Source organism: Carica papaya, chromosome 4 (genome assembly GCF_054855325.1).
Source record: "Carica papaya isolate Zhongbai chromosome 4, ASM5485532v1, whole genome shotgun sequence".
Lineage (NCBI taxonomy): Eukaryota > Viridiplantae > Streptophyta > Magnoliopsida > Brassicales > Caricaceae > Carica > Carica papaya.
The window spans coordinates 2,755,578-2,827,210 of NC_142312.1; the positions used below are offsets into that span (position 1 = coordinate 2,755,578).

At 35.5% G+C, this 71,633-nt stretch overlaps 6 protein-coding genes, 1 non-coding gene and 1 pseudogene across 12 annotated transcripts; 3 read left to right on the top strand and 5 right to left on the bottom strand.

The window, feature by feature from the left end:
- The first annotated feature begins 11,440 nt into the window (after positions 1-11,440).
- LOC148266195 (uncharacterized) lies at positions 11,441-14,311 on the top strand. Its single transcript, XM_088217335.1, has 4 exons — positions 11,441-12,171; positions 13,054-13,143; positions 13,429-13,496; positions 14,019-14,311. The coding sequence occupies exons 1-4, from the start codon at positions 11,515-11,517 to the stop codon at positions 14,152-14,154; spliced, it is 951 nt and encodes a 316-aa protein (XP_088073461.1). The 5' UTR covers positions 11,441-11,514; the 3' UTR covers positions 14,155-14,311.
- Positions 12,922-19,779, bottom strand: LOC110822217 (sugar transporter ERD6-like 6). Of its 4 annotated transcripts, none has more exons than XM_088217331.1 (19): positions 18,833-19,779; positions 18,670-18,732; positions 18,473-18,562; positions 18,189-18,248; positions 18,038-18,103; positions 17,894-17,959; positions 17,713-17,788; positions 17,271-17,335; positions 17,037-17,129; positions 16,797-16,877; positions 16,618-16,702; positions 16,172-16,218; positions 15,986-16,048; positions 15,804-15,863; positions 15,587-15,652; positions 15,437-15,496; positions 14,699-14,813; positions 14,431-14,584; positions 12,922-13,150 (listed from the first exon to the last, which is right to left on the bottom strand). In XM_088217331.1, the coding sequence occupies exons 1-18, from the start codon at positions 19,028-19,030 to the stop codon at positions 14,472-14,474; spliced, it is 1,467 nt and encodes a 488-aa protein (XP_088073457.1). In that variant the 5' UTR covers positions 19,031-19,779; the 3' UTR covers positions 12,922-13,150; positions 14,431-14,471. The 4 variants fall into 4 exon arrangements, with proteins under 4 accessions (XP_088073457.1, XP_088073460.1, XP_088073459.1 ...); XM_088217334.1 differs by having other exon boundaries at positions 12,922-13,186; XM_088217333.1 differs by lacking the exon at positions 12,922-13,150 and adding an exon at positions 13,239-13,470.
- LOC110822216 (DNA glycosylase superfamily protein) lies at positions 19,775-20,887 on the top strand. Its single transcript, XM_022052257.2, has one exon. It carries the CDS (start codon positions 19,841-19,843, stop codon positions 20,672-20,674), a length of 834 nt encoding a protein of 277 aa, XP_021907949.1. The 5' UTR covers positions 19,775-19,840; the 3' UTR covers positions 20,675-20,887.
- Positions 20,888-20,957: 70 nt separating this feature from the next.
- Positions 20,958-21,029, bottom strand: TRNAD-GUC (transfer RNA aspartic acid (anticodon GUC)). The gene has a single exon. It is a non-coding gene; the product is annotated as a tRNA-Asp (tRNA).
- Positions 21,030-43,271: 22,242 nt separating this feature from the next.
- On the top strand, positions 43,272-45,868 carry LOC110822159 (zinc-finger homeodomain protein 2 pseudogene; annotated as a pseudogene).
- Positions 45,869-47,533: 1,665 nt separating this feature from the next.
- On the bottom strand, positions 47,534-49,805 carry LOC110822408 (late embryogenesis abundant domain-containing protein / LEA domain-containing protein). The gene is made up of 3 exons (XM_022052522.2): positions 49,528-49,805; positions 48,656-48,723; positions 47,534-48,279 (listed from the first exon to the last, which is right to left on the bottom strand). Exons 1-3 carry the CDS (start codon positions 49,719-49,721, stop codon positions 47,693-47,695), a joined length of 849 nt encoding a protein of 282 aa, XP_021908214.1. The 5' UTR covers positions 49,722-49,805; the 3' UTR covers positions 47,534-47,692.
- Positions 49,806-50,485: 680 nt separating this feature from the next.
- Positions 50,486-56,965, bottom strand: LOC110822168 (AAA-type ATPase family protein). Of its 2 annotated transcripts, none has more exons than XM_022052184.2 (8): positions 56,492-56,965; positions 56,080-56,175; positions 55,345-55,455; positions 54,765-55,074; positions 54,323-54,413; positions 52,937-53,270; positions 52,055-52,203; positions 50,486-51,347 (listed from the first exon to the last, which is right to left on the bottom strand). In XM_022052184.2, the coding sequence occupies exons 1-8, from the start codon at positions 56,771-56,773 to the stop codon at positions 50,822-50,824; spliced, it is 1,899 nt and encodes a 632-aa protein (XP_021907876.1). In that variant the 5' UTR covers positions 56,774-56,965; the 3' UTR covers positions 50,486-50,821. The 2 variants fall into 2 exon arrangements, with proteins under 2 accessions (XP_021907876.1, XP_021907877.1); XM_022052185.2 differs by having other exon boundaries at positions 55,345-55,450; positions 56,492-56,630.
- A 1,507-nt stretch (positions 56,966-58,472) lies between these two features.
- Positions 58,473-60,484, bottom strand: RL4 (RAD-like 4). 2 transcript variants are annotated; one of them, XM_022052186.2, is made up of 2 exons: positions 59,834-60,394; positions 58,473-58,756 (listed from the first exon to the last, which is right to left on the bottom strand). In XM_022052186.2, exon 1 carries the CDS (start codon positions 60,112-60,114, stop codon positions 59,857-59,859), a length of 258 nt encoding a protein of 85 aa, XP_021907878.1. In that variant the 5' UTR covers positions 60,115-60,394; the 3' UTR covers positions 58,473-58,756; positions 59,834-59,856. The 2 variants fall into 2 exon arrangements, with proteins under 2 accessions (XP_021907878.1, XP_088073462.1); XM_088217336.1 differs by lacking the exon at positions 58,473-58,756 and adding an exon at positions 58,771-59,070 and having other exon boundaries at positions 59,834-60,484.
- Positions 60,485-71,633: the final 11,149 nt, after the last annotated feature.

Consider the following 71,633-nt stretch of genomic DNA (forward strand, 5'->3'; position numbering starts at 1 on the left):
CCAAATACAACAAAACTAACAAGTTTAACCCATCCTCTACTCTATTTTTAAAGTCTATATATATACATATATATTATATATATATAAAAAACGTATTATATTAGTGTCCAAAGACTCGAATTTATAAGTTATTTAAGAGGATAATTTAATTATAAAAAATAATAAAATGGGACCCACTCATGATGGCTAAACCGGAAGAAACAGACTGCCCCTAGAGAATATGATGAAAAGATTCAAAAAAAAAAAACCAACATGAAGAGAGAGAGAGAGAGAGAAAAGAAAAGAATCAGATCGTATCGAGATTGGTGCGCCTTACTCAGTTCGACAAACGGGACGACCACCACCGCTTTCCAAAAGATGCTCCTCCTCCCCTCCCCTCTAATCAATACATACATACATATTATATATATTCACTTGGTACCCAAGCAAAAACAATTGTATAAACTCAGACCAAACAAACAGCTATTAACCCAAGACAAAACAAACAGCCATTAGCGTTTACCCACGTTAAGTCTTTTCCCACTCTAAATATCTGCGCGTCAATGTTACGTGAACTCGTGGAGAAAGGATGGAGGGCACGCTCTCTTGTGGAGAGTGGGTAATGCCCTATAAATTCGAGTAATTAATGAGAATCTGGTTTATGCCCTTTTTTAATGCAAACTCTGGGATTTGCTTAATCATCAATTTAAGTACTCTAAATATATTAATCCCTTTTTTTAATTTATTAAAAAAATAGGAATCACCACATTTTTTTATTTTAAATAAATATATTTAATAATTTAAAATTAAAGAACCTGGAAAAAGAAAATGATGAGATTGAAAAAATAAAATAAAATTTGTAACGTGGGGTGGATTAATTATGATGTTATGTGGTGTCGTTGGATTTGGTGGGACCCAGTTGGTCTTTTGGGAAGGAGGCTTTCCACTTTTCCAAGGTAGCGTAGCGGGCAGATCGTATCTGTTCTGTTCCCCCTCATAAATAATATTATTTTATAAAACCCTCACAATAATCCTTATCACTAATCAAGGTGCCACGTGGGCTTCGTTGGTGCAAGAAACATTTTTTATTTTTGCATGCATGCATGCATGCAAAAGCAAAATAAATTGTGTGTGTTAAAATATAAACATAAATTATAATATATAGTTTGTGAGTTTTGGAGTTAACTACGACTGTATCAATTAATTTAATAAATTTTGGATGTTAAAAGAAGTAATAAATTAATTTTCTTTCGTAACAACACACATAAAATTTGTTTTAAAATAAAAATACAAAATATTTTTAAAAAAATTAATTTAAGGGTTATATTTTTTTTTTTTTTTTAGGAAATAAGGACATATGATCTGTAATTAAAATTAATTTATGTCAAATATCCATATAATAATTATATAGATAGCCTTGTAAATATCAAATAAATATTGTGTTGAGCGCATAAAAATTAATTAATTAATTTAAAATTTCCTCAAAAGCAACGAGATACAACTGGGAATGTCTGTCTCAGTCTCACTTTCTTTTATTGTACTGGGGAGTCGGGTTCTTTTTTGGGTTTCGGGTTATGAATTTGGGTAATTTTGAAAGTGGGTTTGGGATCGGTCTAGTGATTTTGTTGTTGACAGGATCTTCTTTTGCCAAGTAATTATAAAAATAATTATTTATTAATTTAGTAGAGAAAAAGTAAAAAAAAAAAAAAAAAAAAAGAGGAAGAGAATGAAGACCAGACATATGGGAAAAAGGGGGAGAAGCCCCTAATAAGCCATCATCCTATGAAAGATGAGTTTTCTTCTTTCTGTGTCAGTCTCTTGACCTACAACTAAAGAAAACATATTCTGTAAACCTCCATTTGTCTCCTCTAAATAGGTGATAAGGTGAGAGACCTATATATATTATATAATATATATATATATATATGCTTCCATGTCATAATAACAACAAATTTACTTTGTGTTTTATGATTTTCTTAGTTTTCTTTTAATTTGTGCTTCTTTTGTTTATTTTAGTTGTAAATTGAATTTTTTTTTTGAAATATTTTTACGTATTTAACTCAGATTATTTTTTAAAAAATTCTTAAAAATACCCGTATGATATTATATTTAATACGATGCATTTAAAATTTTACTCGTAAAATAAAAAAAAAAGGATTAGATTAATATTAAAGCAATTTAATCAATAAAAAGAATACAAGTAAAAGTAATTACCAACATCAAAATTAAGAACACTATTATGATAAAAAATGTTAAAATCAAATAAATTTTAGCATAATTAGTAATTTTGTATTTAATTATGCGAGTTTGATTATATATAACTCTTCTGGGTAGATTGAAGTTGGCCCATTTTTAATTAGTAATAATCAGTATATACAACAAAAAGGAAAAAGATGAAGTTTTCTTGCGCATATAGGTTTCTAGAGAACCTTGTCGCCAAAAGGGATGTATATATAATATATTATATGCAGATTATAAGGTGTGTGTGTGTGTGTGTACATACATACATACATACATACATACATATATATATATATATATATAAGGGAAAACTTAGAAGGAAGAAAGTGAAACACTAAAAATGAACATGATGAATGCCCCCAAGATTGGGAGAGGTATCTCTTTCTTTGACTCAGTTCTTGTGTTGTCACTTGGTACGTTTCCTTTTATGCATAACTTCAACCAATCCCCTTTCTCTTCTTCTAATTCTATGCTAGCTGGTACCTTCTTTTTTTCTCTTTCATTTGCTTTGAATCTCCATGAAACTCCCCCACTTCTTTTTCTGTTCAACCAAACACATTTTCTAATGGGTTTTCAAATTTTTTTTTTTTTATATACATATACGGTCACTCTTTTACTTTCTATTCCACAATATTTTGACCAAATTAATTAAGTATAATACAGTGTTTCAACGATTACTTACCTGACTGAATGCAATATCTTTTTTAATAGAAATGGATATATATTTTTTTAATTAGGTAATACATTCACATCCATCAAAATAAAATTTCAAACCGATAACAACATACGATTTAACTCAAATTTATAATTGAGATTTGAAGAAATTTTTTTATATAAAATATAAACTAATATTCAATTTTTTTAAAAAAAAAATATATATATATATATATAAAAGAATAATTCTTAAAAGACACGAGGCAAGAACAAAAAAAATGATTATGGACATGTCAGTGAAATAATGAATAATGTCTATAAAATTTATTAGTGAAACTAGTATATGTAAATTTATTCATAATATATTATAAATAATATGATATGCCAGAGTTTGATATCTTATTGTCTATGATTTATTTAAGATTTTATTTTTAGTAATTTTAGTATTTATGATTTAATCATTACTTAACTAATACAATATTATCAGTTTGAATACATCATTTGAAATTTTAATATATATATATAAGTAATTAGTTATATATCTGTAAAAACTCAAACATTCTATCAAGGATTCTGAGCTTACAATCTAAAAATAGTAAAACAAGTAATACTGAAGTTTATAATTTAGCACAAAGAATTAGAGTTTAGAATTATATTAATTACACAGTTTACTTAAAATGTTCAATTGAGTTACGATAATGTCATTGAAAACTTTAATAAAAAATAAATATGTTTAAACTCAACTCAAAAATGGAAAAACGAAAAAGGCAATCTCCTAACTAATTTCTTATTATTCAGAATACAGGTCTTGGTCATCCGGATCTAAAATAGTTAATAATAAATGAGTGAATTACACTAATTTAGTAAGAATATCAACGTCTTACCACTGATACAAAAATTCAAAAGGTTGTAGAAAACGTAAAATAACCAATGAATCTTATTTTTAATAAAACTCGAACACTAGTGCATTCATCATTTGTTTAACTAAAAACGTTAATATTTTCTCAACTCACTTTCAAATTCTTAAATGTTAATTATTATGGTAATAATCAAAATAATAATCTACAATAAGCATTTTAAAGGATATTAAACAATTAACCTTAAGCTATTTCCCAAAACTGTATTCTTTACTATATTCATCTCTATCATTTTGCCTTTCCTACTGGTGTCGTTGGGGGTCCATAAGGATCCCCATTATACATGGACACGAACATTCATTCTATAATTAAACGGTCATTCTCATACCTCGTCCTGTAATGGGCACCAAAATACACAACCGCTTCAATACCCCTTTCGGTAATGATCCCCTACGTGACTTCCGCGTGGAGCCCGTGCCAGCGTGTCCGCCACACGGCGCGTTCTGACTCGCCGTACTGCTGACGTGGCCATCCTACATGGCTTATTTCTTTTAATTTACAAAGTGGCCCCATTTTTTCATATTTCTTTCAATCATACTATTTCTCTTATTTAAGGTTTGACCATGACTTCTGAAAATTATTTCAAACAAAATGCATATTCCTAAAAAAAATGATAAACGTAAATAAAAATTAAGACTCATTTTATTTTTATTATTGGAAAAATATCAAATTTTAACATCCCAAGCCTAATTCTAGGACTTGGAGTGTTACAACTCTTCCCCTTAAAGAAAATTTGGTCTCTGAAATTGTTGCTCCCTAGTCAAACAATTGAGAATATCTAGCCCTGAAATCTAATTCCAACTCCTAAGTGGCCTCGTTCTATGAGTAATTTTTCCATAGAACCTCGATAAAAAAAATTTATCTGTTGTGAAACACTCTACTCTTTCGGTTCAAAATACTAACAAGTACTTTCTCATAAGATAAATCTTCCTGAAGTGAAAGTGGTTTGTAAGACAAAATGTGTGAGGGGTCAGGGTTATACTTGTGCATCATTGATATATGGAAGACGTTATGGAGTCTAGATAGTTTTGGAAGCAGTGTTAGTCTGTAGGCAGATATCCCAATTATGTCCAAAATTTCAAATAGTATAATGAACTGGGGATTCAACTTTTTCCTCTTTTCAAATTTGGTGATGCCCTTAAAGGAGGTAACCTTAAGTAACATTCGATCGTCTTTATCAAATTTCAAATTTCTCATTCGAATGTCCGCATAACTCTTTTATCTACTCTAGACCATTTGAATGTTTTTCCTAAATTTGACAATCTTTACTGTGGTGTATAAGATCTGAGTCAATCAATTTTATTTTACCTACTTTTTTTTAAACAGATCGGTGACCTATAAAGTCAGTCATACAATGTCTCATACGGAGCCATACCAATACTTTCCTCATACCAATTATTACAAGTGAACTCTACCAGGGGCAGGTGATCATCCCAGTGCCCTCCGAAATCTATAAATAAAAGCCCTGAGCATATCCTCTAGTGTGCAGGTAGTTCGTTCTGATTGTCTATTTGTCTGGGGGTGAAATGTCATACTGAGAGATAATTTTGTTCTCATTATTTGTTGAAAACTTGTTAAAAACCTGAGGTGAACATGGGGTCCCTCTCTGATACCATTGTCACCGGAACTCTATGCAGTTTGACTATCTTCCAAATATAAGTTCTAGCTAATTTGTTCAAAAGATCTATTATTCTAATAGTTAGGAAATGGGATGACTTAGTGAGTCGATCGATAATTATCCAAATCGCATCGTGTCTTAAACATGCTTTAAAAAATTATGTTACAAAGTCCATAGTGATATGTCCATTTTCATTATAGAATCATCTGTGGCTGAAGTAGCCTGTCTGGATGTTGATGCTATGCCTTGACCTGTTGGCATGTAAGACATTTTGAGATGAAATTAGCAATTTTTCTTTTCATCCCGCTCCACCAGAATCGGGGCCGCATGCTTTGGTATATCTTGGTACTTCTCGGGTGCATAGTGAACTTATAACTGTGAGTCTCTATCATAATATCTCTCTTCAACTTGTTATCACTAGGAACACACAATCTATCCTGAAACATAAACAACCCATCTGCAGATACTAAAAGTCTGAATTTGAATCCTGTTTAGCATATTTTCTAAGAGTTACTAGAGTAGAATTGACCAGTTGAGCATCTCTTATTTTTTGAATTAACTCAGATTGGACTGCTAAGTGAGATAAACATGTGACCATTTTTAAGTCTTGAAGTTATATCTATTGTGTGACCTTTATCATCCTACACTCAGAGACATTATGTAAGCTAACATACATGCATTCTTCCTATTGAAGGTATCAGCTACCACATTACCTTTGTCTCGGTGGTACAAGATCTTACAATTGTAATCTTTAAGGAGTTCTATCCAACACCTCTAATGTATGTTGAAGTCGTTTTGGGTGAATATATACTTTAGGCTCTTATGCTCTGTATAAATTTAAAATATTTCCTCAAACAAGTAATAACATCATATCTTTAAAGTGTGGATAATGGTGGCAAGCTCCAAATTATAGATGAGGTAATTTTTTTCATGAACTTTCAACTGTCTAGACTCATAAGTTATAAATTTTTCATGCTGCATCAAAATGCAACCCTGGTGCAGTAGTTAGTTCTTTGTTTAGTTCTATAAACCTCTTTTCACATTTCTCATTCTACTTAAACTTGACTTTTTTCTAAGTCGCATAAGGATGGCTGGTATACTTGAGAACCCTTCTAAAAACCTGGAATAATAACCTACCATACCCAAAAAGCTTCTAATTTTCTTGATCGAGATCAACTACTTCCAACCCATCACTACATCAATCTTGTTAAGATTTACTAACACTGCATCTTTCGGTACTATATGTTGTAAGAATGAAGTTTGTTCAAGCTATAATCCATCCTTACTCAACTTTACATATAATTTCTTTTTCCTAAGTATTTATAAGGCCTGAGTCAAATATTGAGCGTGTTTTTCTCAGTTCTTAGAGTAAATCAGGATATCATTAATAAAAACTATGACAAACTGATCCAATAATGGCCTAAAGATCATGTTTAGCAAATGTGTAAAAATTGTAGGTGCGTTAGTCAATCCAAATGGTATAACAATGAACTCGTAATGCTCATACCGGGTCCTAAAGGTCATCTTAGGAATGTCTTTTGCCTTGATTTTTACCTGATGATTACCTAAATGCAGGTCGATCTTGGAGAAAATCTGAACACTCTATAATTGATCAAAAAAGTCATCAATTCTGGAAAGTACTTGTTCTTAATTGTGAACATGTTCAGTTCTTTGTAGTTTATGCACAATCTCAGAGACTCATCACTTTTTCTTGCAAATGTAACTCCGGTACCCCATAGGGATATGTTATGTCGTATGAACCCACTATCTTATAACTCCTTGATCTGTTTTCTTAATTATTTCATTTCGATACGACTCATTTGGTATGGTGCAACCGAGATAGATTGGGTATCAGGCTGAAAATCTATGACGAATTCAACTTCTCAGTTTATTGGCAGTCCCGATAGTTCATTAGATAATACGACCAGAAAGCTTTGGATAACATAAATATTTTGAATGCAAATCTCTTCATTAAGTTTTCCTAACGTGGAAAAGAATAGTTAAATTAAAGACATTCGATAAACAATACAATCACCGTGCGATGATAATATTTAATATTTCATTAATTAGTGAAAGACTCTTCATTAGAAATGTTGAATACAAGCTTCTTGTGCTAACAATCTACAGTAGCGTAATATGCTGTTAAATAATTCATCCCCAGAATTACATCAAAATTCCTCGTGTCAAATGCTATTAGATCTATGCTCAATTCCTTACATGTTATCTCTATGATACAAACTTTGTATATAATATTTCCTAATAATATTCCGTTCCAAGGTATAGACACAAACAATGCATAATTAAGAGTTTTAGGTAACACATTTAAATTTTGAGTAAAAGTATATGAAACAAAAGAATGTGAAGCACCGGTATCAATTAAAATATGTGCAATGTGGTTGTAAATAGTATACGTGGAGCCCATGCCAGTGTGCCCGCCATGCGGCGCATTCTGACTCGTCGTGCTGCTGACGTGGCCGTTTTACGTGACTCATTTCTTTTAATTTGCAAAGTAATCCAATTTTTTTAGATTTCTTTCAATTGTACTCTTTATCTTATTTACAGTTTGTATATGATTTCTGAAAATTTTTTCAAAAACATTCAAAATACATATTTCTAAAAAAAAATAAACGTAAATAAAAATTAAGACTCTTTTTATTTTTATTACTAGAAAAACATCAAATTTAAACAAGGATCTGATATATATATATATATATATATTTACATATACCCGTTTTAACTTTATGTATATACTTTAGATGAAATTTAGTAACTAATACTTAAACAAAAGGAAATGGACAAATGAAACAGTATACTGATACTTGTAGAGTGGATATGTATTGTTGTTGAAAGAATGAAAGTTTGAAAATTTCAGATTGCAGAAGGCGAAAAAGCCTGCAATAGCTTTGAAAATAGATACACCAAATTATTATATCACCTCCTAGGCTTTGTCCTGTATGCTTATTGGCTCTGGTAAAAAACGTGACATATGCCAGAATGAGAATCGTTATCTTCGATTTTTTTTTTTTTAATACGTAGCTATACACAAACACACGCATATATATATATATATATGTATAAGCTAGGGTAGCTTTATATATATATATATATATATATATATGTGTGTGTGTGTAAAAAAAGCCAAAGTACACTAACCTGTCACACCGCCTTAACGTTTTTAACATGGAAACCATCAGATTCGATTTTGACTCCAGAAAATACCCAGCTTGCCATTTGTACTCTTACCAATTCTTTTACTGTACCCTGTCTCTTCCTTACTGTACTCAGGGCATCTTTCATATGTGACCCAAAAATTAAATTTAAAATCCAAAACTTAATAAAATTTCAATGTTGTTATTATTTTATTAAGTTTTTGTTAAAGTTTATTCAATTTATAATAAAGTGATTAAATTTTCACAATAATAAAAATAATATTTTTACACTACCTTTGAAATAATTAATCCAAAATTTGTATACAATTAATTTGTAAATTCACACTTGATCTTGTTTACTAGGACTTTCACGAATTTTTTTTAATTAAAATAATTATTCTATTCAAATTTCAAATTTATCTAATTATAACCATAAATAAAATTGAAATAATAGGTGGCTAACTACAACCATAAATACATACAAACTCAATTTTTTTTTAAAATCATATATTAAAATAAAATTTTTATCATCTCTTAATTGATTGAAGTGTAAATTTATCATATTTATTAAAAAATTAAATTAAACCAGTCCATTCGGCCATGAGAAGGTTATGTAGCTTGTTCGATTTGGTAAATATATTAAATTGAGTATAAAAATCATAGATAGCAATATAAATAATATATTTTTTATTCTATATGTATATTATTATATTAAAAATTGTTGGTAATATATTTTAAATATATAATATTATTTTATAAGTAATTTTTTTTAAAAAAAAAATTAGATATTGGGCCTTGTATCCTAGCCGGCCCATGTGAACCCAAAGAGTAAAGTTTGAGTATAGGTCTTTTTTATTATTTCATTTTCTGGGCTCCGAACAAACCATCTTGATTTGCATAATATTTTATGGTAAATTATCAATTTAATTTATTTTTTGAAAAATTATTAATTTAGTCTATAAATTATAAGTTATATTATTTTTCAGTTTTTAAAAAATAAAAAACTATCATAATTACATACATATATATTTTTTTTATTTCTTAATGGTTATTATTACATGCACGACTTAAATAAAAAAAGTAATTAATTTTTTTTATTAAGTATATTTAGAAAGGAAAAAAAATTTATGTCGTTTTAACAAAATCCTTATTTTTTCAATTACGAATACAAACATTAACTAAGAACTCATATTTATTTTTATTTAATTATATTTTTTTTATGCTACTTCAACTAAATTATTAATTTTAATATAAGATTAAAATTTAAAATAATATTATCACGTTAAATAAAGTGTAAATATAAAAGAAAAGTCATTTATATTTTAGATTTAATTTTTAAAGAGCATTATAAAAAAAATTTCATAATATGTCAAGGAATTTATAAATTTATCTACACTACTTATAAAAAGAATATTAATTATTTATAACTTTAATATATAATTGTACATAATATATATATATATATATATATATATATACATACGCATGTGTGGCCAAGGAATCAAACAAAAACAACACACAATCAACATCTACATATATAGGAAATTCATTTATTAATTTATTTTCCTTAAAGAAGTAGAGTTTGATCAACCATGAAAATCGTGTTTATTAGACAAGAAGATCTGAGGTAGGGGGACGACATTTCATAAGAATACATGCGGATGAAAGTAGGCGGTGCAGGTGATCAAAACCCAACTACCTTAATTCATAAGTTGACAAAATTACTTAACCATATATATATATATATATTTGGATTATATTAATTATAATTTAGTAATAAATTCTAAGTACCATATTTGGTTTTAATATAATACGATAAATTCGTTTTTATTTTCGTAATTTAAGTTTATTATAATTTAATTTACACAAATATTTTTGAGAATTACATAATTCATTTTCTCTTATTTTAAAAAATAAAAAATACGATGATGGTATAAAATTATTAATTTCATATAAAGCAGAAAGAAATTCAAAAAATCAAAATTTTTTTGAAACAAACACAGCAAAAAAAAAAAATTATCCCAAATTAAAATTAAATAATTTATGAGAAAAATATTAAATTATGATCTTGAAACGTGTTTTAAATAAATAAAAAATGAAATATTAAATTATCACAAAAAATTAAATTGAGATAAAGTGAAAACCATGAAACCTAAAAATAAACTTGAAATTTACTCATCATATATATATATATATATATATATACACACACACACACACACACACTTGTGCTGTCTCCCATTTATAGATGCTGACATGTAAATTAAAGAGATAATCAGATTTCCACACACTTGCTTTTTTATATAAAAAAAAAATTAACTTGATTTTTAAATTCCTTCAATAATATTTAATTAGATTGATATCTTATTTTTTTAATCACCACTCGATTTATTTAATCAACACGTATAATATAAAAAGATTAATTAAGCAATATAATTCCGATGTATTTCATACATACCCACTAAACATAAAAACCCAAATATTTTATTAAATAAAAATTACTTATATAACAATAATAACATAATTTATTATTAAAAATATATGTAATAGTATTACATTAAAGACTGAAATCCATAATTTCTATAGAGAAAAATAAAATAAAATAAAATGGAAGAAACCAATTAGTGTATAAAATTTAATTATATAAAGTTGGAAGAAAAAAATATTTTGGAGCTCGGTTTTTTCTATTCAGAATCTAATTAAATGATTAATAGTAATTAACCTATAATTAATGATTATTTTAATCTGATTCGATTAGCTAAATAAATTTTAAATAGATTTTATTTTTGACCAAATCTGCTCTTCCTCCAATTTAATGATAAAAGATAAGATAGCAACCTAACACCAAACTTACTGTTTTTCTATATTTTTTATTTTTAATTCTTTGTTTAAAACTCCGTCGTTTAACTTCATTTGCTCAATTACTCTTCCAAAAAAGCTCCCAACAAACTAAGCAATGGTGAATCTCGTAGCAGCACAGAAGCCATTGTTGCACTGGTTAATGAACAAGGCCGGTGTGAAGCCCTATACCGTCGAGATCGAACCAGGCACGACCATGAACTTCTGGGTTCCAAAACAAACCCTCAAAAAATCCAAGAAAGACCATCATGTCCACACGCTCACCTCGGACTCTCCCAAAAAACCAGTGGTGGTGCTTGTTCATGGCTTCGCCGGTGATGGAATCGTCACGTGGCAGTTCCAGGTCGGCGCCTTGACCAAAAACTACGCCGTTTACGTCCCCGACCTTCTCTTCTTTGGTGGCTCCGTCACCGACAACCCCGACCGTTCTCCGACTTTCCAGGCCGAGTGTTTGGTCAAGGGTTTGAAAAAACTCGGGGTAGATAAGTGCGTCCTCGTCGGGTTTAGCTATGGAGGGATGGTGGCGTTCAAGGTTGCTGAGTTGTACCCCGAGTTGGTCCGAGCCATGGTGGTTTCCGGGTCGATATTTGCCATGAATGAGTCAGTGAGTGAAGAAGTTATGACGAAGCTGGGGTTTTCTTCTTCCTCGGAGCTTCTTTTGCCGACTTCTGTTAAGGGGTTGAAGACTCTTTTATCTGTTGCTACTCATAAGAAATTCTGGTTCCCTAACAGACTTTACAAAGACTACCTCCAGGTTCGTACTTACATTAATTGCGTTTCTGTATTATACACATATATTATATATATATATACGTATGGTTTTAAAACTTTTTAACAGTTTCACGGAGGTGATCAGAAGTGGCCATGAAAAAATATAAAGTTTTTAAGTTTGAAGATGTAAGCCGTTTTCATTTGCATGACTTAAGATTCTGTGTGTAGGATTTAATTAGTTAATTGATTAATTAATTAATATATATATATATATATTACTAGGTATATATATATATATATATATATATATGTATATGGGTGTAGTTAGGTAGATCTTACATTTGCAACACAGTTTCTAGAATTTTCAAATGAAGGAATCAACCTGATGATGATATATATATTTTTGATTTAAATAATCACAGGCTTCTCTTAATTAATCATTACTTAATCAAAGTAGTTAAAGGATAAATTACATAACATATTATATCATATATACACACAAAAATATGTGTATATATTAAGCCAAATTCTAAATTAATTAAGACGACCCATAAATATTTTTTACTCCGTAACTATATCTTATAAAAATCTAAAAGTAAAAAATTAATATTTGCACAGTAAAAAAAAAAAAGATAAGCAGATAAAAAAGAATAAATACTCTTCATATTTGCATGCATGCGAACCATGACCTTCTATACACCTGCATGGTTACTATATACATTATTCGTTCACCTAACATTACCTAATTAATATATAGTACTATATATTATTTCTAATGCTTTATAAAAACCAATAGAGGGAAAATAGGATTGCTTATTATTATTATTTTGTCACAATTCAGAAAATAATAAATTTTAAAAATTATAATTTGACAGTTAAAATCTAATGCTTATAAATCTCACAGAAGCCCGTATGAATGTTGCAGGTAATGTTTACCAACAGGAAGGAGAGGGATGAACTCCTACAAGCATTAGTCATCAGCAACGAGAACACCGCGATCCCTCGCTTCTCACACGTAATGTCTGTTAGAATACAAATAATATAACACCATACACATGCTGTTATGATGTTTATATATTCATTAATTAGATGATATACATTTATTAATCATACTGTAAAAGACATATAACACTTACATTTAAATATATATAACCGTGACAGTCCGACTCAAATCTATAATCTCTCTTTTGTAAGTTAAGAAATAGTGGTTGGTTAGTTCTGATTATTTTACTTACACATTATTGCAATTCTAAACTTCTTGTCTCTCAAGAAATTTACATTTTTGTCTTGTGTCTTGCAGAGAATACATCTCCTCTGGGGTGAAAATGATCAAATCTTCAGGCTGGAATTTGCCCAAAACATGAAACAGTATGTACATAATACCGGGATCTATTAGTTGAAATTTTAGGTCACAGACAATTTTTTTTTTTTTCTTAATCTTTTACTAAAGAATCAAGAGTCAATAATGTGAAAAATTGTCAACGATTAAACAATGTTAAATAATTGATTGAGTTATTAATTCATCTAAAATTTTTTAAGTTAAATAGAACATAGTAAAATCTATTATTCCATAACCTACACTGTTAAAAAAGAGTTTAATCTATTAGTTGTGTAACACACTCTTTCAAACGCAAATATGCTGAAACTGTAGATTACTGAACTTTAATTAACGGAAACGGGATGGTAGTCAGGCCAAAATTCTAGCCCTCTGACTGTAAAACAGAGTGAATTCATAAATGATTGGATTATCAACCAAGTAAAAAGCTTAAGCTGATAAAGAAATGATTGAATATGTTATTTATATTCAAACAAACACAGAGATGAGTCCTTTATCTTGAGTTGTCGGGAACCAGTATGTAAGCTGATTTTGGTTGATTGATGAAATTACAGGCAACTAGGAGAAGATGCAACACTGCAGGGCATAAAGAAAGGAGGCCATTTGGTTCACCTGGAAAGACCTTGTGCTTACAATAGGTGTCTTAAAAAATTCCTTGCCTCCGTACATGGAGAGACAGCTAAAAAATGACAGTTCCACAGCTATGATTATATTATTATTTGTCTCCTATGATTCTTTCGTTGTTGTTTCAGTAAGACAGATTCTAGCTCTAATAATCACTTAAGTAACTTCTTCGTTCATGAAGGAGATGATTGTTAGATGAATTTGATTACCAACATTTCCTTCATTTTTCCTTGTTTACTTTTTCTTCTCTATAATCAATTACCATGGAGATCTGATACAGGATTCATCAGCTTATAGACCAAGAATATATGTTCTACATGGCAAAAGGCATGTGATTTGTACCTGAGAAAATCATGGATCCAATGGAAAAGCTGCAAAGACTTCTATCTGAAGGATGATTGAATCTCTTCCAGTGTTCTTCCTTTTGTTTCAGGGACCCATAATGCCACAAAAACCACTGTCAAAATGGCCACAGACATGTATATGGTGAAAGTCCCTGTTCAAATTGAAGTGACCAAACTCATTACAGGATTCAATTTTATACATATATACGAATATATAGACCTATATAGAGAGGGAGAAAGTGAGAAAGAGAGAGAGAGAGAGAAACCTGCAAGGCTCCAACTCAAAAGCAAGTTTGCAGTCATTGTGACTACCCAAGATGTCAGCCAGTTGGCCAAAGTTGCTATGCTCCCAGCAAGGCCCTTAATATTCACCGGAAGTATCTGAATGGGAAGATGAACCAAGACCAAGAAATCAGCCATAAAGAGTATCGACCCAAGAAGAACACAAGGACTCTTATAGTAAAATTAACTCAAACAAAACATAACTTACCTGCACGGGGTCAATGGACAACCAAAAAGTCTAATGGTCAAGGCTATGGACTTTTATTACACTGAAGAATGATGGTTAGTCTAAGGTCTCCCCAAGAGGAAGAGCCTACGCCATAATTTGTCACAATAAGGGCTGCAAGGACACAGGCCCCTTCTGGTTCATGAATCATATGACCGTTTACCTTTGGACTCAAACCAAGTTAAACCCTTCATTTCCATTCACATTAATCTAAAGAAGCCAAATATGAACTATCCCAACTGCAGCCCATACTTCCTAAATTCTCTCATGAAAATAAGTAATAACCCCTTGGAAAAGCAATCATTTACAATACTCTAATGGAACAAACTCATCTAAAATGATATTCACCTTCTATCATCAATGGAACAGTTCTTAGACTCTCCTAGGAACTAGACTAAAAAATTTGCCAACACAATTTTTTCTCGTTTGTCATCATCAAATAGCTTTGCATAAGAATCTCAATTACGTGGTAAAAGAAAATCCAGATTTTGCATACCTCAGACATTATGATCCAAGGAATAGCACCAACTCCCAGAGAGAAGGCAATCACATAGGCCTAAGATAAAACTTGATGATTAAGCTGACTGAAATCCTTTCTCACACTATAGAGAAGACGTATCAAATTATGTGCTGCAGTGATGCTTACCACAAGCCCAACAAGTGACAGCACTTCCATTATACTATACAAAGTAGAATCTTCTAAGAGACTGCCCTGTCACCATCAAGGAAAGAGAAGGAAGAAATCATTTAGGCAGTTGTAATAGATAATGGAAGACTTCTTCACGTAGGATTCCTGAGAAACAATAGTTTTTTACATTCATAAGATTCAAAGAATGTTACATAAGGTCAGTGACATCACAGACCTCCACATAAAATGCAACTGCAACAAGGAGCAGGCTAAGAGCCATTCCAGATGATGATATCTGCATAAGAGTTTTATGTTGTGATGTTACTTATTGTTTCCACTCCTGGCTGTGTATATCATTGAGAAAGAAGGGGAAAACTAAAGGGGGGAAGACGAAGTTAAGAATTTGGTCAAACACACCATAAGAAGAAGTCTACGGCCAGCTCTGTCCACCAACCATGTGGTCAGACCAGTGGCAAAAACCTGAGAAAAGCCAAAGGTTCTTCTCGGTTAATATTCATAAGAAGATGAATACAACCAGTGCTTTTGCAACATTCAAATACCCCCATATCCAATTCCAATCACACGTGCTATGTGCTAGTTTACCTGAATCGCCCCAAGACCAAAAGTTGCAGCATTAGATGATTTAATTCCTGTTAAAAAAAATTATCAGAAGGGAAAAGAAAAGGAAAATGGACAAATTATAACAAAGTGGTAGATACAGAAGGCACTAAAATGATCAAAGACACAAGAAATGTTAACATGGTCCGTTTTAAACAAGATTTTTTCTAGTGAGATTAGGCAAATCAATAATCAATGAACAAAATATTAAAATGCAGAAGTTATGGAGAAATTCTTGCATATACTGGAAGAGGAAGGTCTCTGTCCAGCATACATTCCATATGTTTCATTGGGGAACTTACCAGCAAGGGAGTTCACAAACACACACACAGAACACACACACTCACACACACGTATTATATATATATCAATGATGTAAGCCTTCAATAAACCATAAAATAATAGTTCAAAGTGGAAGTCTTTCGTCTGACCAGCACTTTCAAAGATATTGCTGGAATAGAATAAAACGCCATTTATGCCACTGAGTTGCTGGAGGACCAATAATCCAATTCCTACCTGCACAATAGTGATTGCCACTAACTTGGTGGTTCAGTTTCAAGGACAAGGAAACAGTATTTTAGAATGAGAAATTTAAAGAAAATCAGTTTACCGTCAAAGGAAACCAATATCTTTTTCGCTTGAGATCTGCAAATCGGATTGTCATTCTTTTGCTTGAGGATGCTACAGATCTCTGCAGGAACTACCAGTATCAGAAACGACGGCACCTTAAGAGAACATCAGGATTACATGCACAACTAGGTTAGTGAACACAACTATGCAAAATTTAGATTGGATAGTATAAGTCTGGTTGAAAGATCAAAATACATTTAGCTCAAGATAAGACGATCACCTTGATTTCATTCACTTCAGTGGTAGTGTCAGTATCAAATCCCCGTAAAACTTGCAAAGAAGCTTCAAAATCTTCCATCATCCCCATTTTGGCCTTGACGCAAAAACCAAGTCCAACCAAAGAAAAACAAAAGAAGCAAAAAGAAGAAAATTGGTGAGAAGAGAAAAGTAAGCAAAAGTAAATAAATGATAAAACAGAAACTTGCCAACATGAGATTCAGAAAATGAATAATACCAGCCACCGAGGAGACTCTGGTATGAAAAACAAGCCAGGTATCAATATTGAGCATGGCAAAATTCCTAGATATGAAGTAAATAGCACAATCAAAACCAAGCATGGGTCAACTAATTTACTTGATTGCTACTGCAGAATCGAGCAAAAACCAGTTTGATGTAGTTAATAATAATCTTATACTTCCAAAAGAGGAGAAATTCTATCGGTTAACAGCTGTCTTTCTACTTGAGAATTCACTTCTTTGAAGAGAACAAGAAGCATTCCCCAATTATTACAGCTGTTTGAAAGGAAATACTTAAAGGAACTTCATACATATCCACCATCCTATCCTCAGATTCCAGAGGTATCATTATCTTAAATCTTATTGGAGTTCTTCAAAGCAGTTAATAGATTCTTTTCTCCAAGAAAATAAGTTGTTTCATTAGTTATTTTATGATCTTACCTAAAACTGCAAGCAGTCTCCAGTTGACAAACAATCCCAACAAATAAGCAAGCATTATTCCAAGAGTGATTGCAAGCTACTCAATAAAGGATTCAATTAGTCCGAAGAATCATTAAATATGCATATATTTACAATAAGTAAGGTGTAACTCTGGTTTAGGAGGCACTTAAGCATGTCTAACCTGGTTCACAGATCCAAGACTTCCTCTCAAATTTTCAGGTGATATTTCGGCTATATACACAGGCACCTAGACGTAAATAATACTATCAATAATATCAACAACAATTACAAAAGATCAACGAAAGAAAGATTTTGAGCTCGTTACCGTGTATGAGATTATACCCACACCAAATCCTTCCAACAATCGTCCCATGAATAAAAATGAAGAATCCTACAAAAGCACCAAGAATTACATGTTTTGAGAACTTTGCCTTGAATATTAGCAAAGAAGGATCTAGAGTATGTTATTAACTCACTTTGGCGAACGAAATAGCAAGCCACCCTATGACATTAGGGATTGCAGCAATCATTAGTGACTGCAAAAATAAAATATGCGCCATTATGGAACTAAACGGCAAACACAAATTGCAAACGGCCCAACATTTCTTTTTTTGGATCAAATTTTCTAGTAAACCAAACAAAGAATAGATTACATGGGTCACTATAAATTTCTTTCTTCTATGCTTTCTCAAAAAAAAAAAGATCTTTTTTCTATGATAATAAGGACAAAAAAACTAATGAATGGAAAATCCGATCATACCCCTTTTCTACCAATATATTCAGCAATCTGGCCGCTGGCAATCGCCCCAACCATAGCACCCACATTTGATAAGGAACCGAACAGAGAAAACTATGCCCAATAAACCACGACTTGAATTAATCACCAAAAGAAAAAAACAGCACATAGCTCATTCCCAATACAAAGCCAAAGACCCAGAAGAAAACCCAAAGCCATACCTCTGAAATGGTAAGGTTGAGATCCCTTGTGATCTGCGCTTGCGTGGGAGAAGAATACCCACACTACAGATGAAGCGAAGAAAATGAAAATGGTCAAATGCGTCATACATAGACATATACATATGTATATCTACATGCAGAGTGAATAGTGAAATGGAGTTACAGTAAAACCAAATTGGATAGGACCCAAGGCGGCGACGAGAACACAGAACACGACAGAGATGGCGCCGTCGCGGATAATCTGAGCCGATGAGCTCAACATACTTGATTGCCTCATTGACGACATTTTATACCAGCTCCCCGTGTGGAGGAACGGCTTCTTGAGGTCCCTCCCATCATCAATCTCCTCCCTGAAACTCATGATTCCTTCTCTGTGTCCTTCCGCTTATTGATCGACAAAGGAACTCTTGGTTGGCAAATAGAAGCAATGAAAAGCAATGCTCTGTATTTGCAGCAGGACCATGGAATTCTTTTCGAAGAAAAACAAGCTGGTTTTTTCTTCTTCTTCGTTTCGTGGGTGGTAATGATTGGGACTCAGCCACTCGGTTGTGCTGAGGAAGATACGGATGACGTGGTGGGTCTTTGCCATTTTTGGATATGAAAAAAAAAAAAAAACTGAGTTGCTAAAGATTATCCTGTGATATCTTGTGGGTTTTCTTCATGGAAGAGGTCAGATCCGAGGAAGACGGAAGACTGTCATCGATTTTCTGTTTACCCATTTTTTGCGGTTGCAGGAAGGATCATGAGGAGAACTATTCAACTTCTCAACAAGTTCATTAGAAGAGGACTCAGTGGCTCTTTCTATAAATTTAAGATTGTAAATTTGAACTTACAGTAATATTATATTTTAAAAATAATAATTATGAAAGGCATTTCTAATTTTCAACTAAGTTTATAAGGAAAAATAAATTAAATTCATAATTTGAGAATAGAGAGGAATAAATATCTTTGAAAATCTGGGGTGCGTTTATTAAAATTTAAATATATATATTTATATATATATATTAGTACCTAATGATACGTATTTGCTGACGTCAGCTTCGAACACTAAACCTACATCTCATTTTATTAAAGCGTAATGTTAAGTTCATAACGGTCAATTTACCCGCCGGAGAAAAAGAAATCCACGACCTCATCCGTTGCCATCTCCTTTGGAAAAACCCCAACAGCCATGAAACCACTTTCCCGAACAGTCACCAACATCTCCATTGAAGTTTCTGAAAATCCCTCTTCCTCCTCCAAAATCCCATTTCGACCTCGCAAAATCCGAAAAATCTCTTCAAAACACCCCATTTCGGCCACCACCGTGGCCGCCGTCAAACCCTCTCTTGGCCCCAAAATCACGAAACAATTATCCTCCAAATCGGAGATCGACCTCGCTCTCAACCATCTACGCGACTCAGATCCCCTTCTCGCTTCCATAATCGCCGCCCATCGCGCGCCAACCTTCGATTCTCACAACCCTCCATTCCTCTCCCTAGCCAGAAGCATCCTCTACCAGCAACTCGCCACCAAAGCTGCCAACTCAATTTACACTCGCTTCCTCGCACTCTTCTCCGGCGAAGAATCTGGGGTCCTCCCCAACGCCGTCCTCTCCGTCACCGCAAAACAGCTCCGGGAAGCCGGCGTCTCGAACAGAAAAGCCAGCTATCTCCATGACCTGGCAGATAGGTATGTGAAAGGAACGTTGTCGGACACTTCAATTCTAGAAATGAACGACGAGGAACTTCTGACGGCGTTGACGGCGGTTAAGGGGATAGGGGTTTGGTCAGTGCATATGTTCATGATCTTCTCGTTGCGTAGACCTGATGTGTTGCCGGTGGGTGACCTGGGTGTGAGGAAAGGGGTGAAGCTTCTTTACGGGCTTAAAGAGCTGCCGGGTCCTATGCAGATGGAGCAGATTTGCGAGAAATGGAGGCCTTACAGGTCCGTTGGGTCCTGGTATATGTGGCGTTTGGTGGAAGGTAACAAGGCGTCTGGAGCAAATTTGCAGGAACAGAATTAAGCTCAGAATTCATTGATGGCAAAATGATGATTTGGTGTTTGAATTTCTACCGTTTCGTTGTGTAAAACTCTGATTGAAGTTAAATCTTGTTTTCTGCAAATGTTAAAATGCACTTTGATTCTGGGTAAATCTTGTTGCGTGTGATAGAAAATTGTTAATTTGGAAATGCCATTGAATTGGAAGATGGGCCTTTAGGGCCCATTTTGAAGGCTACTTCCTGGGCTTTGTTTTTCTTTTCCTCCAATTTTTAAGTAATTACTATAAAATAAAATTACCAAAAAGCCGCCGTTGCCGGGGATCGAACCCGGGTCGCCCGCGTGACAGGCGGGAATACTCACCACTATACTACAACGACTCGGCTTTGTTGCGTCATTATCAACTAATTAATTAACACAATAAACTCGAAGGAACATTTGACTTCTTCCTCAACTTTTAAAATATATTTTCACAAAATAATTTAATTTTGATGCATAAAAGTCGAAGTTAGTATATATTTACTATTAAAAATAAAAAATATTCATTATATTTATTAAAACAAAAAATCGAGAACTATTCATCGAATATAAATTTAAAAGAAGATGAGCAATAATATTGAAAGGGACATATATAGAGAGAGAGAGAGAGTAACCTATTAAACAAGAACATGATAGATTAAAGCTTTCTTTAGTTGTACAATGTGACACTTATAGCCAAACATATCATAACTAAATAGTCATAATACTCCATCAACCAAGCCCTCCTTTTCACTAGTGGGGAAAATATAAAATTAATGATATATAATTAAATTATTAATTTAATCTTAAACGTTTGACATTTATTATTATTTGAGGTCTAATATTTTTTTTTTTAATTTGATCATTAACATTTTTTAAACACTTATTTTCTTTTTATTTTTAACATAGCAAGATAAAATGGTCAAATAATATTTGGATGTTTTAAAAAATGATTTTAAAAAATAAATTTAATTAGTTAAATTAATATGTTGAAAAATAAATAATAATTTTTTCTGTTTTTTTTTTTTTTTTCCTTACTAATTTATCAACGTAAAAAATTAGTAAAAATTATTTTTTTTAAATATTCAAATGTTGTTTAATTCGTCAAAAATTTGAAAGAAAATTGGTGATTCAAGCAAATAGAAAATATTGTAAATTAAAATTAAATTACAACAAGTCTCAAATTTCAACAATTAATTTGATAATTTATTATAAATTTGATAAAAGTAAATTAATTAGTACCCTTAAAAAAAAAAAATCACCGTTGAAAAGACCAATAATTAAAAAAGGACAGAGTGGGTTCTCATAATAGAGTATAATTAATTTTTTAAATTAAATTTTAAAAGAAAAATATTTCTTAAAAAAAATTAATCTACTAAAAGCATAAATATTTTGTATTTTTCTGATATTTTTTAATTTAAATATTCAAGCAACACTATAGTCTTTACTTATTATTTTATGTGAAATTTTTTAAAGCTCAATAAATATAAGAAAGTTAATGATTTCATAAAATGAAAAAAACTTAAATCATATACATTGGATTATAAAAATTACGTACGCAATAAAATTAAACAACAGACAATGAGAATATAACTTTTCAATTTAGGAAACAACAAGTTAATAATTCATAAAGTTTAAATAGTCAATGATTTGTTTAAAGACTATGTAAAATTAATGGAAGATTATGAGTTCATTCGTGAAAATGAGGGTACAATTGGGTGGTGGGTTGTTGGTGCTTGTAATTTTGGAAGAGTTTAAGTAAATGAATTGACGTATTAAATAATCAGTGTGCAATGTAATTATATTTAATCCCATATAAAATTTTAAAATGTGTATTTATTTTGGTAAATTTGAAAATGGGATAAGAATAAGTTAATTTTATACGTGAAGCTATTTTTACTAATTATTTTGGTACCAAATTTAAACTACCCAATAAATAATTTAATCAAGCCCATTACGTTTTTGCAAAAATTATAAATAAATAAAAAAAATAAACGTAAAATTTTATAAATATTATTTAATTACATATTAATTTTTATGTAAAATTGAATATATATATATATATTTTTTTAATTTTAAAACATCTAAATGTATTCCGAACATAATTTATGGGCTTAGCATAGTGTGAAATACCAACTCCACCAATCCATTTTCAAAACGTACCAAGCGTGCAGTTCTTGATGTGACTCAAGAGCCCAGCAAAGCTCTGATTTGTTCTTTTTCTTTTCTCTTTATATATATATATATATATATATATACATATGGACGTGACTCACGTTAAAGATTAATTTTTTTAAATTATTAAAATTCAAAATAAAAAGATATATTACATATAATTTAAAAATTATAATTGTATATTTATAACTTTAATTTTTATTATTTATAATTTAATTTATTATAATATTTTAATTTTTATACATAAAAATTTATATTTTATTTAACGTATTAAAGTTTAAGATGGACTTGACCCACATCATGTTATTTTTAAATGAACTTAATAATTTTTTATACACAATATTTTTTACATATAAATATACATAATTAATTAAAACTTAACATAATATTGCACCCAATAATCTTTGGATCATATAAATATATTTTAAAATTTACATAAATTTAATATTTACAATTATTTTTTTCATTGTTTTTAGGCCAAATTGATTATCAAGTACTTTATACTAAAAAAATCATATGATATTTATTTTGAAGGTTAACGGTCTCATGTTCTTCTCCCTCTGATGTCTGATGGATTTATATATAGTTTGATAGTATCCGATATAATTAATTGCGCGAGTCATGAGTCATATCAACGAACTAAAGCATTGTATTTGTACCCTTTATAAACATTATAATTAATATAAAAATTCAAAGTCAAATCTGACGGTCCTGTTTACCCACATGCGTACCTGCCCTACGGGCCAATGAATTTTTCAACAAATTAAACCTCATGTAAAATTCATTATTAAAAGTATCTATATTTTTTAAAAATTTTATGTGAATTTGAATTAGATTATCTCTATTTAACAATTATGGAATAATCGGATTTGAAATTTGATACGGAATTAAATTTTAAATTTTAAAAAAAATATATAAAAATATAATTTTAAAATTAATAAATTTTTATTTAATGTAAAATTATAGAAAAAAATAGATTGAGAATAACATTAAAGATAATTCTAAAAGAAATTGGTGAAAATTTAAGTTCGGATAATATTTTTAAAAGAAAAATAAGAAACTAGAGGTCAAAATATAATTAAAAAAATTGTGTCACGTAAACCGTCCAGTCAGCGGTCCCGACGAACTGGAGCGCGCAGCGTGGCAAAGCATGCTGACTCGGTGCCGCGAGGAAGGCCACGCTGACAATCCGTGTGTCTACGATAGGACGACCTGGATACGTTCTCGTGCGTGTGGACGGTCCGGATCAATTCTCTCCTCATGCACGATCGGACAGTTGTGATTAAATACGATGAACGGCTCAAATTTATTTTTTTTAAACACAATCGAATGGTCGAGATCAAACGCGATGAACGATCCAGATTTAAGTGATACGGGTATAAATATCTCACATCACACTGAACTCAAACCATAGTCGTCAGCCTCCTACTGGAGAAGAAGAACCAATCGTGTAACGCCCCGAATTTAGCCACAGCAGCAATACGACGACCCTGTTAGCATACGTAGCATAACATATATCATTTCGTAACCAATCAGTCATACCACATAGAAAAAGTTCAAATCAAATCATTCAATTTTCTAAAGTTACTTTATTGTATATTCATCAATTATATATTAAAATTTCACAATTTCTCATTTCAACAAGAGCTACTTTCTACTAACTATATGAATATTGTAATACCCACAAAAAATTTGTTTTAATTTAATAATTAATAAATGTAATTTTTTATTAATTTATTTTATTTTATTTAGGGTAAAAATAAAGTAAAAATTGAGTGAGAATGAAATTAGAAATAATTTTGGAGAAAATGGGTAAAAATTTAAGTTCTTGGGATATTTTTGAAAGAAAAATTAGAAATCAGATGTTAAAGTACAATTTAGAAAAGTTCTGCCACGTGAGACGCCTGGTCAGCAGCCCCGACGAACCAGGACGTCCCATGTGGCAACGGGCATTGATGTGCTGCCACATGGGAAGCCACGCGGACAATCCGCGTGCTCGCGATCGAACGGCCCAGGTCCATTCCCGCGTGCACGGACGGCCTGGATGCGCTCCCTCCCAAACGTGATCGAACGATCATATTCAAATGCGATCGGACGGTCCAGAGTGAATCGCGATGGATGATCCAAATTCACCTCCTATTTAATCACGATCGAACGGTCCAGATCAAACGTGATGGACGATCCAGATCAAAAGTGGACATATATAAATAACCCCTATCCACATTAAATCCTAACCCTAGCCGCCAGACCCCATCGCCGGAGAAGACGATGTAGCCACCGGGGAGCAGATCGTCACCACCCGCTGCCGCACTGGAACCCTTTCTGATCGCCAAAAAAGATAAAAACTTCTCCTTTTGTACAAAATTTCTTTAAGCTCATCCATTGCTAAATCGGAGCAAAAAGACCGGCTAATTGGCTGAAAAATGCCGGCGAAACCCGGTGCTGCTGCCGCGAGAAATTTCACAAAACGCTTCCGATGAGGCCCTTTCCGATTCTCATTTTGTGTAATTTCTCTACAATTGTGATCACCGTGTCCTTCTCTACATGTTAACTAGAGCAAAACACCCAACCGCAACGTGAGCCGGAGGAGTTGCCGCACTAGAGAGCTCCGCCGCCGGTGAGTTTCAGTTTTTCGTATTTTTTCGGCAAACCGATGCCTTTTAACATGTTTTCTTGCAGGGATCGATGCAAAATCGGCCGAATTTGGCTGAAAACGGCTCGCCGATCGCCACAGTAGGTGACGGAGCCGCCATGTCGGAATTCTGAAATTGGCCGAGTGGGGCCTAGGACTGATTTTGGGTTTGTTTGGAACATTTGTAGATATTATTAGCGCGTTTCGATTCTTGAAAAAAAACTTAGAGAACTCAGAGACTACCCATAGGCACAGTAAACAACTTAACTTTTCGGACGTCAAATCGAATAAGGATCCCTCACCCTATTCACTATCATAAAATTGAAGTCTAAATTAATAATAATATGGTATTTGTACAAATTAAATAAATGTGCATAATTAATTACGGATTGTTAATGAAGCCGAAATCGAAAATTATTCTCTGTTGATTTCTGTTGATTTATTTACAATCTAAAAGCATGATGGTATCTAGTCCATCACTTTTATTATTTGAATGCATGAACTGCTGCCTTACGTGACTACTGTTTGATTGAAAATTTGAGATATGATTGCATTCCTTGATATATGTTTGTTTGCTTATGTGATCATGATTGGTTTGAAAAATGGAGACTAAAAGAAAACGAGAAATTTTTGTGATTAAATAACCAGATTGAATGACAGCCTTACTGGATATCATGGGAGATGGTGGACGGACCGGGTACATGGAGAACCCTACCGTGAATGTTTTCTCGTATCGAACGGGGTATAGAGACTTGATAATTTGGCGCTTATACCGGACGTGGTATGTGAACGGCCTGCTTCACCCTCATACTGGACGAGATATAGGGACGACCCGCTTTACCCTCATACTATACGGGGTATTGAAGTTTAATAAATTGGTGCTCATATCGGACGGGATATGAAGACGGTCCGTAAATGAGATTGTTAAAGAAAAGAACTCACATGTAACGGGAACATCCCTATGAACCCCCATGGATACTAGTTGACTGGTGAAAAGGTGACAGTTATTATTTGGTTATTTGACGATGTGTATACATTTATGATATGTATTATGTTGTTGTTCCGACTGATTGCATATGAAATTATGATATGTGTTATGTTATTGACTCTATAGGTTGTTTTTGGAAATCTCGTTACGGTAAGTGAACTATAAATAGTTTAATTCATGATAAATGAATTTGCTAAATTTAATACTCCATTAGTTATTTTTATTTTTATACTCACATTTATTTATGTGTCGGTGATATAATGTGATATTCTTACTGGGCTAGTATAGTTCATTCCTTATTTAACCATTTCAGATCAAGAGGACCAGGTTCCGTAGCCCGATTCGCAAGAAGATTACAAGTAGATGCTAGATATTTTCTCTTTTCCGTTTATTTCCTTATTTCTTGTGTTTCTTCCAAAAGGGTGAATTCCGTAATGTTGTTTAGTACTTTTAAATTATTGTGTAAGGAATGTAAACCTTAACCCTTTTATTTTGCTTCCGCACTTAAGTTATTATTTATTTTCTTTGGGTATTTACGGAGTCGTTACAAATATTCCGTTTTATTATCCATACTCCCTGTTCTGTCTCCTCTACATGCTAAGATCGGAAGAACGCAGCTCTGGTCCAGTTTCCGTTGCTACATCATCTGTAAATGATAGTTAATGAGTATACACAAGCTCGATAGAATAAATTCAAATCATAAACATAGAATGAAAATTCAGTTAAATGCCTCCTAGGTCCCCACTTCAATTAGTCATGTCATCCCTCCTACCCACACTCTTCTCCTCTTACTCCCCTACCCCTTGCTATAATTACAACATCTTTTCGAAGAAAAATCGTCAACCATTCCCACTTATTACCACGTGAAGTCACCACAATAGGCCACCCTAACATTTCCCCACATACCTGACGTACCTATCCACTTGAACTTAACCTGGTCACACACCTACACTATTCCTCCCAGATCAAACCCCCAGCCATCACCAATATCGGTGACTGTTTTTTTTTGTTACTACTCGACCCCAACTGGCCACCTATTCATACTGTTATCCATTCCTTCCATCACCAATATCGATGACTCAACTCATCCCCACCTTCACCAAGTCTTGATCATAAACTGGCTACACACTCATACCGTTACCCTTTTGGTAACCCTTTAACCGTCACCAACATCGGCGGTCCTACTCCTCCCCCTGGACCAACAACTATCAATAACCAACATCAGCGTATCCAGCCACGACAATAGTACAAGTATGGTTATACAATTTCCATAATCAGAGTCAATCATCATACATACATGCATATTCAGCAAACACGCAAAATAGTTCATACAGGCACACATATTCAACAAATACATAAACCAGTTTATTTCACTATCCACACACATGTTCAACTAATAGAATTCCTACACATACTCATTACACTTATCTCATAACGCACACACACACATACACACATTGTTAAAGCACGTTTTCACCACGTCCTCACTCATTATTTTTATCTTTTTCTCATTTGCATCTCTTATTCTCATCTCACCCAACAGTACCTCATCAGACCACTCCCTTTCATTCGTATCTCTTTCTCTCATCTTCCTCAAGTGTCCCTATCATGCCACTCCCTCTCACTGGTAACTCTCTCTCTCATCTTTTTCATCCCTCTCAGACTGCTTCTGTAACACCTGAATAAAAATAAAAAATAAAAAAAATTATTTATTTATTTTTATTTTTATTTATTTATTTGATTCTTATTTAATTTAATTTAATAAAAATAAAAATAATAATAATGATAAAATTGGGTAAAAATATTATTTGGATTTAATTGAAATTGATTTTGGGAACAAGGGGTGAAAATTTAGATTCTGGAGGTATTTTTGAAAAGAAAATCAAAAATCGGAGGTCAAAACGTAATTTAGAAAAGTTGTACCACGTCAGCACCACGTCAGCAGCCACGTCAGCGGCCCGGTCAGCAGCCCCGGCCAACCAGGATGCGCCGCGTGGCAAGGACACGCTGACCAGGGGACGGGCCACGGGGGCGATCCGTGTGCGCGCGATCGGACGGCCCAGATCCGTTCCCGCGCGCACTGACGGCTCAGATCACACGTGCGCACGGACGACCCAGAATCATGCACACGAACGACCCAGATTACATCGCGATGAACGGTCCAGATTTAATCTCAATTAAATCCCAATCGAACGACCCAAATTCAATCTTGATGGACTGTCACGATTAAAAGGCAAAGGGTATAAATACCCCCACCCACACCTGACCAAAGAAACCCTAGCCGCCAGTGCTCGCCGGAGAAGAAGAACCAGACGCTGGAGGAGCCAGCTGCCACCATCCGCCGCCGGACCGGGGAAGTTTTCGACCGCCGATCGAGGTAATTTTTCTCCCCCTTGCTAGTTTTTTGACGCTGAGTCCGCCTGTGACCAAACCAGAGCCAAACCACCGGTCAAACGGCCAGAAAACTCAGCCAAAACCCAGCAGCGCCGCCGCGCCCCTCCTCGATTTTTGCCTCCGATGAGGCCCTTCCCGGCCTCTGTTTAATGCAAATTTTATACCAATGTGATCACCGTTCTTTTCTCTACAGGTTGATCAGAGCCAAACATCAAAACGCGACCCACGCCGAAGGAGCCGCCGCACCCGAGGACACCGCCGCCGGTAAGTTTCGATTTTTCGGCCCACCGAGGGCCCTAGGGTTGTTCTATCGCAGGGACCGATGCAAGCGTGGCCGAATTCGACCGAAAACGGCCAACCCAAGGCGAATCACCGCCGGAGCACGGCGGAGCCGCCGTGCCGGAATTGCAATATTGGCCGAATGGGGCCCTAGGTCTAATTTGAGATTTTTTGGGACACGTGCAGGTACCAGTAGTGCGTTTCAGTTCCCCAGAAAAAATTCAGGAAAAATTAGGGACAGTCTGTATGCGCACTGTAGAGCCGTATTCAGACTCTGAAACAAGTAAGGACCCCTCACCCTATTTCCTATCACGGTATTAAAGTTCAATAAATGATAAAACAGTATTTCATGAATCAATAGATGTGTGAAATAGTTTAAGGTCGCTAATGGAGCCCGAGTCTGGTGTATTTGTCGGTCAATTGTTGTTTGTTCTATTTTACAGTTTTAAATGCAGTATGATGTCTGATGTTTTTATTTCATAGTTTCGTGTGCATATATCACTTTTTTATTGATTATGGGTTGAATGACTGAGAACCCGATATTGTGTGTTGTCTTGTTTGGCATAAACTACTGGTTTGCATGTTTGTGTGTGATTTGATGATGATGACTGAGGAAAAAAAGGAATAAAAGATTACGTGAATTGATAAACGGATAATGCAAATAGCCTGACTAGATATCCTAGGAGATGGTGGACGGACCGGGTACATAGGGAACTCTACCGGGAACGTGGTCTCTCATAACAGACGGGGTATGAAGACCTTCTGTGTTTTGGCGCCCATACCGGACGAGGTATGGGGATGACCCGTTTTACGCTCATACCGGACGGGGTATGGGGACGGCTCTGGAATCAGGTTATAAATGTTAAGGGTTCACGGGTAGCGGGACCCCTATGGATCCCCATGGATACTAGTAGGCTGGTAAATGAGGAAAATGTATTGTTTAATGATTGAGATGCAAAGGCATGGTAAATATTTTGTTATACAGTTCATATGATTTCATGATGATGATAATGTTATTGCTTTCATATGTTATTTTATGAACCTCACCGAGGTAAGTGGACATTAAAGGTTTTTATGTTAATAAACGAGTTTACTATAAATTATGCTCCATTTGTAACGGCCCCGGAAAATATTAAAAAGAAATGAGTATTTAAATATATCGAATGCGGAAGCGAGATCAAAATTTCAGTTAACATCCCTTACACGAAAAACAAAAAAAAACGTACTTAAAATATAAAAGATTAAACTAACTAAGAAAGAAAACTCGAAAATAAACTATGCGTATGACTACAGAGTCTCTAGGCATCCCCTTCGTCGTCCTCCTGCGGAACGGGCTCGGGAACCATGTCTTCCTGATCTGAAATGGTTAATTAAGGAGTGAGCTACACTAGCCCAGTAAGAACATCACGATATCTCACCGTCACGGAGATAAAGGTGGGTAAAAAACCACAAAAGACCAATGGAGCATAATTTACAATAAACTCGTTTATTAACAACAAAACCTTTTATCAATAATAAAACTTTGACCATCCACTTACCTTGGTGGAATTTATGAAAACAATATGAGAAAAACAATAACATTATCATAATCATTGAATAATCTAAGCTGTAAAACATAACACTTATCACGCCTCTTGTAATTCAATCATTGTACAACATATCTTTTTCTCATTTACCAGCCTACTAGTATCCGTGGGGGTCCATAGGGGTTCCGCTACCCGTTAACCTTTAACATTCATAATCAGTTTCCAGGGCCGTCCCCATACCCCGTCCGGTATGGGCGCCAAAACCATGAACCTCAATACCCCGTCCGGTATGAGGGTGAAACGGGCCGTCCCCATACCCCGTCCGGTATGGGCGCCAAAACCATAAACCTCAATACCCCGTCCGGTATGAGGGTGAAACGGGCCGTCCCCATACCCCGTCCGGTATGGGCGCCAAAACCATAAGATCTCCATACCCCGTCCGGCATGTGAGACCACAATCCCGGTAGGGTTCCCTACGGACCCGGTCCGTCCACCATCTCCCAGGATATCTAGTCAGGCTGACCCCCATAATACAATTATCAGTTTACACAATCTTTCATTTTTCCTTTTCCTCAATCAGCATCATCAATTCACATTTAAACAAGCAAATCGTAATTCATACCAAACAGACAACATACAGTATCAGTTTTTCAGTCATTCAACCCATAATCAATAAAAACGTAGTACATGCACACAAATCTGTAAAATGAACACATCAAACCTCATTTTGCATTTAAAGCTGTAAACAGGCCAAATAACAGTAAACCACCAATCACACTAGACTCGGGCTCCATTAGCTACCTTAAGCAATTTCACACATGCATTAATTCAAGAAATACCGTTTTATCATTTTGAACTTTAATACCGTGATAGGAAATAAGGTGAGGGGTCCTTACCTGTTTTCGGGATCCGAATACGATTCACAGTGCGCCTGCAGGCTGTCCCTAATTTTCCCCTGAATTTTTCCCGGGGAACTGAAACACGCTCACAGTACCTGCACGGGTTCCAAAAAAAATCCAAATTAGGCCCAGGGCCTCTTTCGGCCCAAATCGCAACTCCGGCACGGCGGCTCCGCCGTGCTCCGGCGACGGCGCCGCCGCTGGCGGCGGCGAGTCGCCTCGGGTTGACTGTTTTCGGCCGTTTTTGGCCGAATTCAGCCACACTCGCATTGGTCCTTGTCAGAAAACAACCCTAGGGCCCTCGGGGGGCCAAAAAATCACGGAAAAACGGAGCTTACCGGCGGCGGCGCTCTCGGGTACGGCGACTCTCCGGCGAAGTTCATGTTTTGGTGATTTGGCTTCGGTCAACCTGTAGAGAAAAGAATGGTGATCACGGTGATATAAAAATTGCATCGAACAGAGGCCGGGAAGGGCCTCGTCGGAGGCAAAAACCGAGAGGGGGCGCGGCGGTGCCGCTGGGCTTCGGCCGCGTATTCCGGCCGTTTGGCCGGGATTTCAGCTTCGATTTGGCCATAGGAGGAATCAGTGGGGAAAAACGAGTCGGGGGTATGAAATTTACCTCGATCGGCGGTCGGAAATTTCCCCGGTGCGGCGGCGAGTGGCGGCGGGTGGCGGCGGTCGGCCTCTGGTTAGTCTTCTCCGGCGAGCGGCTGGCGGCTAGGGTTTGTGGTCTGGTGTGGAGGTTCTATTTATAACCCCTTGCCTTTTGATCACAGCCGTTCATTTTGTTTTAATCTGGGCCGTTCGTTTTTGATTGAATCTGGGCCGTCCGTGCGATTGAATCTGGGCCGTCCGATCGCGTGATTGATCTGGGCCGTCGGATCGCACCCACGCGGATCGCCAGCGTGGCTCCTTTTGGAGTGACGCGGTCTTGCCACGTGGCAGGCCCTGGTTGGCCGGGACTGCTGACCGGGCCTGCTGACGTGGCTGCTGACGTGGCCGCCCTTTTTTTTTTTTTTTTTTTTTTTTCTCCTCCTTTTCGGGTGCTACAACTCTCCCCCCCATAAAGAAATTTGGTCCCCAAATTTGCCTCATTACTCTTGATCAAACAGATGAGGATATTGGGCCCTAAATTCTGATTCCAGCTCCCAAGTCGCCTCCCTAGGCGTGTGGTTCTGCCACAAGACTTTTACAAATGATATTTCCCGGTTACGGAGTATTCTGCTTTCTCGGTCCGTGATACTGACCGGTACTTCTTCATAAGACAAGTCCTCTCGGAGTGAGAGCGGTTCATGAGCCACGACATGAGAAGGGTCCGGATTGTACTTGCGCAGCATAGATACATGAAACACATTGTGAACCCGGGAGAGCTCAGGGGGCAGTGCAAGTCTGTAGGCAGTGGTACCAATCTTGTCTAAGATTTCAAAGGGTCCAATGTATCTGGGGTTTAATTTTCCCCTTCTGCCGAACCTACTAATTCCCTTGAAGGGGGTGACTTTAAGAAACACCCGGTCACCTTTCTCAAAGGCCAGGTCCCTCCTTCGGGTATCAGCATAGCTCTTTTGCCTACTCTGAGCTGTCTGGATGTTCTTCTTGATCTTAACTATCTTGGACGTGGTTTCTTCCACTAAATCCGGGCCAAACAATCTTCTATCGCCCACTTCCTCCCAACAAATCGGTGACCTGCACGGACGCCCGTAAAGCGCCTCGTATGGGGCCATGCCGATGCTTGCTTGGTAACTGTTGTTGTAGGCAAACTCTATCAGGGGTAGATGGTCGTCCCAATGGCCTCCGGAGTCAAGGACACAAGCTCGGAGCATATCCTCCAGCGTACGGATTGTCCTCTCTGATTGTCCATCGGTTTGGGGGTGGAAGGCAGTACTGAGGGACAGCTTTGTTCCCATAGCTTGCTGGAAACTATTCCAAAACCGAGAAGTGAATCTGGGATCCCTGTCGGATACCACTGTTACTGGGACCCCATGCAGTCTGACTATTTCCCGGACATACATTCTTGCCAACTTGTCCAACGAATCAGTCATTCTGATGGCCAGGAAGTGGGAAGACTTAGTGAGTCGGTCAACAATTACCCATATGGCATCGTGTCCCGATCGTGCCTTGGGTAGTCCCGATACGAAGTCCATGGTGATGTGTTCCCACTTCCATTCTGGAATCGGTAAAGGCTGAAGCAACCCCCCTGGGCGTTGATGTTCTGCTTTGACCTGCTGACATACCAAGCACTTAGATACAAAGTCGGCTATATCTCTCTTCATCCCATTCCACCAGAATCGGGGTCGCATAGTTTGGTACATTTTTGTACTTCCTGGATGCATGACGAACCTTGAACTATGGGACTCTGTCATGATGTCTCTTTTTAATTCATTGTCGTCTGGGACACACATTCTGTCCTTGAAACGAATCAATCCGTCGGCAGAGATCTGAAATTCTGAGTTCACTCCCTGTTCTGCATCCTTCTTGCGGTTTACTAGGGCGGAGTCGATTGACTGGGCTTCCTTTATTCTTTGGATTAGCTCGGGTTGGACTGCTAGGTGGCTCAAACATGTGGCCCTCTTCAGATCTTGCAGTCGAACCTGCTGCGTAGCCCCAATGGACCTGCATTCCGAAACCATCAGATGGGCTAGGGTGCCTGCACTCTTCCTACTGAGGGCATCGGCTACTACGTTGCCCTTACCTGGATGGTATAGGATGTCACAATCATAGTCCTTGAGGAGTTCCATCCACCTTCTCTGACGCATGTTGAGATCCTTCTGAGTGAAGATGTGCTTCAAGCTCTTATGATCGGTGTAGATCTGAAAGGTCTCTCCATACAAATAATGGCGCCAGATTTTCAAGGCGTGTATGATTGCGGCAAGCTCCAAATCATGGGTAGGATAGTTCTTCTCATGATTCTTTAGCTGTATAGACCCATATGCTATAACCTTTCCATGCTGCATCAGGACACAACCCAGGCCCAGATAGGAGGCATCACTATAAACTGTATACCCTCCTGATCCACTCGGTAGAGCCAGCACGGGTGCAGTAGTCAGTCGCTTTTTCAATTCTGAAAAACTCCTTTCGCAGTTCTCATTCCAATCAAACTTTGCATTCTTCTTTGTGAGTCGGGTTAGAGGGGCCGCTAGACTGGAGAACCCTTCGACAAACCGGCGGTAATAACCCGCCATCCCTAGGAAACTGCGAATTTCCTTAACTGTTGTCAGCCTTTTCCAACCAAGTACCGCTTCAACCTTTTCGGGGTTCACCGACACCCCTTCCTTCGATATAACATGTCCTAGGAAGGCGGTTTGCTCGAGCCAAAATCCACACTTGCTCAACTTTGCATACAACTTCTTTTCCCTGAGTACCTGGAGGACTTGGGCAAGATGATGAGCATGTTCTTCTCTACTTTTTGAGTAGACTAAGATATCATCGATGAACACGATGACAAATTTATCCAAGAACTCTCTGAAGATTCTGTTCATTAGATCCATAAAGATGGCCGGGGCGTTGGTTAGCCCAAACGGCATAACCAGGAACTCATAGTGTCCGTACCTGGTTCGGAATGCCGTCTTGGGGATGTCTTCTGCTCTCACTTTTACCTGATGGTAACCTGATCGTAGATCTATTTTAGAAAAGACTTGTGCACCCTGCAACTGATCGAAAAGGTCATCAATCCGGGGGAGAGGGTACTTGTTTTTAATTGTTACCTTGTTTATCCTTCTATAATCAATACACAGTCTCAATGTTCCATCTCCTTTCTTTGCAAAAGTAACCCCGGCACCCCATGGGGAAATGCTGTGTCTAATGAAGCCACTGTTTTGTAGCTCAGTGATTTGTTTCTTTAGCTCTTCCATCTCGATGCGGCTCATTCGGTAAGGAGCTACCGAGATGGGTTGGGTTCCTGGCTGTAAGTCTATGGTGAACTCGACCTCTCTGTCCCCTGGTAGACCGGGCAGTTCATCCGGAAATACGTCTGGAAAGTCTCGGACTACTGGAATCTCTTGGATACAAACTTCCTTCTTGGGTTTACCATGTACCACGTCCGGGTCTGCATCGGCATCCTTCTGGGTAAGGTTGTAAACTCTGCCCTGGATTGGAGGCCTCCCTTGATTCTGGTTCCTAGGACACTCCCTCGCATAGTGCTGGGTACTGCCGCATATGCGACAGGTGTTGTTGAGGCGGTAGCAGGGTCGGTCCCCATGATCCCTGCCGCAGTACTGGCAGATCTTCCCACGAGCTACCCCCATAGCCTGAGGAGGGCCCTGAGCGGCAGGCCTGGGTCTCTTGCTGGGTTGGACCGGCATGGTAGGCGCTGGCCTGCGGAGCGGGGCTGAAGGTCGGGAACTTCCCGCTAGCTGAGGGCGGGTGTCGAAGCTCCTTTCTATGATCTGCGCCTTTGCCAGGACTGCCGAATATGTCTCGAGCTCCATCACCAACAAGTGCTGTCTGATCGCCGGGCGGAGACCCCACTGGAATTTCCTGGCCTTTCGGCCCTCATCCAACAATGTCTCCGGGGCATGTCGGCCCAGCTCCAGGAACTTGCGGGCATACTCCGACACTGTCATATTACCCTGGACCAACTGAGCAAATTCAATTTCCTTTAAATGTTGGATGTGCTTAGGGAGATACTCCGCATGGAAAGCCCCTAGGAACTGCTCCCAAGTAACTGGTACAGGCAGGGTGGCCCGCTTGAGCTCCCACCAGCGTACTGCTTCCCCTACCAGCATGTAGGAGGCAATGGCAGCCCTCTGCTCAGGAATTACTCCCAAGGTCTCAAAGGCTCGCTCAGTCTCCGCCAACCAGTATTGGGCCTCTTCAAAAGAGGATTCCCCCGAAAAAGTAGAAGGGTTCAGTCTCCTGTACCTCTCTATGAAGCCAGGGTCGATCAAGGAGGGAGCGGGGTCCCGAGGTAAAGGAACTGGGGCCGGCTGAGGGTGAACTGGGGGACCCTGTGGTGGCGCCTGCTGATGGGGTGGGGGCACTGGAATGTGCTGTGGCGGTACCTGTTGGTACCGTGGCTGTGGTACCGGGTCGTACCGCGGCTGTGGTGCCGGGTGGTACTGTGGAGGAACAGGCTCCTGCCGGGGTGGCTCGGGATCAGCCTGCTGTAACGGGGGCTCAACCTGCGCTAGCGGAGGAGGTCCGGGTAACTCCCTTCTCTCCTCTTGCCTTCGCTGAGCAGCTACGAGAGCTTCCACCATCTCATATAATCTGTCCAAATCCTCCCGAAGCGAATTATCTTGGGCCGCTCGGTTTAGTGGGGGCCTTCCTCTCCTCATTTCTGTGTACCTGCATTTACAAGGAATGGTTGAGTAACGACCAATCGGTGAGTATTTCTTTAAAGGACTATAGTGTAAGGGATGGGTCCGAGGAAACCTGACTCTGATACCAACTGTAACGGCCCCGGAAAATATTAAAAAGAAATGAGTATTTAAATATATCGAATGCGGAAGCGAGATCAAAATTTCAGTTAACATCCCTTACACGAAAAACCAAAAAAAACGTACTTAAAATATAAAAGATTAAACTAACTAAGAAAGAAAACTCGAAAATAAACTATGCGTATGACTACAGAGTCTCTAGGCATCCCCTTCGTCGTCCTCCTGCGGAACGGGCTCGGGAACCATGTCTTCCTGATCTGAAATGGTTAATTAAGGAGTGAGCTACACTAGCCCAGTAAGAACATCACGATATCTCACCGTCACGGAGATAAAGGTGGGTAAAAAACCACAAAAGACCAATGGAGCATAATTTACAATAAACTCGTTTATTAACAACAAAACCTTTTATCAATAATAAAACTTTGACCATCCACTTACCTTGGTGGAATTTATGAAAACAATATGAGAAAAACAATAACATTATCATAATCATTGAATAATCTAAGCTGTAAAACATAACACTTATCACGCCTCTTGTAATTCAATCATTGTACAACATATCTTTTTCTCATTTACCAGCCTACTAGTATCCGTGGGGGTCCATAGGGGTTCCGCTACCCGTTAACCTTTAACATTCATAATCAGTTTCCAGGGCCGTCCCCATACCCCGTCCGGTATGGGCGCCAAAACCATGAACCTCAATACCCCGTCCGGTATGAGGGTGAAACGGGCCGTCCCCATACCCCGTCCGGTATGGGCGCCAAAACCATAAACCTCAATACCCCGTCCGGTATGAGGGTGAAACGGGCCGTCCCCATACCCCGTCCGGTATGGGCGCCAAAACCATAAGATCTCCATACCCCGTCCGGCATGTGAGACCACAATCCCGGTAGGGTTCCCTACGGACCCGGTCCGTCCACCATCTCCCAGGATATCTAGTCAGGCTGACCCCCATAATACAATTATCAGTTTACACAATCTTTCATTTTTCCTTTTCCTCAATCAGCATCATCAATTCACATTTAAACAAGCAAATCGTAATTCATACCAAACAGACAACATACAGTATCAGTTTTTCAGTCATTCAACCCATAATCAATAAAAACGTAGTACATGCACACAAATCTGTAAAATGAACACATCAAACCTCATTTTGCATTTAAAGCTGTAAACAGGCCAAATAACAGTAAACCACCAATCACACTAGACTCGGGCTCCATTAGCTACCTTAAGCAATTTCACACATGCATTAATTCAAGAAATACCGTTTTATCATTTTGAACTTTAATACCGTGATAGGAAATAAGGTGAGGGGTCCTTACCTGTTTTCGGGATCCGAATACGATTCACAGTGCGCCTGCAGGCTGTCCCTAATTTTCCCCTGAATTTTTCCCGGGGAACTGAAACACGCTCACAGTACCTGCACGGGTTCCAAAAAAAATCCAAATTAGGCCCAGGGCCTCTTTCGGCCCAAATCGCAACTCCGGCACGGCGGCTCCGCCGTGCTCCGGCGACGGCGCCGCCGCTGGCGGCGGCGAGTCGCCTCGGGTTGACTGTTTTCGGCCGTTTTTGGCCGAATTCGGCCACACTCGCATTGGTCCTTGTCAGAAAACAACCCTAGGGCCCTCGGGGGGCCAAAAAATCACGGAAAAACGGAGCTTACCGGCGGCGGCGCACTCGGGTACGGCGACTCTCCGGCGAAGTTCGTGTTTTGGTGATTTGGCTTCGGTCAACCTGTAGAGAAAAGAATGGTGATCACGGTGATATAAAAATTGCATCGAACGGAGGCCGGGAAGGGCCTCGTCGGAGGCAAAAACCGAGAGGGGGCGCGGCGGTGCCGCTGGGCTTCGGCCGCGTATTCCGGCCGTTTGGCCGGGATTTCAGCTTCGATTTGGCCATAGGAGGAATCAGTGGGGAAAAACGAGTCGGGGGTATGAAATTTACCTCGATCGGCGGTCGGAAATTTCCCCGGTGCGGCGGCGAGTGGCGGCGGGTGGCGGCGGTCGGCCTCTGGTTAGTCTTCTCCGGCGAGCGGCTGGCGGCTAGGGTTTGTGGTCTGGTGTGGAGGTTCTATTTATAACCCCTTGCCTTTTGATCACAGCCGTTCATTTTGTTTTAATCTGGGCCGTTCGTTTTTGATTGAATCTGGGCCGTCCGTGCGATTGAATCTGGGCCGTCCGATCGCGTGATTGATCTGGGCCGTCGGATCGCACCCACGCGGATCGCCAGCGTGGCTCCTTTTGGAGTGACGCGGTCTTGCCACGTGGCAGGCCCTGGTTGGCCGGGACTGCTGACCGGGCCTGCTGACGTGGCTGCTGACGTGGCCGCCCTTTTTTTTTTTTTTTTTTTTTTTCTCCTCCTTTCCGGGTGCTACACCATTAGTCTTTTGAGTTTTCTACCCACATTTACTTCCGTGGCGGTGAGATAATGTGATGTCTTTACTGGGCTGGTGTAGCTCACTCCTTATTTAACCATTTCAGATCAGGAAGACGTTGTTCCCGAGCCCGTTCCGCAGGAAGACGGCGAAGGGGACGCCTAAGGACTCCGTAGTTATATTTATAGTTCTTATTTTCGAGTATCTCTTTTAGTTAGTTTGTTCTTTTATACTTTGAGCACGTTTTTGGTTTTAGTGTAAGGGATGTTAATCAAAATTTTTATTACGCTTCCGCATTTGACATTTTTACTACACATATTTCATTCTAAATTTTCGGGGCCGTTACAGCTTCCACTGTCACAATCTTGTTCACAAATCCATTCACAGCATAACCTTAGCAGCCTCTAAGCTTCCACTCTTTTTTGTGACTGTTCGGTATGCCCTACATATTTATACATTTCCTTGCATAATTCCTACATCCTTCGAACTTCCTCTCCTGCTCATAATATTCTACTATATATATATATACTAATATAGAGTTATACAATTGTTTCCTTTACAATTCCCGTTTGTACCTCCTGTACAATACTCTTACGCTTTTGCCTACCAAACTTCCCACTCTCTATTCACTTCCTAACCTACTCTCATAGAAGAGTCATTTCTCTTTTACGGCTCCCTATCCTCTCTGTGATCAAATCCCTATCATCTAACACATAAGTATGCATTTCCAGGATTGAAATTTAACTACAATTTCCATTTCAGTGTTTGAAATTCGAATTTGCAATACCTCTTGTCTCCATTGTCCTCAACACAACCCCAACTCACTCAATCTTTAATCGTCTCCTCCTTCTTTGGCTCTCTCTCAAGTCCTTAACTGACTGCCTTCTCTTCTCTCTTCTCGTCTCCTTCTTTTTTTGGCTTTTTTCTCAAATCATCGACCGACTGCCTCATTTTCTCTCTTCTCCCCCTATTTTTTTCTTTTTTTTTTCCATCCTATTTATACCTACTATGCTAAATCATCCCAATTGTCCATTCCCATCCCTTAATCTGAACCATCCTTCCTCACTCTTCCCCTCTTATATTTATATATATTATTACTATTATTTATTTATTTATTTATTTATTTATTTATTCCGATAATAATTCAGTTATTACAAGTCGCCGAAGAAGAGAGCTGACTGCTACTCGTTGTCGCGCTGGAGCCACCTTTGATCGTCAAAAAAGGTAAAAATTGCACATCTATGACTAAATTGAAGCAAAAGAAACAACAGATGAACTAGAAATCGTAGGTAGAGCCCGGCGGCGCCGCCGCGGACAAAATTCGAAACCGCATCTGATGAACACCTTCATATTTCCTGTTTCGTGCGATTTTTTCACCGTTATGTTTATATACATATTATTATAAAAAATTAATTTATAATATTTTTTATATTAAATTATGTTATAAATTATAATAATCACTAAAAATTCTAACATAATATTTGCAGAATTATTAAAAAAAATATTTTTTTAAAAAATAATTAGTCGAATTTTAAATTAAAATACTAATAATTAAAAAGAAATTAATTAAGCATGTTCTATATTAAGGTAAGAAAACATGAGTAGTAATAATTAACGTGAGAGACACTTGGGTAGACTTTTGCCACGTGGTCAAGCCCCTGCGATTAATCGGTCAAGCATTAATTAATTAAGAAGACAGCTTTGTTCAATTAATTTAATCATTGATCTACATAATTACTTTAGTTTAACCCTAATTATTACTACTCGGAAATTGTTCCAGACATACACACTAAAATTGATAAGAAGGTGCCTTATATATATATATATATATATAAAAGTGGAATATAAAAATTAATTAAATAATTAAAATGTGAGATTAATTATATAATTTAATTAGACTAAATTTATTGTATTATTAAATTTATAATTAATAAAAATTACAAATATATTTTATTTATTTTAAATTGTCCAAGAAAATAAGATAACCCAATCATTTTTTTTTTCTCTAAAAAATTAATAATTTTACATTTTTTTAATTAAACTAAATGTAAACTTATAATTAACTTCTCGCAGTGGAGATAAATTTATAATTAAATTAAATAAACTTTTATAAATTAGTTTATTAAATAAAGTTACTTTAGACCCTTCAATCTCCACTACCCCATTTAAATAATTAAAATAAGGCAGATATATATAGACTATACGTATGTGTATATATATATATATACACACACACACATATAGGCAACATGTGAAGGCTTTTTGTTCCCCAAAATGCTATACAGAATTAAGCAAGCTTAGTGTCAGCATGTCAGGAGATTAATTTATATGAAATTAAGGTGCATGCAAGGTGACTAATTAGCGTACAGACCGCAATGAACAAATACATGAACTCAAACTCCTACACTATATATATACATATATATATATGTATATATATGATTCAATTAATGATGTGATTAGCAGACAAAGCTGTTTTTATTTCTTTATTATACCCACGTTCGATGCTCCACATACATACACGCCGTTTTTGGACTTTTTTTAAAAGAAAAAATTGAAGACGTTACTATTTTTGGACTCTACTTAAATAGACAAAAATACCCTTTTGTATTTATATATATGTGAACTATCCAATTAATGTACTAAGATTTTATGAAATAATATATATATATATATGTTTACAAACACAAATATATATATATATATATATATGCGATAGATCGATTAGAAATGATAAGTTGATAATATAATGGGTTAGTAGTGGAGTCAAATTTTAATAAATTATATTATGTATATCTAATATTAAAAATGATATATGGAAAGTCATAGATAAGCGCTTATATAAAAGCATAAATATATATGATATTGTAAAATGTAAAATATTATCTAATATTTAAAATGTAAAAACTTCTAAGCCCTTAACTTGTAAAGGAAATAAGGAATTAGTGGAATATAGACATTTTTTTGTTCTCCTTGATATAAACCTTCCAACAATCCAAATAATAATGATGATGGAGAGAAAATGAGAGTAAAAAAATAGTTTAAGAAGATATGGTTAATAAAATTATATTAGTTAATAAAGATTTATAGGATTGAAATATATACTACTTATCATAAATAGTATTTGATATTTAAAAATTATTTATTAAATATAAAATTTTTTCGTATTTCAATAAATTTAATAATATAAGTTGACATTATATTCTTAAAAATTTAAAAGAATTAACTAATAATAAATTAATATTTATACATAGAGTTTTTGTTAATAATTATTCATAAGCGAATTATTTAATTTTTTTAAATAATACCGAACCAATCAACACACATTTGCTTTGGTTTTAATTAAAATAAAATTTAAGCAGGTTTAGTTAGTGTTTAAATAGAAGGGAGCAAATTCGAATTTAAAAGTAAAAATACGATTAAACCCATTCCACCTTTATATTAAAGTATTATATGTTTAAATTTTTTAATTAAAATTATGAAATTATTGCACACATTTTTTAAAAAAACCATTTGAATAGGTCTTTCAATCCTCCCCTTAACTTTAATGTATATGAACCCAAAACTCAAGCAAAGAAAATAATTCGAGGATTAAATTTAAATTTTATTATTTACAATTGAATTAAATTTAAATTTTAAAAAACTCGTTTCGAACTCAACTTATTATAATTATTTTTGAAATCATACACTTTATAGATGCGATTGGATTACTCAAATTTTTGTATACTATAAAACTACTTTATGAGTTCAATAATTTGGAGATTTTAAATATATTAACCAAAAATTAAAATAAGGCATGCACTTTGATTTACAAAGAGCAATTAGATAAAATACAAAAACAATTAATTCATAATTAAATGAAATTAAAACATTAAAATTTTATTTAAAAAACAAATATTAAGATTATAAGAACATGAGAAAAAAAATAGATTGCAATTCGAGATGGGTTGAATTTACACGATATGAAACGTAGAAAACAAAGAGTCAAACGTCAATGCAACTCACTCTGTGTCCCATGGCTTTCTACGGTGAGCAGCCGAAGTAAAACCAAACACAAAGCCGACGTGCGAAGGAGGATAAAGCGGAGAAGATGCTAAAAACGGCAGCGTAGAGCATCAGTGAGAGAGAGACTAAAGTCAGTGGGTGGTCAGGGAAAAGGAAACGAGTGGAGTTGCAGAAAGATTTCTGCAGACGCACCACCCACCAACATGAAAAACACAGCTGTTGAGTAGAGAGAGAAACAAAGCATGTCTGCCATGGCGAAAGAAAGAGAGAGAAAGAGAGAGAATCTGACACACACTATAAAGACAAGTTCTGTCGCAGTGGACCAGCATTCTCTCGCTTTAATTCCTCTCTCCCCCACCAGTTAAAAATTAAAACCCCCCCTCTCTCCCTCCTTCTCTCTCTCTCTCTCTCTCTCTCTCTCTCTCTCTCATTGATTATATATATCTTAAGCAAAAACCCTTGTGGGTAATTTAAGATTTTGTCAATAGTCAAAGCACTGTTTTTAATCTGGGAACTTGATCAGGTTTTAGCAGGAAGATTCCAGGCAAAGTTAAGTCAAAAGTCTTCTTCTTCTTCTTCTTCTTTCTCTTTAAGACAAGTCACAGTGAGAATCAACGGTGGAGGGAGAGGGAGGAAGGAGATGGAGGAGGCAATAATAATTAGGAGCTGGACCAGGATGCAGGTCAAGACGGAGAACTAACATGACCTTGTCTCTTGATCTGAGAAAAGTTTTTCTTTACCCACCCATCTATATTTTTGGTTACTCAACAACCCACCTGTTGCTTAATCTCATAAAAATGGCTGCTTAGGAAACAAATCAAACCCTTTTGGTTTCTTTTTTACAATATCTGGTGCAGTTACAGCTCTTTCTCAAATCAAAGGTGAGTATAATTAGTGAACTCTGCTTTGGGAGGGTCTTTTATTTTTTGTGGGGCCTATGAGATTAAGCTGTTCTTATTAGTCCTTTATATATTTGTTTTATTTGTAAATCAACTGTTTATCACTTGGCTTACGTCTGAGTAATAGGGGATTTAAATTAGTGAAATGGGTTGGTGGATTTAGCACCAAAATGTCTAAATCATAATCAGAGAAAGGAAAGAGAGAGAGAGAGAGAGAGAGAGAGAGAGAGAGAGAGAGAGAGAGAGAGAGAGAGAGAGAGAGAGAATAATTCTGAGTTAGCTAGTGATTAGTTCTTTGGTTAAGTTGTTCTTTTTTCTGGGTTTGGAAAGATTAAGGGAATAAGGTTCATGGGCGCAAAAAAATTTATCACGATCAAGAAAATGATCATGATGGTCTGAAGAAGAAAGATTCATGGGTCATGTAAAGAGTTAGATCGAGTTTTTCTTTTCTTCTTGAAATTTCCGAAAAATCAGATTTTAATGGAAGTCAGAAGCCAGGATAAGCAGATGGGAATTCCTAGTTATAATTCTCCTGTTGCAGAAAGAAGAAGAGGAGATCATCATCATCATCATCATCATCATCATCCTGTTCATGGCGATTCAGTAGTCTTTCAACCTCATCAAACCCTAGATCATCATCACCATCATCTTCTCCGCCATGATCAACTGCAATACGTAAATCACCAGCAAATACATAACACACCCAGAAGAGATCCAGACCCAGAACCAGAATTAGATCCAGACCGAGTTCCAACAAGCTCACCAACAAGCAGCAAATCGAACCAAGATTCCCCCCCTCGAGCGCCGCAGAGACCCTCCCCAACTCCAGCCGCCATTGACAGTGCAGCTCCTGCTCCGGTGGTGGTTAAGTATCGAGAATGCCTGAAGAACCACGCGGCGAGCATGGGCGGTCACGTTGTGGATGGCTGCGGAGAGTTTATGCCCAGCGGCGAAGAGGGCTCGCTGGAATCTTTGAAATGCGCCGCCTGCGACTGCCACCGGAACTTCCACAGGAAAGAAATCGACGGCGAAACACCGAGAAGGAACAACACCATAATCCTACCTCCTCCTCATCTTCAACCTCATCAACTTCCTCAACTATACCATCATCGTCATCACCACAGATTAATCTCACAAGGTTTACTACCCAGTCCTTCGCTGCCGGCCGGCCCACTTCCTCCGATGATGATGAACTTCGGCGGTGGAGGCACTGCAGCCGAGTCCTCCAGCGAAGATCTAAACATGTTACAGTCTAATAATAACACAGTAGGAAAGACCTCCCGGTCGAAGAAGAGATTTAGAACGAAGTTCAGTCAAGAACAGAAGGACAAAATGTTGGAGTTCGCAGAGAAATTGGGGTGGAAGATACAGAAGCAAGACGAGAAGGAGGTGCAGCAATTTTGTTCGCAGGTGAACGTTACAAAACAGGTTTTCAAGGTATGGATGCACAACAATAAGCAAGTCGTGTTGAAGAAGAAGCAGATTATGTAAGGCTTTAATTTTTTTCTCCTTCATGTTAGTTCAGAGAAATTTTCTAGGAGTTAACTTAATGATGGGTAGATATTAGATGTTAATTATTTTCTTCTTGTATAACATCATATATTTATTAATTAGATTACATATATACACTAATTATAACACAATTTTTGATCCAAGTCTATAATCTCTTATAAAACAACAACTACCGAGTTAAGTAGTAATTGATTAATGACCTAACAAACACATGCATAAACCAAAATAGTTGCTTAGAGGAAGAAGAAAAGATTTGAGAGACTGGAACTGATCTTAGTATGAAGTATTCTTCTGAATTTTCTCAGTAATCTTTGTTATAACATCAACACATATGTATATGCATATTCCTTAATTCTATTTCTTCTGACAATAAAGTACAAATTCTATGATAATTATCATAACCCACAAGAATTTTTGCCCAAAAAAAAAAAAAAACATTTTTAGTTTAAAAAAATTAAATTTTAATTATGCAATAATTAGATATACTTATATATTTTTGTCGTGCTATAAGAACAAAAGATGACAAGAACTAGAAACAAACAATGTTAATGGAAAGGCAATAAGCAAGAAAGATGACATATTTTTTGAGTAATTTTTAGTATTTTATAATAATTTAGTAATTTTGTATATGTAATTATCTAATATTACATCGTAATTAAATTAAGTTACTATTAATTATAATGAGTTATTTATCTTTCTGACTATTTAATACTACATTGTATGCTGGTCTCTTGTACCAGCTATGATCTATCTCTTCGGCCCCTCCATTGTCACATACAAGATGGTATCTGGTTCCTAATCTTTAAAACCCTACCTCAGTATAGAAGAAATCTCTCAATACGTATAACTAGCCAGAGAAAATAGTTAGTGTTTTTTTTTTCTTTAAACCTATGTTAATTAAGTTAATTTTGTATCTTGTTGTAGTTATTATTAAGAAAAATTAATTGATTCAATTTAATTATCGTAATCTATCATTGCACTGATAAATTAAATTATTAATTCTATTAAATTAAATATTATAATAGATTATTATCAGTTCATAATACAATTAAAAAATTATAAATTTTATATTTTCAAATAACATTGAAACTCATAACTTACAACACAAATTTCTTGCGGGGCAAAAAAGCCAGCAGTAAAATCTGATGTTGAGACCTCAAGAAGGTAACTTAACTAAACCGACATGAAAATACTATTATTTCTTTGAAATTAAAGACATATATATGCATGTCTAGAGGGAGAACACATTTGCTGCAATATCTATATCTACATGCATGTTATATATAATGGAATCAAAGTTGCACATGGCAAACCAGTTTGAGTGAATCTCGTGTTTGAACGTTGACTGAAAATAGTCCCAAAAGTATGTTGCCTCTCCCGGCAAGGATATAGACTGAAGGAGACGTGCTAGAAGAAGATATCTCTCTCCCCCTATATATATATATACACATATGCCCATATATAGATATAAAAATGGTAAATTGATGAGGACATTGAGAAATGTTTTTAGTCCTTAATAAGGTACACAGTTACAATCCGGCCAGGGTTATAATTACAGAATTTTTTACTTATTTGAGAGAAGGGAGAAATTTCACTTTCATCCCGGGATTCTAAGAAGAAGCCTTGCAAAGTAAGTAACAAGATATATATGTAAAGAAGAAAAACATAAATCTAGAAATTTGGGCAAGTAAACAAGAAAATATGAAAATAATTAGGTTGTATCAGGCATTGCATTACCATTCTCTCAGAAAATTATGATGTGATTTTACGTACCCAGATTAATTTAACACTTAAAAACACTACCAGTCTGTCAGGAAGATTTTTGCATTTGCATTTGCATTTCAAAAACTTGAATACAATGTTTGGGATCCTAAAATTATTTCAGAGACAAACTATGAGAACAAGAAATTAACCATACAGATAACAAGAACTCACTGAAATAGCTTCATGCTGTTGAAAAATCTCGTTTAAAGCTCTCCGCCAGGGCGGCTTCTCATCTTCTCTCCTAATTTCCCGGCAGCCTCAGACGCCTTCTCCTTCGCAGCCTCGTAACTAGACCTGGTCGATCTGTAGGTCTCCTCCGCCATGTTTTTTGCATCATCATAAGTATTGGCAGCTCTATTTTGGGCATCATATGCCTTGTCCCTAGCAAAATTTGAAGCTTCATTGATTCTTTGCCTAGCTGCATCATAAGCATTGGCTGCTCCATCTTTCATCCTCTCTCTAGTTTCATCATATGCATTGCTTGCTCTATCTTTTCCATATTGCCAAGTTTCTGCTATTCTCTCTTTGGCATCACTAGCCTTCTCTGAAGCTTCTTTGCCATCACTGCCTGCTCTCTCTTTTCCATATTCCATTGCTTCATCTGCCTGCTCTCCGGAATCGCTATCTCTATCAATGGACATTCTAATGACATTTCCCGGCTCACCTGGATCAGATATGTCCATTCCGTCATGGTTGCCATGTTCTGGCTCATCTGGATTGGATAAGTCCCTTCTGTCACGGGCATTGTTCCTGGCATGTTCAGCCATTTGGGAAGCATAACCTGATCCCTCTGGAAGAATTAACACAAAATCCAGTCAAATGAATGGAAAGAATCCACACAATTGTCTGTCATCTGATATTATAAATTTTGGCAATAGAATAAACGCAGAGAAAATAAAGGAAGGAAGAATTAAGTCAGGATCATTATAATGAATTCTGAAAATTACAACTCATATGAACCTCCTACACTAGGATAGATGTCAGCAAATGACCGTTAACAACGGAAGAACCCTAAACCAGAGTCTCTTCCTTTGCCTGCTCAAAGATGCTAGTTAACATGGATATTTAATCTTGCAAAACGAGAGAGATAATCAAGTTACAACACTGTGCAGATAAGATCTTTGTTTAGTGCAATATAAAAGGGAAGGAACTGGATAAACAGGTACCTGATGCCGCTCTTCTCATCATCTGAAAAACTGCTTCTCTTGCCTCCTCTGGTTTATCTCCAAATTCTCTGATAGCACCATTGAAAGAAAGGTTGTCATCAGCCACATTATACAATAATATTTTGCAAGCCCTTGTCTTCTTCTTGATCAAACAAAATGCGAATTCATGCATCAAATTAGTTGAATAAGAATTAGGATTGATGTACTATAATCAAAATCATGTCGTAAGCCTGTAGCTCTGTAGGAGAGATTTTATCTTTTTCAGACGACTTCTTCTTTCAAAGTTCAACGGATGATTGTTATAGCTAGTATATTCTCCCTTGCTAGTTATAGCACATGCAGTGAATAGTCGCATAGCCAAGGTCAGATGGCTGAACAACGTTTTCCCTCATTGAAAATAATGGAAAATAATTTCTACGCGATTTGCAAATTAAGCAAAAGCAAACAGATCAAAGTATAAAAGAAGTGAATCTGATTCACAAAGGAAGAAAGCTGAAAAAATCCCGTAGTAATTCTCCCTCAAATTTCAATTACAGTACTCTATGAGATGTAACAGTAACACAGTTCCAAGAGTAAAATATGTAACATGTATACATGTACATATATGTATATATATATATATATAATACATATAGCGACTGCAGGCGAAAAACCAAAGTGCTGCCCGAAAAGTCACTCTTTAATCTTAAAAAGATAATGCAGATTACATCAATGAGACCCCAGAATAGAATCACTTGAAAATTATTTAGTTCATGGTGCGATAGATAGAAAATCGGTCGAAGTCTAAACTAAATTCATTCTCTATCATAACAAATTGAAGACGCCAAAGAAATCGATGGAAGTCTAACTAAACGATAATTCATTTCACTTACTCGGTGAACTTGTGATATGCCCACTCATACCAAGCGTCGAATCTCTCTGCATCTTCCTTGGCCTCTTGAGTTTTAAGTCTGGCTTCCTCCTCCGCCAGATTCCTCCCTTCTAAATCATGCTCTGCCCATCCCCAACACACCTCCGCCGATACCAACGCCGTGAGCACCACTATCATGAACACTCTTTTCTCCATATTTCGCCGTGGAAAAATTCAAACTCAAATTTAATAACGATCGAGAAACCGAGTGCAAATTCAATCGCTCTGATGAACAGACAGAAGCCTCAAGACCCTTCTTATAGTGCGGGAACTATCTCTGTCTGTTTTTTTTTTTTTTTTTTTAACGGATAAAGTGCGTTTGGTGTTGCCACGTTGATTTAACGAGGGTTACGTGGAGGTTTAGGGAGAGGTGTACGGTGAAAGGTCGGTTTCTGGATTTGCAACACATGTCCGGGAGACAAGGACACGCGCCGGTGATTGGCCGCATATTTTGCGTCGCTTTGTACTGATGTATGGGTGCAGTTGGTCTCCGACTTTCTGACCCTGAATTGCAGGGAAGAAGAAGACGGAGAGTGAATCTTCTGCGGAAGTTTAGCGCCATTTATGGTTTTGAAAAATATGTTATTGCTTAGCGTCAATGGGGTTGAAGCGCCAAACTGATGTATTGCCGGGAGACATTTTAAGTACCCGGAAAATAAGATATTTATTTAATTTAAGTAATATTTATATAATTTAAAATATAGTATCTCATATTTAACTTTAAATTTCTTAATATATTAGTTTTTTTTTTTATTTTTTATGTTTATATTTATTTTAGATATTTTGAAAAATCTGTCAACGTTTGATGATACTAAACAATTTATTGATCTTAATTACGATTGACTAAAATGAATGGGATAAATATAAAACTTTTTTGTAATATAAAAGAGAAAAATATTTCAAAATATAAAGAATAAAGGTAATATAAACTAAATTATTTAAATTTTTAAATATTACATTATTATGTATTTATTATTTAAGATAAATTGCAGGATGAAACAGAATCATGTGTTTTCCCATTTGAAGGGGGGAAAACCCTATTGTTAAATCCCAATTGCCCTAATTTAGAATCCCAAAGAACACAATACCTAAATTGCCATCTCTTAAGAGTCAATCTAGAGATAACATCTACTTCATCAACCAAAGATATAAATCTAACATGACAAAATTTGAATGGTATAACCCAGCAGATAAGTGAATAAAGGGATAAAACAAAATTCCCGCAATACATCATGCTTCAATTAGAACCCTACTAATCAACCTACATTGACGGCCGGCTGACTGCCATCAGCAGCTAGTTTTACTCGCCGGTGATGTTCTGCAACTTTGTAATCTAAAATCTCTCTAAATAACTGGGAATCCAAAACACAGTCCGGGCGCCCATAAACTGCTGCTTGAATACCAGCCATAAGTTTCGCTATCTCACGGCCAGAGAACCCTTCTGTCTTCTGGGCAGCCTCCCGGATCACGTCTTCGGAGATATCTTTTATAGTTATGTTCTGTGGCTTCTTTTTGAATGGGTTGTTTTTTATATTAGATGTGTTTTCACCTTCATTAGATAGGTACTTACGCAGGTAGAGGTTCAGAAGATTGAATCTCTCCTCTTCCCCAGGAAGTGGAAACTCAATTACTTCATCAATTCGATCCGTGATGGCACTGTCGAGATCCCCTGGCCTGTTAGTAGCAAGGACAAGAACCACATCTCTTGATTGGTCCCCCGTTCGGAAGAGCAGTGCATTTAAGGCGCTCCGTTGAGCTTCACTCATATGCATGCTGTTACGCCTGCATAACATCAGCAATATGTAAATGTGTTGTAAGATACTGCAAGTAGTCATCCTATCCATTTTGAACATTATGGTGTTGAGGATGATGAAATTTGGACCTCAGATAGCAAGCTAAAGGAAAACTATCATGCATTTACCCAGTTCTCGGAGGAAACAATAATTGTGACTTGAAACTATCTTTACTACCAGTAAAATGCCTTGCACATAGGTCAGCACCCCTTGGTGCTGTTATTAATACTATATTTTATATTTTGTATTTCAAAAAAAAAATTATTCGGAACAAATTTAGTTATTAGCAAATCCACACTTTTAGAAGGAAATTTGGAATACATTGTTCAAATTCCTAATGAAATTTGACGTAAGATAAATTTTTAACATATAAATAAAATTTAAGGTCCTCTTCTAACTGAAGTCGGCAGATTTTCCAAATGAATTTCACAAAGTTCCATTTGAATTCTCTCAGACATAACCTTAACTTATATTTAGGACGAAATTTTTTTTAATCATTCCCCTGAGATCAAAACCCTAGAAAGTACTCCAAAAAAAACCTAGAAAGTAAAAATATAGCAATCCTACTTCTCCATTTTCTTCGTTTGTGCATCTGCATGAATAGTTAGGTTTTCCTATACCCTCATGAAACACAATTATAAGATGACAAAAAATATGATATTCTATTTCAGATATGTTAGAGTTAACATAACTTACTCGCATAAGAAAGCATCAGCCTCATCAATAAAAAGCAGCAAACCTTTATTTGACTTTTTAGCCCAATCGAATATCTCATGGATTTTGGTAACAGCCTGAGCACCTAGGGGTGCAACATCTCCTCCTGTCATCATAGCATAATCCAACCACTGTGGTAGAATAATCAATAGTCAAAGCTAGTAACAAACTGATTAATGTCTTTTTCCTTCACATCAGAACCAAAAAGACAATAACAAGGACCATAGGGAAAGTTGCATAACTAATTTGAGGTCAAAAAACATATCAAAACAAGTTGCTGATGTAAAACATTATTAATTTCCAGTCCGTGGGAGAAAAAAGAATAGTAAAAGCTCTTGATAAAATGTCAAAACAAAAAGACATTTTTTTTAAAAATAAAAAACATCTGAAACAAAGAGACAATAACAAGGACCATAGGAAACGTATAACTAACTTGAGGTCCAAAAACATATCTAAACAAGTTGTTGATACAAAACATCATTAATTTCCAGACCATGTCTTCCCATGTGTTTCAGATAATTTTGTATGTTTTCTTCTAATTTTTGAGACATCATTGTACTTGGATACCATTTTTACAAGTAATGCAGGAGTAACCTTGATTTTTTGGGTCTCGAATCTGTGCACCCTGACCTAGAGGTGGAATGGCCTGACAAATAGACCTGCTAGAGCCGGCCCTAAATATATGTATATATGTATATAATTCCTGGATGTTAATATCATTTACCTAGGGTCCTAACTCAAGAGACAATGTTCCCGTTGCCAGAAATTTGATAGCTCATATTGAAGTTGGTAAGAGACATTTTTTTTCAGGGAAAAAAAGAAGACAAAGAAAATATGAAATAAAACAATGAACAAACACCATACCGATTTTCGAGCTATTTCCTTTGCAACCATAGTTTTACCGGTACCAGGAGGCCCATAAAACAACATGTTGCGAAATGGTGCCTGGTGAGTCCTGGTGTTTGCCGTAGCTCTAGCCAGGTGCTCTATTCTCCTCTTCAATGAAGGATGGAGGACCACATTTTCAAAAGCCTTTTTACCATCGGCAGGCCCTGCAGCTGTGGTGTATCTCGAAACTATGTTCTTAGCTTGGGACATCATCCCTGACCATGGAAATTTTCCAATAGATGATTCCCTAATAAGTGAAGGCTGCCCCAGTATCCGGTTAACATATCCCCATGTAACCCTAGCACCTTCTCTGTAAACATAATAAGACACGTCAAAATTATTCCGCAATGTTTTTCGGGTAATGAGAAAAGAATTTAAGTGTCAGTCAAATTGCACCAACTTTGTCCCTTATGCATCAAATGCACCACTTTAGATATAACTTGAATTCACCATATACAATAATTCATATTTCCTATCAAACAGTATGATGATGTACAACTAGTCTGCGCTTACTGCACAGTACTAAGAATGTTCATTAGAGTTAACTAGAGTAGATGCAGATACAATGAGGGTGACGTGGTGTTCAGAGGCATTGTAGCAACATAGAATAACAGTGTTGATTCAGTGACACAGAACTCTATTGCTAGTTGCCTGTCAGAACCCTTGCTTATTATTCCCACTCGGTGAGGTATATATGGAAGTGTATGGAAACAGAGAGAGAACAGAGAAACAGAGATAGAGAGAGAGACAGAGAGAGACCGTCAGAGAGTATTTGTATTTCAATTCTTCGATGCATTCTTCATGAAAACAAGCCTATTTATAGGCGTAATCAATGATCGGATGTGACGATTTGTTAGGGGCACTGGCCCGTTACAGATTGGTTGCATCGGTTGCAACCTACACAACGGATTTCGTTACAACAGCTAGCAAACAACCTACCAAAATCCTAGCAACACCTCCCAGATTCTTCTATGGGTGAAATGACATTTATCCTGGTATGTATTTTTCCCATTTTACTGTTGTACATGAATTCCCCTTTTTACCCTTCTCCTATAAAACACCTTTAGATGCTTCTTGACATTGCCTTCCTACTTAACGAAGTGTCTTCTAATGTCTAGGCTGAAACTTTGCAAATATCACTTGTAAGAACCTTGATGTCAAGAAATTAATATAAAAAGCTCAGTTGATAGAGTTGAATTTAGCTACATACATAAATCAGTTGTTAATGCCAGCTTCGTTATCGAGACCTTTTGCTAAGAAGGTATATTGACAATTAAATAGAAAATCTTAAACATCGCAAAGACAAGTACAATATCCAGCCAACAAAAGAAAGCAAAGTAAAAAAATTGAAATAATGCATACCTAGTTGTATAAATGCCTGCAGCTAATGCAGTAGCTCCTCCAACCGTCATAAGCAACTTATTCCTATCAGTCAATAATGCCCTAACACCCCCTATACAAAGTTTTCAAACAAAATTAAACTAGAAAAAAAGTAATGCCAATAACAGCAAAGCTTGAAATGACAAGAATGTGCAATTCTACAGAGCACCCACTCTAAACATGCAAATGAGATGTAGTTAGGAAGAATCAGGATCCAAAATGCAAAACCTTTGAACAGAGTGAAACTACAATTAACATTATTCACTACAATCAGTTCAAAAACATGCCATGATCCGGGGTGGGCTAGTACTACGGTATCAATACAATAAGAATATGAGAAAAAGAATGAAAATCCATAGCAAGATCAATATTTACATTTTGAGGGTTGTTCGGTGGTAGCAAAGCCTGTTACTTAGCAGCATACCTTCAATGTGACTAAAAGTTGTGTTGATTGCAGCAAGCCATTTCTCTCTTTCACCATTTATCCGTTCAACAAGCATTCTCCTATTGTGGTCCTCGGTCAATTTAGCCTCATGGGCCCGGCCTTCAGCCTCAGCCATGGCCTTAACTCGTATCGTTTCCCGTTCGATCTCAGCTCTCTCTTTCTCAGTCTGCCGTTGCTGAGCTTGAATCTGCTCCTCAGTAGCTCTTCTTGCTTGTTCTTTGCGTACAGATGACTCCTCTTGCATCCTGACTAGTTCAGCATTATGACGCCTCTGAGCTTCATGATCTGTCTGCAAGGTGAAACTCTTTGATGGTAAGGTGAAACTCTTTGATGGAAGTTTGTCGTCAATTCCATCTTTTTGCCATTTTCTTTTCAAACTATTTGCATTTTTAGATTTCTTTTAAGAGTGAAAGGGGTAAAATAAAAGTGTCAATGAAGTGTAGCATATTTGCACCAATTAATAATAACCTATTGTTTACTAATGATGTAGCAAAGAAAAGTTTCAAATCAACTTATAAACACATCATGAAGTCAAAACAACACACTTGAACAATTATACCTGCATTCTTTTCCTGGCCAGTTCGTCTTCATAACGAAGCATTTGAGCTTTCGCCTGTGCTTGTTGCTGCACTAGATTTCTTTGCTCTTCAGCTACCTTCCTCTGTCTGTCCTGCCAAGACAAATATTATAATTAAATTGAATATTTGAGAGTGAATATTAAGACAAATTCAAAATTATCCAAACAAGCTTAGTTCCATTGCCACCTTATACAAGCAATATCAGCTTTTAAACATCTCAATGAGGAGAACATCAATAATTATTGCTGCCGAAAAAAACTAAATGAAAATACAACAAGCACAATGAAGAATGTAGTCAAAACAAACAGGGTGTAAACGAAGAAAGTAGTAAAAAAATAAAATGACTATAATAAGGGTGTAAATAAAGCAATTACCTGGTAAGTTAAAATATTTCTAAAGTGGATTCTGAATGTTCAACATTGCAAGTACAAACATACACAGATGCCCTTAATTATTTATAAGAAGGGTGTAAATAAAGCAATTGCCTGGTAAGTTAAAATATTTCTAAAGTGGACTCTGAATGTTCAACATTGCAAGTACAAACATACACAGATGCCCTTAATTATTACAAAACCTTTGCTCATTCATATTTGAAAAGGTAAAAAAAACGCAAAGCCTTCACTTCATATGGAAGACCAGTAGAAAGTAATGACGATAATCAGATGTAGAGACGAATTCTTCAGGGAATGAAGTGAACAAGATTTCTTATCACTCACAACATCAATTTGAGCTTGAATTGCTTCATAATGAATCTTCTCCGCTGCTAAATCAGCTAACCGTGTCTGCTCCTGCTTCCTCATGACGTCGAAAACCTGGTGAATAGAAGTAATGAGAAGACAACATATCCCACAAATATGTATATCACTGATCTAGGTCGCACCACATTTTTAACAATTGCTTAGTACAATAAAAAATTTGCCGGCTTTATGGTGTATGTTCTTTCATACTTCCAGAAACAACACACGCCGAATTTGAACCAGTAACCTACAGCTCGTTTTCGCTTTATCTTTATTTAAACGGAGCATACCAACGTCATTTTCTCCCTGAGCTCAAAAAATTAAGCAATCAACAGGCTACTCCTGACTTTAAAACACCGAAAATGAAGGTAAATGCAAAACAAGCCTTAACCTCTTTGGCATGCGTAGAACTGTTGATTTCTCGGAGAGCTTTGGCACCTCTCTCCAAAGCTTCGGGGTCGAAACCGCCTTTCGACTCCTGCGATTCCGCTTTGGTATCGGCTTTCCCATCCGAAGATTGGTCGGGAATACTGTTCGACGACGAAGAAGAGGACGAGTTATAAAAAGAAGGGAAACGAAAAGGCGATTCAGCGTATACGATATTTTGGATCGTGGAGAATGAAGCGACTGTGGCAGCTATCGCAGCACATGATGATAATTTAGAAGCAGCCATGAATATAACCAATACAAAAAATAAGTTACGAGATTTGAGTGTTGAAGATGGAGAAATTGAATTCGAAGCGTCGATGTATCATGTCATCGTGTGGCTGGCGCCACCATAAACCCTAACCTCTAGGGTTTAAGCGGAATAATTTTGACTGTCCCAGACGCCGACGACCGTCCATACCCGAGAGAGGGAAAGAGGAATTTCTTGGCGAGCAATTAAAACTTGAAGAGGGCCCACCAATGGGCCTTGGTCACTTGGACACATCCAGTCCAGTCAATTAATTGGGCATGGCCTCTTCTCCTCTTCTCCACCTTCAAAATAAGTTCTGTATTTAAAAAAAAAAAAAAAAAAAAATTCCCTGACAATAATTTTCTTAAATTGAGTATTAATCCCTGATGACTATTTCACTAATAATCTGTCGGTTTATAATGTATTTAAAAATTATAAATTTTATATGTTCAGTTAATTTCAAAATTATAATTTTCAAATTCTATGTTATAATTTTAATTACTAAGTAATTTTTTATGCACTATCACAAATTTTACATCAAATTATATTTAAAATTTGTATAATTTTTTTGGGTAAAATAATATGTGATATGTAATTTATAGATGAATTACGTATGAAATTATTAAATAATTATTAAAAATTAATGAATTTGTTACAATTTGATACTAAATTACTAGCGGCTTACATTATTCTCCATTTTCCGCAAACATACAAATTTAAAAATTTTATTTACGAAAATATAATTAATTCAAATCAGGAGAATATATGCATCGCACTAGGATAAGAAATTACGATTCCATATGAAATTTAGTTTAGAAATTGAATAACAAATCTATTCAATAAAATTGAGGGATTTTGAGATTTATTGCTCAAATTTTACATAAATCTCCTTCAATTTTACTTTTTATAAATTGTGAATTTATATTTATTTCAATTTAACATAAATATAAAATTTATCAAAAAATAATAAATTAACTAGTATATAATTTTATCTAAAATTAAATTTACTATATTTTAATTTAAATAAATATAATTTTATTTACTGTACACAAATTTAAATTTATTTTCCCGACACTGCATTGAAATATGAATTTATAAATAAGCTTTGCAGAAATTATAAATTTGTTGCAAAATTTGTATTATCGTTTTCCGGACTGTAATCAAAAGAACAAAAAGCTCCCGCCACTTTTGGCCTTTTTATTTGGATGACGCGCGCAACTTTTCGATCACACATCCAAAAGCTTCTCCAACCTTCTACTTCAATGATTCTCAATGTGAATCGAATTTCATCCTCATTTCCACTTCAACCTCCTGTGGATATAGTTCTTCCCTTCCCTTAATCAATTAAATCTCAGATCTGTTTGACCTAATTTGAAGTTTTCTTTATGAACAGATGATAAGGGATGCTTCTTACAAGGTTAGTAAAACAGTACTTAACGCGCTTTCTTGTAATTTACTATGTCGTTCTTTAATTCGTAATAGTACCGATTAGTTATTCATTTATAGATTGATATCAATATTAGTGCATTCATACGATCAATTTCAGTTCAATTCGATTGTTTTTGGAGAATGGATTTGCTGGCAATAAATATTTTGGCAATTGTGGTTCTATTATCGATATGTTTAATTCTTTAATCGCGAGTTCTGATAATGGCGTTTGATCCGATTTCCATGCGTTTCGGAGGAAGAAAGATGGTTTAACCGAGTAATAAAGCAGGACTAATATATGCTTGATACAGTTACACTGCACTATAATTTAATCACGAGGTGCTAGGAAACATTACGAAGAAAAAGATACATAAAAGACGAATATGAAGATGGACAAAGACATAGCATGGGCAACACTCACGTCTTTTCACATCTATCAACTATTTTTGTCTCTCCTCCCCCGTACGGGGAGGAGTGATTTTCACGCATCTGTTGCTGATTAAGTCTACTAGTTGCATCTGACCTTCAGTTGATATAAAATATTTAAGGATACTGCAATATATATATAAAAAAAAAACGCATAAGAAGCAGTATTAGCTTGCACAAACACTAGAGATATATACATTTTCAGTACCTGACTTAAAAGATCCAAAACAAAACAAAACAAAATTACCAGTCACGAGTAAAGACAAACTAAAGCACAATTAAAAGTTAAAAAAACTAGAAAAAGACAATAAAATATCGAGTTGAAGTTGCAAGGCGAAGATCCAGTGTTTGTGCATTTTCAGTACCTTAAATACATTTTAAGTATGCGGCCAAGAGTTCCAGATAGGCAAGGAGAAGATCCAGTCATGACTAAAGACAAACTGAAGCACAATGAAAAGTCAAGAAACTATAAAAAAGACAAAAAAATTCCGAGTTGAAGTTGCAAGAGAATCCTGATCGAAATCTAAAAAGTGAGGCTATTGCTTCGCATCTAACATGTGGGCTGTTTGAGCTAATTAGCATAGGACCATTACTATACAATTTAAAACGTGTAGGATTGGATCTCATGTGGGCTTTCTTTGATTCAGGAACAGGATAAGAGACTGAATGGGAGTTCGGTCACGAAATGCCTTATTCTATTGATTTTGGATGTAAACATTAAGTAGTCAGGTGTGCAGGATATTAGCCTACTTACAGTAAGAGAAACTGATGGACCACAAAAAACTACGTTTCTTCTTGTTTGGTTTATTCTATGACCCCGCAGGGACAACTGGCTTCAGAGGATGGGAAGTGACAGCTTGCTATCTGACTCTGAGTTTTTATATGGTTATATGGAGATAAGGAGATAAAGATATCCATCATTAAGGTCAATCTCGTGCAATATTTTCAATCTAATGTCATTTTACTATAGAACGACTAGCTTTTTGCATTCCTCAAAATAAAAAAAAGATTAGCTTTTTGTCATTATTTTCAAAAGCATTGCTGCCACGGCATTCAAAATGGAAGATTTAAGATTTTTTAAATTAGTATTATCCTGTATTCTTGTATGTAGAGTTCACGGGTTGGAACACAAAAATACTGAATGATGCAGGGAAGAAATGTTGAAATTGTTTTTAGCTTTGGGTAGAGTAAATTGTCCATTACCTGTGCTATTCATGCCCAATAATTTAGATGCCGTTTCCACTTGAACCATAGCTAGGATATGGGTACCGACCGGACTCAATGTCTTTTACATCTCTAATGAGTTTTTCGTAGTGCTTCTTGACTTCCTCTGCCGATTTCCCACCCACAGCCTTGGCAACATTTATCCAGCGGTCTGGGGTGTCCTTGTCATATACAGCAAGGGCCCTTTCAAATAGTTTGTTTTGCTTTGGGGTCCAAGAGGAGCTAGAGCTACGTGAAGAAGTGAGAGAGTTGGATGCCATTAGTGTAGCCTAAATAAATAAGTACAATTTACTGCTGTGAGAGAATATATTTATGGGATTTGGAAAATGCCACACCAAAAAGCCGGAAACCTGGTCAGAAGATGAATATGAAAGGAAAAATTAGTAGGTTGAGTGCTAACAAAAGGAAAAGAAGGAAAGGTAGGTGTTTCAGTCCAGGAAGGTGAATTGAAGTCAAGTTATGGTATGGTACAAATGCCACAGAAGGGAGCTCCTTATAAGCAGGAGGAAAAGGCTGGGCGTTTCAGCCAGTTGGGAGAATATATCCTCCAAAAGGGCAGAATATGGAGTGACCCGTTCCTTTAGGAACCACAAAATGGAGAAAGACAAGGAACAGCGAGTGAAAGTGAAGAATCAGTATCCACGGCTGGCTCTTTATTTTCTTAACCAAACAAGATTCTTGATTATATAAGTGGCAAGTGGGATTTCCCTTTTTTAGTTATTAGTTTGTGGATATAAGATCAGCTGCATATACTTTTTGCTGGTTGAACTTGTCTTGTTTTATCCTAAAAAATTGCATCAATTAAGCTCATACGGCAGTTCCCTTGGATTGAAATATCTCAAGATATAACTGGTTATTTTCATTTTCATAGTCCACGTTAGCGTGGCCTAGTAAACCCTGAAAATAAATCGAACTTGAAGGTGCTTATTGCTGGTCAGAAATTACTTGACTGCACGTCTTACCTTTCAACTGGTGTAAGATGGTAACTTTCCCAATTGACCCTGCTTATTGCTGCACCTTCTCATCTTGATATCAATTATAAGCCTCTTAGGATTGTTCTTTCCGAGCCCTGTTAGTTTCTGAAGATGGAATCTGTGGATTAAATTGGAGCAAGAGAAATAAGAGTTGTTTATCCTTTCACTAGCGTGAGGACCTGATCCGTGACTTTTACTGTAAATACCACTAAGCGAATTAAGACCACGCTCTAGAGACATTCATATACAAGGCATTTCTTGAAATTATAGCAGCTGGACTTTTGGATAAGGAGAAACTAGTTTATCTTGTAACCCAAAAAGTAGAAATAAATACTTTATTAATAAATAAAAATATTTTTAGTTTTATTTTATATAAAGAGATGTTTGCTCATATTTGAAAGTAAAAACAATATTTAAAATAATAAAAAATTATTTAATATTTGCTAGAAAAATGGTTTTATGTATATTTAGTTATCTATATAATACACTTACATGCTGACAAACATGTTTTTTTTTTTGTTTCTCTCCATATATTTTCAGATAATTTTTTTTCTGTATATATATATATGTTTCTGTATGTGCTTGAGGAAAAAAAGTTAGAAAATTTATCATTTATCCAGTGGTAACTTTACTACTTCTTTCTCTATTTTTGGAGAGGATTATCTTGGGGCCAAGTCTCCTTATCTCTGTTTTAAAGTTGATTTTGATTTGGAGAGAATTCATCTTGGGGGCAAGTCATCTTATCTGTATTTTCAGTGTTGATTTTGATGGCACAGCTTCACTTTTGAGTATCTTTGAGAATTCATATATTGGCCTTGACTGTAGGAAATGTTCAAAACGAAGAAATAGTTGCCCGATTGGCTACAAAATGAAAGAAAAGAAAATCAGCTTTACGTAAAATGATTTTGTAATTGAGTCTTTCGGTGAAGGGACTAAGTGCCTGACAATTTTTAGGAGGAATTTCATAGAATATCAAGAGGGTGTTTGAGATTTGTTTATTTGGTTTTATGAGTAGTTTTAAAGTATCTTACTCCAATATTCTCATTGGTAACAAAAAATATAGTTTGCTTATTATGTTCTTAAAAATGACTTTTATAATGAAGAAAATAAGCATTGCAATAATAAATTTTTTATTTTTAATTGTTTTAATCAAATTAGTTTACTTAATTACTCTTTTGATGTCCCTTTAAGATTAACTCTCTCTCTCTCTATATATATATATATAGACAAAACAACATAAATAGAAAATAATTGTAATAAAGATACTTTTTTATAAATAAAATTATATATATTTTGCAATTAGTATGTTACCTAAATAATGCCTAATTACTTCATTTTTCAAATAAAAATTTACATGGTTTTAAGTAGCATAAACTTCCTCCTTTTAAGCACTTTCACTTTAGATATCTCAAACACAAGCATGGATAGGAATGATCAGACAGTTGATTGGTGATGGGATAAGCCTGGTAACATTGCTACAACTGATAGACAATATTACGGTAATTAATAACTGAAATTGAAGAAGCAAGTCTAGTGCACCCTATCTTTCATTTTGAATCTTTCTCTTCAATTATTGAACACTCTCAAATTCTACAGAAAAAAATTGTTTTTGTTTGTTGTCTTGCTATTGACAGTAAACGCTTTAAATTATACAGCATGAAATTACTTTTGTCTGTTGTCTTGCTATTAACAGTAGCATAATAGATGCTTCAGGCACAAATAAATACCCGACTCTGACATAACAGATGCTATTACACTTACATGGTAGCTGCCCATGCCGTTCAGGTAAATAAATACAGTGATGTTGTATATGTATGTCTTTTTTTTTTAAATGTTTTCTTGTTTTCTAGATTTTCTTCCTTTGGGGCATGGCTCTCGTTCAACAGCAAAGCTGTAATTTTGGATAGACTCGAATTTTCTTGTGATAATTGACCATTATAGATGGTATTAGGCTTAGATTTATCTGGGACATCATACGTAATAGATTGGTGATCTAGTCTTTTTACTGGGATGGAAATAGTGATGGTTTGGCAATGGGCATTCAATTCAATGGTCGGCTTCCAAATCTTTGAATATCTTTGCATAGTTGAATCTAGCATCTGTGGCTCCCTTTTTTATGGTTTTTTTTTTTTTTTTTCTTTTCTTTTCTCTCTTTGAGCACATTATAGCTCTTGATTCCTCCACTTGAGATGATGCTATCCAAGATATGGACTAAATTTATCGCCAAAAAGTGTGTAGCTGCTTGTAACGCGAGGTATATTCTCAGCTTGAGAGATAATATCTTGGCAGATATGCTGACCTTTTGGAAGTGGAATTGTGTTATCTTGTCTTTGTTTCCACGCCAGAGTCTAGAAAATACTTTCTTGGCTAAAGTTTGCTAGTACAGAGTGTACAGAAAATTGAAAAATCCTCTTTTCTATAACCACTTGTTATATGCTTTATAAAGTTGCATTAAACTTAAGTTGATGGATGCTGTAATATAATTAAGCTTGATCATGTAGAGAGCTTGTTAGTTGAAATTTGCATTCCACGCCCATTGCTGGTGCTATGTTAAGCTCCTTTCTCAACTTGCCTAATGGTCATTATATTTATTTACTCCACTAATACATGGAAACGCAGTTGACATATTGTTGATTCTTTCTTGACTTGTTGGCTTGTAAAAAAGGAGATGGGTATAGGATTGGAATTTAATGATTGGATGAGAGAGACTTGCACCTTTGTGAAGGGAGAATATGTACCACCGATGGTGCTTGAAGTACGTATCTTTGTGATAAGTATATGGAATTTTAATCTCCTCATGTCCGCCTCAATTAAAAGTTCAGCAATTGGATTCTTGAATTTTCGTTGTAGAGACTTGGTTAAGTTCCAATTTTTTGCAGTTAAGTGGATTAATTAACAAATTTTTATTGATCAATTAATATTATAAAATATTTAAGTATATTGTAAAATGTGAAAAAATAATTTCATAGTATGATATCTCTAGTAACAAACACAATAAAGAGCAAAAGACATTTTCACTGGTTTTGAATATATTCTGATAAGTTGAGAGTGATATTTGTTGATTGCTACAAGTTTGTTTGGGGGCTAACATACCACAAAGTTTTTCAATAATAAAGGGACTTCTCTTTTCACTTTTGGTCCCGACATTAGCCGGTATAATCATGAGAACCACTTTTTCATAGGGACATCCTTGAAGGAAATCTCCGAATGCCCCCAAAAGAGTTGCGATTTTATTTGCAAGGATACGAGTCAGTAGACGTATGAGGTTTCCGCACCAATCAAGTGAATTGCTATGCCCTTGTTGTTAAATATAGGTTTTATTCGACGTAAATTTATTTTATTTTTTAGGTATGTTAAAAGAGCTATTAACTATTAAAATGTAATATTCAAAGATGATAATAAATTTGTGGCGTGAATATGTTTGGATAAGATATCATGCAATTATTTGAAGAGATTGAGAGACATGACTTGTATTTGTTATGTAAGCTTAGATGAAATCAAATTGGACTCACTAAAAATTAAGAACCACTTATTCTCGTTATTATTCTTTTATATTTTATCTTTGAAAAAAAAAAGAAAAAAAGTAAAAGTTATTCAGAGATTTTTTTTTTTGAAATCTGCAATTTAAGTGTTAAATGAGACTAGTAAAATTTTCAACAACTTCACACAATAGCTGTCGGACATTTAACATATGTGCTAAAGACGTGCAAGTTTGAGTATATTATTGAGTATGTTCTAAATTTTAATATTATTACTGGTTTTAATTAATTTGTATTTTATTTAAAAGTTAGAATTTTGACATCTTTTAGAATATAAAATTTTTCAATTTATGGGTGTACTATAAAATAACGGTGACCAACTGATAATATTTGATTTAGTAAGAATAAAAATTTGTGTATTATAAAATAGGAGTGACCAACTTATAATACTTGATAAAGTAAGGTTAAAAGTTTAACTTTTTAATATGTTGGTTCAGTTACAATTATCAAATTAAGTTTATTTCAAACTTTATTTGAGAGTCAAAATTAAATTTCTTTAAGGATATAAAACTCGTCATTTTATTAGTGTATTATAAAATATTAATAAATAATTTATAATATTTGATTTAACAAAATGAATAATTTAATTTATTAATATATTTGTTGAATTATAATGATTAAATTGAATTTATTTTCAGTGAGTCATGAATTATTTAAATGAAAAGAACATTATATAGCGAGTAATTTTTCTTAATAAGAATAGTCATAACAAGATAAAAGTTCGACTTACCCTTATTTCTTTTTTATTTTTAAATTGTTGATATTGGACTACAAGTTTTGGCCTTGTATCTTTTCTTGCTTTTGTACTTCAGTTCTTCTCTTTGTATGATGAGGGAAATCCGAAGATTTCCGCTGATCCACTGGCTTTCTTATCTAAGATCAATTGTCAGCTTTTTTTGGGTTAGCCATTTAAAGAGCTTCACAATTCCAGACTAAATGGTCCCAAGAGGCCCATATGCCATTGAGCCTAACCGCTTGGGCAACCCAAGCTCTTCACTTTTGTTTTTTTTTTGTTTTAATAGAGAATCAGAGATTTTTAAGGATTGGAAACTCTTTTATGGCTTTATTGTTTGGTTCCAGACAGTCCGTAGTTCTATATGTGTATTATGCCGTTGGTCAGAGCATCTCCCCCCTGGAAGCAGACTTTCTGACTTTCATGGTTTGGAAATGTGTTTTGCCTTCAAGTAAAAATAATGAAAAGAAAATTAATCTCTTGCATGCTCATTCTCAATTCACTTTGTTTAAAGTAAAAATAACAATTCATAAAGAGAGGAAGAGATGGCAAACATAATGAAAAGAAAATCGAGAAACAGAGAAATGGAAATGAAGAAGGAAGAAGAAAAGAGTAAAAAAGAAGGATGAAGAGAAGACAAGCCCAATTCCATGATCTAAAACCCAAACCGGCCGAACCCAAAATGTCCACCGTAGATTTTTAATCTCTAAAACTTAGCTTAATCCCATTTTCAAATCCAGCCCATCCCCTTCTTCGGCTCAAACGGCGCCGTTTGGGATCAACTTCTTCCTTCTCGTCGATAGAAGGCATGTTCAGGCTGGGGGGGAAAATGAAAAAATCGAAAGAGAGGGGGCAGGTGAGATGGGCTGACAGAGAACTGATGATGATAGTTGAGAGCTGATGACTCAAGGTAGAAAGATAAGACGAGTCCAGAGAGCAATTTGCAAAGAAGAAAGAAATAGAAGAATGGCGTCGGTTGATGAAGAAAGGAAGAAGGGGGGGACCGGGTGATTACGTGACAGAAGAAAGGAGCAGCAGAAGATGAGGATAATCGTTTATCCGGAGTGGAATGCTGTGAAAGAACCAAAAATACAGAGAAGGGACAGAGACGAAGAAAAAAAAAAAAGAGTGAGAAAGAAAAGAAGAGAAACAGTGAGCAGACAAAGAGCAAGAAGAAATCAAGAGCAAAGAGAGGAACATCCAGTGCCCGTTGAGTGAAGGAAAAGGTGGGTGTGTCGAGGAAGAGGCGAGTCGTCCTTCCTCTTCTCGGCAAAGCAGTGGAAAGAAGACGGATCCAACGCAGAAGAGGAGTCGTGTTTACACAGGGTTCTTTTGGTAAAGGAACTGGAGCGAGCCCCAGATTCTGTTTGGGATATGTGTATATCCCAATCCTTCTTATGTTTAATACGAACGCCTGAAATAGTTGACAATAAATGAAATTGATTTTGAAGCTTTATGCTTGACGAAATGATGTTATCCAAGCTAGTTAGGATATTTTAAAGTGTATCAATGACCGAATTGATTAATTTGGGGATTCTTCTCTGTTTCTTTCCTGTAATCTCATATCTCTAATGACACCCTTGATTTGGAGTGAGAAGAATGATCCTTAGGTGTTCGCATTCAAATTGAATGAGAATGAAAATTAATGTATTTCAAAGTGTGGTCGAATCGATTCGTCGCAGTATCATCTAAGTAATTGTTTCGCATTTAGTCTCGATATAATGGTATCTTGATGTTCCTTAGTATGTAACATGAGTAAGGAGGGGCAAACATCTAGTAAGTGATGCCCGGAGGATTATGATTCAAAATGCAGCTCAATTGGATTCTTTTTTTTTTTTTTCTCTTCTTCGCTTTTAAATATATTTCCTAATAATTTCATCGTTGGTCAATTTATCTACAATCAATTAGTAAAATACTAATTTCATGTTAAATATTGGAGAAAATCTTTTGATGAAGCTTAAGCTCCTTTTGTAGAGGAAATAAAAGTAAGAGAACAATTTAAGAGTTTAGAGTGAGTACAGGGATACAATTTTTATGTCTCATATTCTATAATATATGAAGTTATAGTTAAACTTCGATTGGTACTAACTGAATATTCATATTTTAGTATATTACACAGTAGTTTCCGTTACTAGCTATATTCTTTGATAATTTATTTGAGTTTCAATTTTATGTTTTACATATATCTATAAAACGATTAATCATTATTGTTTAAATTATCTCGTACAATCTTCATAATCATCCATTATTGTGGTTCCCCCCCTTCTGATTTAGAAGAATAAATAAACTAGAAAACCCAAAATTATTTTTTATACGTATTTTGTGTTTTTTTTTAGATAAAAGAGAGATCGGATAGGAGTTTTGTTAGTTTGGTGGGATTTGATGGGTTTTGAATTAGATTTTGTAAATAGATGAAAATATTTAAAAATGTAAATGGACTTGAGTTTAAATAAGGTAATCGACCTGAATGGGTTAAAACATGATTTGAGTATAATGAGTTTGGGTTTAATTGAAAATAAATAATGTTAGGCTTTAATTTGAATGTGTCTTAATCAAATAACGAATGAACTAAAAAGATAAAAGGAGTTGGCTTACGCTTGTGTTTGAATTTTTCCTTTCTTGCTCTTTTTTTTTTTAATTTTTTATTTTTTCTTTACTTATTTTCTCTAGTCATTTTCCTCTCATTTTATTTTTCACTTTATATCTCTTTTTTTTTCAAATTTTTTTTCTGTCTTTTTTTTTTATAAAAAAAACTCATAATAATAATAATAATAATACGTTTTTAAAAATTATCCAATAAAACAAAATTAATTTGGACAACATTAGGATATTATATCCGAAACATAATCACGAGTAGGATCTAATTCATTGAATATTATTTAATCGATTTTTATGTCATACATTTAACGTCATGAGTAGGATATGGTCGACTAGGTCTTTCTCTATCATTTTTTACACTATGAATTTAACAAACGACATTACTATGAATACGATATAGTTCACTAGGTATTTCTCTATCAATCAGACTTGGTGCATGATGAATTAGATTTAGTGCACCAGGTGTTTATGTATCAATGTGACCTAGTGCATGGTGAATAGGATTTGGTCCACCAGGTGTTTCTTTATCAATATGAGGTAGTACATGGTGAATAAGATTTGGTCCACCAGGTGTTTCTCTATCAATATGTGCTAGTGCATGGTGAATAAGATTTGGTCCACCAGGTATTTCACTATTAATCTGACCTAGTGCATGGTGAATAGGATTTAATCCAGCAGGTGTTTCTCGATCAATTTGACCTAGTGTATTTTGACCTAGTGTATGGTGAATTGAATTTGGTCTACTAGGTGTTTCTCTATCAATATGATTTAGTGTATGGTGAATAAGATTTGGTCCACCGGATGTTTCTCAATCAATATGACATAGTGCATGGTGAATAAGATCTGGTCAACTAGGTGTTTCTCAATCAATCTGACCTAGTGCATGGTGAATAGGATTTGGTCCACTAGGTGTTTCTCGATCAATCAGACCTAATATATGGTGAATTGGATTTGGTCCATCAGGTGTTTCTCACTCAATCTGATCTCGTACATGGTGAATAATATTTGGTTCATTAGGTGTTTCTCTATATTTCTGACCTCGTACATGGTGAATAGAATTTGGCCTATTAGGTGTTTCTCCATTAATTTGACCTAGTGCATGGTTGATAGGATTTAGTCCATCAAGTGTTTTTCGATCAATCTGACCTACTGCACCTTGGATTTGGTCCACCAAGTATTTCTTGATCAATCTGACCTAGTGCATGGTGAATAATATTTGGTCTACCGGATGTTTCTCTATCAATCTGATCTAGTGCATGGTGAATAGGATTTGGTCCACCAGGTGTTTCTCGATCAATCTGACCTAGCGCGTGGTGAATAGAATTTGGTCCATCAAGTGTTTCTCGATCAATTTGACCTAGTGCATGATGAATAGGATCAGGTCCACCATGTGATTCTCTATTAATTTGACCTAGTGCGTGGTGAATAGGATTTGGTCCACTAGGTGTTTCTCGATCAATTTGATCTAGTGCATGGTCAATAGGATCTGGTCCACCAGGTGATTCTCTATCAATTTGACCTAATGCATGGTGAATAGGATTTGGTCCACCAAGTATTTCTCGATCAATTTGAACTAGTGCATGGTGAATAGAATTTAGTCCACTAGCTGTTTCTCGATCAATCTGACTTAGTGCATGGTGAATAGGATTTGGTCCACTAGGTGTTTCTCTATCAACCTGACCTAATTTATGGTGAATAAGATCTAGTCCACCAGGTGATTCTCTATCAATATGACTTAATGCATGGTGAATAGGATTTGGTCTACCAGGTATTTCTTGATTAATCTGACCTAGTGCATGGTGAATAGAATCAGGTCTACCGGGTAATGCTCTATCAATTTGACATAGTGCATGGTGAATAAGATTTAGTCTACTAGTTGTTTCTCGATCAATCTGACTTAGTGCATGGTGAATAGAATAAGGTCCATTAAGTGATTCTCTATCAATCTGACCTAGTGCGTGGTGAATATGATTTGGTCCACCAGGTGTTTCTCGATCAATCTGACCTAGTGCATGGTGAATAGGATCAGGTCCACCAAGTGATTCTTTATCAATTTGACCTAGTGTATAGTGAATAAGATTTGGTCCACTAGGTGTTTCTCTATTAATCTGACCTAGTGCATGGTGAATTGAATTTGGTCCACCAAGTGTTTCTCTATCAATTTGACGTAATGCATGGTGAATAAGATTTAGTCCACTAGTTGTTTCTCAATCAATCTGACTTAGTGCATGGTGAATTAGATTTGGTTTACCAGGTATTTCTCGATCAATCTGACCTACTGCATGGTGAATAAGATTTGGTCCACCAGGTGTTTCTCGATCAATCTGACGTAGTACATGGTGGGATTTGGTCCGCCAGGTGTTTCTCTATCAATATGACCTAGTGCATGGTCATTACTTAGTTAATACTCCATAAATATATGTCCTCCAATATCATTAGTACCTAGATTATTGTATATATCCACTACCCATTTCTAATTTTTTTATAAAAAAAATCAGAAAAGAGAATCCACCAATTTGATTTCATGTGCATGTGATAGCATACTTATAATTGGTTCCTATATACATGACAGTTAAGTAAATGGATATGCATGCATGATCTACTTAAATTGCTGTGGATAGAGAAAAATCTACTCATTAGTTAATTAGTTTGGGTATACATATATATACATATGTCATACTATTGTTATAGGAATTGTGATTTGAGTTGTGAACCAACAATTTAACTTTTTGAATAAATACTCATGAACTGAATTGAGTAGAAGATTTATGATCATTTATATGTATTATTTAAGGAAGAATATCAGAAATTAAAATATTTCAAAAAATTATATTAATAAGAAAATTAAAGAAATATTTGATTTTGAAACAAATTTATGTAAATAGTATCATATAATCAAATAAAAATATTTGATTATATATTTTAGTTGTTAAATTCAAGCGAATTACAAAAATTGAATCAAAACATATCATATATTATCAAAATTTTAGATTCTCTTAGAATTCTTACATAGAGTGATTTACTTATGAGATTCAGATAGTTTAATTACTAAATTGAGTCAGGTTGTAGTTATAAAATTATAACATAATCGATTATTACCACTATTAATTTTCTTTAGAATATATAAAATAAAGAAATTAAAAAATATCGATTCCATGTGTAAATATTAGAAATATTCTAGTGATCATAAGTTGTCCATAAAAGAGCTTCTAGATAAAGTATTGAGTTATAATTGTTACATAGTGACCAAAATGATCTTAAGATTGCAAAAACATGTTCGCTATTAAACGAGTTAATATGGTAAGTTACATATGAATGCTTGTGACCTAATATATTTCTAATAGTTTTGTTATTGGTCAATTTATCTACAATCAATTAGTAAAATACTTATTTCATTTTAAATGTTGGAGAAAACCTTTTTATGGAGCTTAAGCTATTAAAAGAATTATAGAGGAAATAAAATTAAGAGAAAGATTTTAAGAGTTCAGAGCGGGTATATTGATCCAATTTTTTTGTCTCATATTCTATAATATATGAAGTTATAAGTTTGGTCGTGATAATGATGCTAAGATAGTAAAGACGAGCTCTCTCTTGAACGAGTTAACATGGTTAGTACTAACTGAATATTTGTATTTTGGTATTATATAATAGATATTCTGCTCATTGTTTCGGTTGCTAGTTATATTTTCTAGAAGTTTCTTTGACTTTCAATTTTATGTTTTACAGATATCTATACAACAATTAATCATTATTGTTCAAACATCATCTCATACATCCTTCATAATCACCCCATTATTGTGGTTCCTCCTTGTGATTTTGGAAGAATAAATAAACTAAAAAACCCTAAATAATTTTTTATACCTATTTTAAAACTGTGTTATTTTAGATAAAAGAGAGATCGGATAAGGGTTTTAGTAGTTTGGTGGGCTTTCATG

Bases quoted from the DNA above. Each gene is read 5' to 3' on its own strand.
- LOC148266195 (XM_088217335.1), top strand. From the start codon at position 11,515: ATGGTGAATCTCGTAGCAGCACAGAAGCCATTGTTGCACTGGTTAATG. The intron at 12,172-13,053 runs GTTCGTACTTAC...TGAATGTTGCAG, and splicing joins TTTACAAAGACTACCTCCAG to GTAATGTTTACCAACAGGAA. The intron at 13,144-13,428 runs GTAATGTCTGTT...TGTGTCTTGCAG, and splicing joins CGATCCCTCGCTTCTCACAC to AGAATACATCTCCTCTGGGG.
- LOC110822217 (XM_088217331.1), bottom strand. From the start codon at position 19,030: ATGAGTTTCAGGGAGGAGATTGATGATGGGAGGGACCTCAAGAAGCCG. The intron at 18,104-18,188 runs GTGAGTTAATAA...GTGCTTTTGTAG, and splicing joins TTGCTATTTCGTTCGCCAAA to GATTCTTCATTTTTATTCAT. The intron at 16,703-16,796 runs GTAAACTGATTT...ACTATTGTGCAG, and splicing joins GATATTGGTTTCCTTTGACG to GTAGGAATTGGATTATTGGT.
- LOC110822216 (XM_022052257.2), top strand. From the start codon at position 19,841: ATGAAACCACTTTCCCGAACAGTCACCAACATCTCCATTGAAGTTTCT.
- LOC110822408 (XM_022052522.2), bottom strand. From the start codon at position 49,721: ATGGAGAAAAGAGTGTTCATGATAGTGGTGCTCACGGCGTTGGTATCG. The intron at 48,724-49,527 runs GTAAGTGAAATG...TGGTGCTATCAG, and splicing joins GCATATCACAAGTTCACCGA to AGAATTTGGAGATAAACCAG. The intron at 48,280-48,655 runs GTACCTGTTTAT...TAATTCTTCCAG, and splicing joins GATGAGAAGAGCGGCATCAG to AGGGATCAGGTTATGCTTCC.
- LOC110822168 (XM_022052184.2), bottom strand. From the start codon at position 56,773: ATGGCTGCTTCTAAATTATCATCATGTGCTGCGATAGCTGCCACAGTC. The intron at 53,271-54,322 runs GTATGCATTATT...TTATGTTTACAG, and splicing joins GCAGGCATTTATACAACTAG to AGAAGGTGCTAGGGTTACAT. The intron at 52,204-52,936 runs GTATGGTGTTTG...ATTCTACCACAG, and splicing joins AGGAAATAGCTCGAAAATCG to TGGTTGGATTATGCTATGAT.
- RL4 (XM_022052186.2), bottom strand. From the start codon at position 60,114: ATGGCATCCAACTCTCTCACTTCTTCACGTAGCTCTAGCTCCTCTTGG.